The sequence below is a fragment of the Rattus rattus genome, chromosome 1 (genome assembly GCF_011064425.1).
Source record: "Rattus rattus isolate New Zealand chromosome 1, Rrattus_CSIRO_v1, whole genome shotgun sequence".
NCBI lineage: Eukaryota > Metazoa > Chordata > Mammalia > Rodentia > Muridae > Rattus > Rattus rattus.
The window spans coordinates 7,663,200-7,735,288 of NC_046154.1; the positions used below are offsets into that span (position 1 = coordinate 7,663,200).

At 48.4% G+C, this 72,089-nt stretch overlaps 1 pseudogene; it reads left to right on the plus strand.

Annotated features, from left to right (window-relative positions):
- Positions 1 to 7,628: 7,628 nt before the first annotated feature.
- LOC116890090 lies at positions 7,629 to 58,084 on the plus strand (annotated as a pseudogene).
- The last annotated feature ends 14,005 nt before the right edge of the window (positions 58,085 to 72,089 follow it).

Consider the following 72,089-nt stretch of genomic DNA (forward strand, 5'->3'; position numbering starts at 1 on the left):
CCATCGTGTTACAAGGATGCTGGGAAATAGTTTTTTTTTTTGGTTCTTTTTTTTCGGAGCTGGGGACCGAACCCAGGGCCTTGCGCTTCCTAGGTAAGCGCTCTACCACTGAGCTAAATCCCCAGCCCCCATGCTGGAAATTTTTACTCTTCCCCAAGCCCCACCTCACCTAGAGACTGTGCACGTGGTGCTCTGACATCCAGCCCTTCATCTCCGGGTTCATACCAGCCATGTTAAAGAGACATGACCAACCGCTCTCTGATTCGCTAAAAAAAAAAATGCAGACACGATGTCTGCGTGCACCACCCGCGGGTCATGAAGAGAGTGGGGGATGCTGGGATTAAGGAACTCAGCCATCCTTCCTGCACCTGCAGAGCTCCGCTTTAGCTCTGGGGCTTGGAAGGACACCCCTGTGAGCCCGCAGAGCAAGCACTGCCATTGTGGGCTGACTCTGGAGGACCGGCCGGGGTGTGAACCACGCGCCCGAGGACGCACAGCTGCTCAGCAGCCCTGCCAAGGATCCACATCTGTAGCTCCTTCAGCCGAGGGAGGAATGCTTCCTTTATCTTCCGTCTGCAGTCTTTAATTTGTTTTTCTTTTCCAAATTTGCATATATGCGTCTAAGCAAGAAGGGCGAGGAGGGCTGCTGAAAAGCAGCCCGTTATGTTATTCTTTGTCAGGCGAGACACAACATAGTTTTGCTGGCACAGGCTGGGCCGCAGGGGTTCTTCCATGTCCTGGCGGAGGTGCAGGTGGCTGCTGGGCTGTACAGGCAGTGCTGGGAACAGCCCACGCGGTCGATCTCAGCACGGATACCCATTTGCTTGGTCCAAGTCGGATGGGTGCCGCCCGGGAGGAGTAGGGATCACTGTGCAGTTGGAGCGGGTCCTAGACTTCCCCTGCCCTGAGTGTCTAGGGAGACACTGAGGAATCCCTGTCATCCCTGGAGTGGAGAAGGATGGGAGTGGGCAAGCATGGGGGTGTCTGTGAGGTCAGGAGGGAGCATGTGAGGATGGAGGCCAGAGTTGATAGGTTCAGGGCATCAAAGGAGTTCCCCCAAAGAAGAAAGGGCTTCGATTGTGACAGCAACACGTGCCATCTCGGGAAAAGGTCCTGATGCACTGGGAGGACAAAGGCAGGAGTGGGGTACAGATACCAGATCAAGGGCAGCATCCAGGCCAGGGATGGCAACACCTCAGCCTTAATAGCCTGAGCACTTCTAGAGACATGCCTGGAGCCCCAACACAGCCGTCCCTTCCCAGAGAGTCCCAAGGACGTGCCTGGAACCCCAACACAGCCATCCCTTCCCAGAGGGCCCCAGAAGTCTGCCCCAGATGGGCAGTACAGAGTGACTGACAGACCCAGCGCCCTGGCTCCAGCTGTGCAGACACATCTGCAGGGACGCTCATCTGCCCTCTCACTCCGGGTGATGGATGGCTCTGGAGAGACACCAACGCTCCAGATGGGAACAGCCAGTTTAATGCTCTGTTTCTAAATCTGGGGAGATACAGCGTCCCGTCATTAAAAATTCATTTAGACTTATCTTAATAGGAAGCAATATAACTCAGCTGGACCCGTACTTGACAAATGGCCTTCCCTCAAGAGAAATCTTAAGGCAGGAGACAAGGCTCTTCATCACTGTGTTCTGTGGTTAATTTCCACAGGGCCGACAGCGCTTCTTGTTGTTTCAGGGCCGTGAGTGCCCACACGCTATCCTTCTGTCCAAGGCACTGCAAACCGACAGGGGTCTGAGCCTCTCAGACCGAGGGTCACGTGGTAGGAGCTGAGGAGACTTAGACAGAAGCTTGCGGCGCCCCTTGGTTCTAAGAATGGGAACCCCTGAAGCAAACAAAGAAGGGTGGGCAGAGAAGAGAATCTGAGGTGGAAAAGGGACCTTCTGCCGGGAGAAACTCCCAACCTTGGCGGTTGTGAGTATCCTGGGTCCCTGTGTTCTCAGATCCAACAACGGCAACAGGGTGATTTTGTGGGAAATATATAGGATTTGGGGGGGGGCTCAGAGAGGGTAGACTTTCACCTGTGGACCCACTGTTTATGAAAGTGTTAGGACATCGTGCTTCAAGGTCAGTCTTGACCTTGAATGTCCCCGAAAGTGATACTTTAAGGCCCCAGTTTCATTGTCTATAAAAAAGGAGAATGATGTCTTCCCAACCCCACAAGCTTGTTGCCAGTGTCTCAGTAAAATAGCAAATAGAAAGTAGGTGTGTAGTGCCCAGCGTGCAGCACCCAGCACCCAGGACTAACAACAGTGCCACACACCGTCTTGGGGGGTTGTGACACACAGACCTCAGCTCTGCAGTCTTAGTCTAGGTGATGTCAAATTCTGCGGAAATTAGAATAGTGGGCACACACTTCTATCCGATTGTGACCCGTGACCACGTCTCATCTGCAACTGGGTTTCATCCCATACTTGGAAGCTGGTTTCCCACCTGCCTGGACTTGTGACCCAACAGCTAAGCGCCTGGAAAGGTTTTCAACCCCAGAGAGTATGATGGATAGTTTTGTGCTGACTGGACGCAAACTAGAGTCATTGGGGAAGAACAGAGCTCAGTTAAGAAAATTCAACCACGAGACTGTCTCGTGGGCAAGCGGGAAGTGCATTCTTCTGATTGGCTGATGTGGAGGGCCCAGCCCACTGTGGGTGGTGCCAAGCTGAACTTTTCATCCGGATACAATACGACCAAACAAGGCATGGGGAGCAAGTCAGTAAGAATTTTCTCTGTGACTTTTGCTTTAGTTCCTGCCTCCAGGTTCCTGCCTTGGCCTCCTGCTCTGACTTTCCTGGCAAACAGACTCAAGTTGTAAGCAGAATCAAATCATGTCCTCCTCAAGATGCTTCTGGCCATGTTGTTTATTACAGCATAGAAGACTAGACAAGGAGCACACTGTACCCACCACCTGAGCATTGTCTAGGTTCTACCACTCTGACCGATCTTGTCTCTCGGAGCAACACTGGGTTCAGAATTAGGCAGCAGGAGCCCTCAGTGAATGAGAAGAACAAAGACTTCTTTCTGTTTAGATCCACTGATCACCAGCCCCGCTGAGCTCAGGAGAGCACCACCCCTCCAGCCACTGGGAACAACTTGAATACAAACCATCTCAACCTTAAGTGTCTGTGTAGAGCATCAGATGTGCCCCTCCAGCCATACTGGAAAGCTGCTATCCAAGAACAGACTAATAAGACACATAGGAGTCTCACAGTCAGTTCTACAGGGGCATTTTAAAATTCGGCCAGGCCCGGGTATTTTAGTTTTGTTTCCACTGTTGTGATAAATCATGGTGACCATAAGCAGCTTGGGGAGGAAAGGGCTTATTTCTTCTTACAACTCTCAGGTCACACTCTGTCACTAACAGTCAGGGCAGGAACACAAGGCGGGAGCCTAGAGGCAGGATCTGAAGCGGAGGCCATGGAAGAGGATGCTTCCCACACGGTTTGCTTAATCTGCCTTCTCAGACGTCTCACAACCACCTGCCCAGGGGTGGCACCACCCACAGTGGGCTGGGCTTTCTCACATCAATCATTAATCAGGAAAATTCCCCACAGATTGCCTCCAGTCCGATCTGACGGAGGCATTCTCTCAAAGTTCCCTCTTCCCAGATGACCCTAGCTGTGTCACGCTGACAAAAACATAAGTATAAAAGCAACCAGTCCAGCCCCCACACAAGAACTGCTGACATTTTCCATAGGGGAGCTTAGGAACGTGGAGGAGGAGGGCAGTGAACAAGGTAGTGACCTGCAAACAGAGGAAACATCGGGTGCAAAACTCCTTAATGACCTGATGTCATAGCGATGCAGCAAATGCATGGGTGGACTGAGCAGAAAAAGAAACCAGTTGAATAATGAGGAGAGAGGGGGAGAAGCTAAGGACTCTAATGGGCATTTGGTTGGTAATAGAAGGGAGAAGCCATGTGGGTCGGACAATCACAGAAACCAAATCTTAAAGCTCCAGATGGATAAGAGCCTTATTGGCTGTCTCCTTGTTGTGATAAACTGCCCGCAAGAACAGCTTAAGAGAGCACAGGTTTATTTCGGCTCATAGTTCAAAGGGGACACAGTCCGACATAGTGAAGAAGGCAGGGAAGCCATGGTGGCAGAAACAGAAGGCTGACCACTCTGCTGCCTCCCTTAGGAAGCAGACTTTGAACATAAGTGTGGCGGTGGCACTGTAAGGACTCGGGGTCCAACCCCAGCAACTCGCTTTAATTATTGAGGTTCCACTTCCTGAAGGTTCCACAACTTTCTCAAACAGTACCACCCTGCTCAAACATGAGTCTGGGGGACATTTCACAGACAGACCTCGGCAGGCACATGAAGCCAGTCGAACTGACAGACAAGTGCAGTTGGTCTGACGGGGCAGAGGGGTCTTTACAAAAGAGACCCGTGTCTGAAAGAAAACATGATTTTCCACACAGATGCCTTGGGCCTGAGAGCGAGGGGTAGGGAGCACTTGACAGAGGTCTTGAATCTGGTCAGGACTCATGAAAGTGCCTCTGGATGGGTGCCATGGGGTGGAAACAAACAGGCTCACTTGCAGGCCCTGCTAGACCTTGGGAGAGCTGTCTCTGTCAGGGCAGAGACTTAGATGGGCAGATTGAACAGTGTCTTGAGGCTTACACAGCAGAGGGACCTCCCCTGCCCGCCGCTTCTCTCCTAAGCCCCTGCCCCAGTTTCTCCTCCATAAACCTCGATGTTTACCGCTCTTTCAAGAGACAGCGGATCTGCCGTTACACACCGCGATGTGCTCACCCTAATTGAGGCAGTGGTTAAGAACTGAAGACACTTTACGGCACTCACTAATCTATTGTCAGTCTTTAACTTTATAGACAGAAACCAGTTAAGAACCAAGTTATAAAAGTTCTCTGTTTTCAGCCCTGACGCACACCACTGTATCACGGCTGATATGCAGGGGCAAGGGGTGGGGTGTCGAAGGCAGCCGGGCAAAGAGCAGCCCCAGGAAAGAGGTGTTTCGAGTCACCTCGATTTGTAAATTTATCTTTGCATGTGAGCATGCTTATGTATGTGTACAGGTGTGTTGGTACAAACGTGAGGTCATGGGAGAACCAGAGATGGTATCCCCAAGATGCCTCCCACTGTTTGAGAGCAGGTCTCTCATTGGCCTGGATCTCAGCCAGGAAGACAAGACTCACTGGCCAGCGGGCCTGTGGTGGTTTGCATGAGATGTCCCCCATGGTCTCAGGTATTTGAATACTTGGTCACCAGTTGCTGGTGCTGTTTGGAAGATCTAGGAGGCATAGTCTTGTTGGAAGAAGTCACTGGAGTTGGGCACTGAGGTTTCAAAGCTGTGTGCCATTCCGAGTGTGCTCTTTGCTTCCTCCTTGAGGCTGAAGATGACGGTGCTCAGAGTGTCAGCTTGCTGCCCCATTCACCAGTTGTCGCACCCCGCCATGCCACGGGAACCATAATTCCAAGTAAACCCTTCTTCTGTAAGTGCTGTGGTATTTTATCCCAGCCTTAGAAATAAGTAACATGCAACCCCAGGGCTCCGTCTGCTTCTACTTTCTCACCAGCACTGAGGTTAGAGACATGGCCCACCCTGCCTAACATTTTGTGTGGGATCAGGTCAGCCTGGCATCCCAACTTTTCAAGGCAGGTGCTTTACAACTAAGCCAACTCCTTCCTTCTTAAGAAACGCCTCAGTGAAGAAAGCTGTCCAGGGAGCTCTGAGACCGCAGAACATCAGGGATGGGCACCCTTCAGTTCCACTCAGCAGCTCCACCCAGAAAGAAGTTGGGATGTATCTGGAGGTGCAACAAAGCTCGAATCTCCTATTAATGTCAGAAGAGTTCCCTTGCACAAGTGAGTCTGTCCTGCTGCCTGGATCTGCAACAGTCTGAGTACGGTCAAACGCTAGCTGATGAGGTGAGGAGATGATACCATGACAGCAAGAGATGCTGGGTGAATTTTGCTTTCAAAATCCCTCTATCTGGTCTACCTTGGCTCCTCAGGAAAAGCCTGGCAGAGACATGAGATTAGTCCCCAAATTCCCAAGTACCAACACTGTCCCTAACATGTTCTTTCAGGTATTTACCAAGTCCCTAAATGGAGTCAAGAATGGTACGCATTCATGGTGCCCTCCAAGAGTTGATAGGTTTGTGAAACTCTAAAACACAGGGTAATGGGTATGGCCCAGGCAGATGCTATGCATACGGGACTCAGAAGAACAAGGACTCCTGATACCCAAAGGAGACAGGACTCGGGCCTAGTGCAGTCTCCCTGAGGATGGCACCTTGAGGCTAAGAGCGTGACAAACGATACTTTGTGCCTAGTATTCTTCAGGTATTGTCTAGAGGTGGGGTCCCCTCTGGCTGCACTCAGCTAACCGAGGCAGTAGTTTATGCCAAGGCTTGTGTTCCAGGCTTCCCACGTACACGGCCGGAGGGAGCCAGTTCCTTCTGCTTCAGGTCCCTAATCGTAAACCCATTGGAGTCTGTACATTATGGTGTGCCAGGGTCAGAGTCAGACACTGTCATCTGTGTGGTTTGCAAAACCTCGGCTGGAGATGTAGGTTGTGCTGGTGTGTCGGCGCGTACCCAGGGGCTCCTATGCCAAGCTTTTTTAAGAGTAAGAGGTTCTTAGCAGATGCTATAGGATATCTGCCCCTCTCACCATGGGATGCTTCCTGTCCCTCCCACCTGTCCCTCCCACCATGGGCAGATTCCTGCCCCTCCCCATCAAGGGCAGCTTCCTGCCCCTTTCATCATAGGCAGTTTTCTGCCCCTCTCTCATCATAGGTAGATTTTTACCCCTCCCAACATGGGGATGCTTCCTGCCCCTCCCCACCATGAGTCTGCTTCCTGCACCTCTCACCATTGGATGCTTCCGCTCCTCCCACCATGGCTGCCTTTTGCCCCTCCCACCATGAGTCTGCTTCCTACCCCTCTCACCTTGTTTCTTCTTGCCCCTCTCACCATTGGATGCTCCCTGCCCCTCTCACGGTGACTGCTTTTTGCCCCTCTCACCATGGCTGTTCCCTGCCCAATAGGAAATTTAGAACTAGCTTTATTCTCTGTCAGAACAGGTTCGAGCTTAAGAACTTTTCAGACACAATTAACTTTCCTTCTTTCTCTCACCTGCCCCCAAATCAGTCACTCAGATTCCGTCCCTCGGCTATATTCTCCCTTTTCTCCTTTAATTCACCTCTAATCTTTTCCTGAAGCAATGGGGCACTTAGGGAATTAATTCAATGGAGCCTTATCTGTGAACTCGCGGTGACCACTGCCCCACGGTGGAAAATCACTCTCAGTGCAGACACAGTTCAATTGAGACGTGAAAACTCCTGAAAGCCGAGCCCATCAAGGCGTGCCAGCGAGGCCATTGCCGTGGAATATTAATAGCACAGGGGGAGATGTGACAGGAATTTATGACTGAAAGAGAGGTAACAATGCGCAGGCAATCCAATGTAAACCTCATTTTGTAGAGATAAGTATGCAGCGTGTCAATAGAGAGGGAAACAGATAGCACTATGGAAGGCCGATGTCGCTATGCCTGAGACACGGGACGGCAGCACTCCCGGAGAGCTCGACTTACTTTTCTTCTCCCTGAACATGAGATCTTGCCTCTGGTCTGAATATTGTTCCCCTGCTCCTCCATGCAGCACCTCTGTATCGAGACCGTCATCTTTGTCAACCACCACGTGACACAGCCCACTTGTGAGTGTGTCTCGGCCAAGCATCCACGTCCTCGCCGTCAGACATAGGACGGTACATAGGAGCTACATTCTCCTTGCTGTGGTAAAACACCCGACAAGAAAGGGCTGCTTTGACTCACAGCTTGAGGACACAGTCGTGGCGGGGAGGGCTCTGCAGCAGGAGCACGAGGCGGCTGTTTACAATGCGCGCACAGTCCGGAAAGTGGATGCTAGTCCGCCTCGATGTCTTTATAGGTAGGATCCGAGCTCGCGTAGGGGTGCTGCCCGCATTTAGGGTGCGTCTTTCAATTGGTTACTTTTCTGTGGCTGTAATCAAATACTGTGACCAAAGGCAACGTGAAAAGGAAGTAGTTTATTTTAGCTGACAACTTCAGAGCAAGATTCCATAACAGAAGCAGGAACAGCGAAGTGACTGCTCACATTTTGTCTGTACACAGGAAGCAGAGAGACAAAACAGGAAGTGGGATGTGCCGACAAACCCTTAAGCCCCAACCCCAGTGACATACTTCCTCTTATAAGGTTCTACTTCCTAAACTGCTCCACCATCTGGCGACCAAGATGTTCAAATACCTGAGCCCATAGGGAACATTTCACATCAGACTGCTACAAACTTCCCTCTTAAAACATTAAGCACAATCCGGAAGCTCCCTCACAGACATTTCTAGAGGTTTGTCCTCCAGTTGTTCCCATATCCCACAAAGGGACAATAGAGATGAATAGTCAATAATGGTCTCTCTATGTGTGATATGTATGTATGCTCATGCCTGTGTGTGTTTCTGTGTGTCTGTGGGGGAGCCCTGCATGTGTGTGTCTGTGTGTGTGTATCTGTGTGTGTGTTATAAGTGTATCTGTGTGTGTGTTATAAGTGTGTGTGTGTGTGTATGAGTCTATGTCTGTATGTGTGTCTGTGTGTGTGACTGTGTGTGTCTGTATGTGTCTCTGTGTGTGTGTCTGTGTGTGTATCTATGTGTGATATATGTGTGTATGAGTCTGTATATGTATATGTGTCTGTGTGTGACTGTGTCTGTGTGTGACTGTGTCTGTGTGTGTCTGTGTGTGACTGTGTGTGTGTGTCTGTATGTGTGTGTGTCTATGTGTTGTCTCTGTGTGTGTGTTCCTGTCTGTGTTTCTGTGTGTCTGTGGGGGAGCCCTGTGACTGTGTGCGTGTGTCTGTGTGTGTGTATTTGTGAATGTGTATGTGACTCTGTGTGTGTCTCTCCGTGTGTATGTGTCTGTGTGTGTGTGTGTCTCTGTGTGTGTATGTGTGTGTGTGTGTGTGTGTTGTTACACCCCTGTGTGTGGAAGCCAGGAGTTGACATTTGTGTCTTTCTCCATCCCTCTCCACCTTGTATACTGAGGAAGACTTTTTTTTTTTTTGCTTAAGCCTAGAGCTCAACAACCTGGCTTGTCTAACTAACCAGCCTGCTCCAGGGATCCTGTCTCTGCCTCCCATGTAATGAATGGAGTTACAAGTGGGCCAATATGCCCACCCCGAATTACTTGCGTGCAGGGGATCTACATTCTGAGCACTTCCACAGATCCTAAAGGTATTTTTTAACAGCATCTGAAATAAACTAAAATGAACTCTACCTGTGCTCTAGCCCTTTGGCTTGGCGATTATGAATATATATATATATATATATATATATATATATATATATATATATATATTATCTCCTGTCTAGTTATTGAACTAGTTGCATGATTTGTATTGATTTCAAGAAATCATGTATTTAAAATTACAGCTTATTGGCAAGAGATGAATTCTTCTTGCCCTGTCATGTTTTTGACTGGTTAATATATGTTTCCCATAAGGCCACATGGCCAGCTCTATGAATCTCAACCTGGTGGCTAGAATTAATGTTGAATGCCCTCTCTTTTCCTTCAGCACAGCCCTGGAAAGGTTCCCAGGGAAATAGGACTTTGGGGCTTCTACCTTGGTACATAGCTTTCAAAGGCACTGATTCCCCAAAGACAGGCTGGCTGTGAAGCCGTCTCTGCAGGCGCCAGGCGGATGGTCACCAGGGTCATCATGCCTTCCTTCATCGCTGAAGACCTCTGATCTGAATCAAATCACTGAGGGCTTTGTTCCGGGGGAAGAAGGCGTGCTGTCTGTGTAAAGAGCGCTCTTGGCCTCTTCAAGATGGTGACTGTGGAGCTTCCCCTCAGCTGAGGTCTTTTGGGAGCGTGTCCTTTGAAGGCTGGACTCTTTATGAATATTGCATCGTCTTTGTCATAGAACACTTGCCTCTGGACGACCGCATGAGACAAGAGACTCGATATAGCTCACAGCCTGTGGTTCCCGCTCTCAGCCACAGCTTCCTGCGACGGCCGAGGCTCTGTCTCCGATCCTACTGGGCATCCCCTCCTTTCCCTTCCTTGATCTCTTTCGCTTCACTAAGCTGTGGATGAAAACGGGAGTTAAAAGCTGAGGCGAAGGCTCGACCGGCACAGTCTCTTCAGTGTAAGCACAAGGGCGTGGATTCAGACGCCTGGCGCCCGTGGAAAAGGGCGTGTCCACATCCCTCTGTGATCCCAGCACTGGAGTGGGTCTGGGCACAGGCGGGTAGATCCTTGAAGCTCAGTGGTCAGCCGTCCTAACTGAATCCATGAGAGACCTTATCTTGCACATAAATGTGACTATCTCCAGTCCTTGCAGAGGACTAGAGTTTCAGAACACACGGGACAGCTCATGACCACCGGTAAGTGGAGACCCAGAAGATCCGGTGTACTCTTCTGGCGGCCTCTGGCACCTACACCCAGGAGTCCACACATATGTGCACATAAACTAAAAATAAATATACCGAGATAGAGAATGATTGAAAAAAGACACCCAGGGTTGATCTCAGGCTTCCACAGGCATGTGCACCTACACATATACATACACACAGCACACTAACAAAGAGACAGACAGACACACACACACATAGAGATAAACAGACAGACAGACAGATAGACAAAGAAGGGGTATGTAGGTAAGTACAGGAACCATACCACACCAGAGCTCTTTTGTCGGACCACACTAGTACGGCCATTGGCTCTCTGCTTTCACAGGTTCCCACCGGGACCCAGTGTGGCCATACCAAACACTTAGACATAAGACATATTCTCCCTCCATCATCCCATAAACGGTACAGTCTGAAAGCCATTCACATGCAGCTCTAGTTTTTCTATGGTTGCTGTGGCAAACACTCTCCAAAAGCAACTTATAGCGGAAGGCGGTTTCTCTCCCCTTACAACTCTCAGATCACACGCTCCATCACTGAAGGAAGTCACAGCAGAACTGTATGGGAACTGAAGCTGAGGCCGTGAGGGAATGCTGCTTGCTGGCTTGCTCCTCATGGCTTGATCGACTTGCTTTCTTATACCAACCGGGACCAACTTGCCTGGGGCTGGCACTGCCCAAAGTGGGCGGGGCTCTCCCACATCAGCTATCAATCAAGATAATACCTCACCTTTATGCCCACAGACCAAACCGAAGGAGGAATTCCTCAGCAGAGGGTCCCTCTTCACAGCTGACCCTAGCGCGTGTCCAGTTGACAAACCCCAATTGGCACACAGATATTGGATTGGACCACATCCAGCGGGTGACCTGCAGATGGTTTAAAGTGCTCGAGAGAATGTGTCAAGGGTCTGTGTTAATCATGGCACTTGACCATCTGCTGGTCTCAGGTTTTTCTGGGAGTTGTTTGAGGTGTTGACATTTGACACATCTATACCAGGGGAAGTCCCGGTGCTCACAAGACTCCACTTGCATCCTGCATCAAAGCTGCCAACTGAAGATTGCTTCTCAACAGATACTACATACGTGTTGCACTAGGGACAGGTCCCAGGCCACACAGAGATGCAGTGGGAACATTGATGCCCAGAAAATCCACCAAGAAGTCAATCAAGAAACAAGACATCGTATGAAGAAGAGGCGTAAAGTGGGAGCCTGCCAGCTGAGTGGCAGGCTGGGAGAAGGTTGCTCTGCCTGCCGGTAGTAACAGGTCGAGACAAAATGGCTGGGGACACATGGGAAAGATAAGTCCAAAGCTGTGCCTTCTGGGTTCTTTGATCACAGAGATGCGCTTGGCTTTTATTCAGACCGCAGTAAAATTGACAGAAAGCCCACCACAACAACTGCAGGGAAATGAATAGAAGGAAAGCCGAAAGAGAAGCCTGAGCTTCCCTGAGCAAGGGAGACAGGAGAGCAGAGACTGCTGCCAGGGTTCTAGGAGGGCTGACCCAGCCCCAGGTACGGTGGGGGCAGGGAGCCCCCAGCGAGCAGTCTGGATGCAGATGCTGTGGCAGCTGGGGGCCCTCCCCTTGTGTGGAGATAAGGAACAAATTATGAAGCCCATTTTCTGCAGAATGAGCGGCTCCCGTCGTAATGAAGGCGGAAGGCTGGGTGGTGCTATTCTCGAAGAGGACTTTTGTTTCTGTCAGTGGTTTTTTACTAATTACCATAAGTACCGTCCATTTAGGATTTTGCCATAATTCCAGTGCCTATTAGCGTGTGAGCGGTGCCTTATCTTTGCCGCAAGCTACTGTTTATTCATGGGACGAGACGGGACATCACGGGCATTGTCACATCAAATAAATGTTTTTTTTTTTTTTTTTTTTTTTTACATTGTATCGGTAAGAATGGGCCAGAAGTGATTTGCCAAATAGGAAGTGCATTTGAAAGTGAATTCTGAATTTTAAAGAAAACTTGCTTGCTCCTGCTTGGTGTGTATGACAGGGCATCTTGTGTTCCAACTTTTTATCCTTTGAGGTTTTGCCTTAAGGAAATCTGAGCTGACTGGTGGGCTGAGACATCGGAGAGGGAGGGGCCCGTTCACAGCATTTTCCAGGTCACTAAGGGACAAAGAGGGCCACTGTCATCCCGTACTGAGTGGGCACCTCGCTGGCTATCAGAGCCAGGAGGCCTCCATGTCTCTACATTCCACCGACAAAGATGTCAGCCACCCAGCAAGTCAAGCTGGAGCCATACGGAAGTCAAGCTGGCTCGTTTTACAGAGCTTAACAGCTCAGGTGCCATTAGGATTCAGAGCAGGGCTTTAAGGAGCTACCAAATGGAACACACATCTGCAGGGACCCGGGAAAGATCACCTCTCTCCATCTAGGAGAGACACATATGGAAGCAGACAGATGTTTCGGATGGAGATGGCCGGACTAATTTGCAGTTTCTAAATCTGCAGAGACACAATGTTCAGTCATTAAACATTCATTTAGGACCATCTTCATTGGAAACAATGTAACAGATCCACGAACCTAGATGACAAATGCTGCTCTCTGGGCATAAAATATTAAAGTGGCAGCCTCTAACTTTTCTGTATCTGACCCTTTGTGGAATTACTTGGATGGGTTAAAAAAATGACATCTCAAAGCTTACTCCTGCAGAGTTCTAGCAGGTGTTCCCTTTGTGTAGAACAGCATGCCACAGGCAAAATGGAACTGATGACCCACAAGACACAGTGTAGCCACTGGAGAAGTTTCCAGAAGATATTGTGAGCATTCAATATGGTCTGGAAAGAGGCTCAGTGGTTAAGAGCTCTGGCTGTTCTTTCAGAGAATTCAGTTCGATTCCAAGTAGCCATGCCAGGGAGGTCACAGCACTGTGTTGAGCTCCATAGGATCTGACACCTCTGGTCTTCATGAACACCTGTGCTCATGTGCGCATACTCCTACCCCCTACACACACACTTAGAAATAATAAAAAATAAAAAGAACAAATTCAATTAATCAGGATGTGTCTCAATAAATCTTAGCCCTCTTGCTGAGATTTGCTTTAAAAGTGAATTACATTTTTAAACTTCCCCTGAGTGTTGGGCATTTATCTGCATGTTATCATGCCATTTTGAAAGCTTTGTACATGCAGTATATTCCATGAGATTCTTTCTTATTCAAAGACCTTATTCTGGATACTATGTCTAGGGAGAAGTGAATACATGTCTGCTCCTTCCAGATAAAACCTGACAACAGAACAAAGTAATGATTCTCACTAAGTATGACTTGGTGAAACAATTTGAGTTTGCTGGTGTCTGATACAGGAATATAAGGGGGGTGACTTGAGCAGCAATGCTTCAAGGTAGTTGCATGGTGGAAAGCCCACCCCAACATTGATGACTGCTCACAAAAGCTAGAATCATGGACCTTTTTGTATAACTTGCAGGCAGCTCAACAGGTTTGAGAGTCTCCTCTTGTCAACAGTACTGCTTATATAACCTGGTAGGTATCTTGTGAGTCTGTTAAGTTTCAGGGCCTTCCTGCGACTTGTAAGTTGTTGACTTCTAAATTATATCTAGCCTATAGGATGAAATGTTTCAATTCAGGAAATTGCTACACAGCTTATTAAAACCCAGTTCAATCACATCTACATTCATTATTCTTGGCTCACAGGCTCAGAATGAACCTGCTTTTCCATCCTGCACCTTGAGTTCTTTGCCATCAGTTTTGAAGCCTGCCTGTCTTTGAAAAGAGTTCAGAGGTTTTTAGATAAGGTATTTTATTGTCTTTTTATAAACACAATTCTAAATAAATATGAAATTCAGGAATTTGCTATAATTCGGCCACCTTAGTGAGGTCAGATGTCTATATTATGACAGGGTTTGGACTTTGAACAACAAGAGGGTCTGCCTCTTATCAGGCCAAGTCTTTTTTTTTTTTTGGTTCTTTTTTTGGAGCTGGGGACCAACCTTAGGGCCTTGCGCTTCCTAGGCAAGCGCTCTACCACTGAGCTAAATCCCCAACCCATCAGGCCAAGTCTTAAGACATATGTCTGTGTCCACCACATATCTCTTCTGAACTGGCGCAGCAAGAGTTCCAGATTTATTGACCTGAATGAAAATAAAAAATTCTTTTTCGGCATATAATTTGCTCAAATGATTGCTGCAGAAAGACTTTCCTGGATACAGAACAAAGGAGAACCTACGGAGAGCTGATCAAGCCTCCACAGAAGGGTCAGAGTGAGCATCTGCCTAGCATGTCAGCCAGGGATTGCTCCGGCGCCCTGCACCACAGTCTTGGCCACCTTTGAGAATCATCTGGGAGCCTTAGTCAAATGTCACTGGCTACTGTCCCTTGAAAGAGTGCTCAGCTGTAATCAGGAATGCCACAAGCAGGTGGCTTCAAGTACATGAACATCTTTTCTCGGAGCTCTAGAGGGAGGAGCCCCAAGTCAGGCTGTAAGCAGCTTGGCTCCTTGTGAAGCTAATGTCTCCAGTTTGCTGAGCATGTTGCCTAACTGCATCCTACCTGGCCTTTTCTGTATGTGAATACACCTCTGGGCATCTTCCTCTCCCAGTGGGTATTATGGTACCAGGCTCCACTCTAACAAGTATTAGTATTAGTCTCTTAAGTATTAGGCTCCACTCTCATGCTTAACCAACCTATTGACCTCCTTAAACATCCTGTCTCCAGACACAGTAACAGAAGAATATAGTCTTCAATGTCTGAACATCTGGAGGACCCTGACAGACGCCTATCATCTCTTTGACGAGTAAAATTTAAAACTACAGAATTACCAGGTAATGTTTGAATGACTTCATGTGTAACTCTTAACTTGGGCATGGATGACACTGAACAAAATGCATGCAGATTTGAGGTGTGCTTCTTTTGAGGTGTGCTTTTGAGGTGTGCATTCAAGGGGTGCACTTGAGGTGTTCATTCAAGGGGTGCACTTGAGGTGTGTATTCAAGGTGTGATTTGAGGTGTGCATTAGAGGTATGCATTTGAAGTGTGCATTTGAGGTGTGCACTCAAGGTGTGTATTTGAGGTATGCATTTGAGGTGTGCACTCAAGGTGTGCATTTGAGGTGTGCACTCAAGGTGTGCATTAGAGGTGTGCACTCGAGGTACTTTGACCTATAGATGATCACAAGGACACTATATGCAGGAGAAAGGTTACACCAGCTGCCCGCACATGTCTCAGCATGCCTATGACCACTCCTCCCATGTCCCTCATCCTCAGATAGCCAATAGATATCTGTGTTGTTGTAGCTGCTGGTGTTTAATAGACTCTTACCCAATGCACTTGCTCCTGGCCTAGCTCCTCCTCGTACTGGGAGTCACCATACACACCACAGGCCCATTTCCTTCAGGCCTGAGTATACTTTCATTTACAGCGGCTGATCAGTGTTGGCATGGTATACACTTCCCTACACTTTCACATTTAGATTCCCTTGTGCTGTTATATTTAAAGCAGGTTCTCTAGGCCACCTGTTCTTAGGTCTCGAGCTTGATTTTCTGATCTGTCGCAGTTGCATGTTGTCATAAAAAATATTCTAGACTGTGAGGCACATGAAGCAGAGGATGTTGCTTCTTACATGGGGTCATATTTCTTAGCCCGTGGGTTGGGGTAGGCGCAGTGTGGGCAGGGCTCTTGTGAGAGCTTTTCTGGATGTGCTGCTAGACACTGATGCCTCCTTTGATCTCCACGCAGTAGAGACTAAGACATAGGACTCCCCAGAAATTCTCCAGTCCTGTCTGGGAAGTCTCTACCCTTGATATCTGCATTATCTCCTAAAAGCCATAACTATTAATGCTGTAATATTTGGATAAGTATTAGGATTGTTGATATGATTTTTAAAAATATTTACTTTATTTTTAAGTATGTGTATGTGTGTCTAAATGGTATGGATTCATGAGTTCAGGTGCCTTTAGAAGCCAAATGAGACCATCTGATATCCTGGTGTAGGACTTATAGGCAGTTGTGAGCCCTCCAACTGGGTGCTGGGAATTGAACTTGGGTCCTCTGTAAGAGCGACATGTGATATTAGCTGTTGAGCTATCTCTCCATGCCCTCAACATACGGATTTTGTGGAAATACCAGCAGCCCATTCCTTTTGTTCCTGTTATTTATTCTTTAACTTTTTAACGATTCTTTGTGGATTCTATGTCCCAATCCCACTCATCTCCCCAACCTTGCAAACATCCCCCGCCCCCACCAACAAAAGAAAAAAAATCTCATTGGGGAAGCTGTAGTGCATCACAGTGTGCCCCACAAGTGTGTCCCACAGTTCACCCTTTTGTCCACACTTCTTTGCTTGCAAATGTTCATTGAATTGAGGAGTCAGTCTGGTTCCAGGCCTCTGGCTTCTGCTACACTGGTCAGTACTGAATCCTCTCGGGGACTCCTCTCAGATATTCAGTTGTTGCCTTGTGTCAGGGAGGCTCTGCCTCTTTGGATCTGTAGGACCCACCCCCTCACCACTCCAGCAGTTCATCAATGGGATAGATGTTGGAGTGGACCAACCAAACCCTGGTAGCTGAGCTGGTCAGTCTGCCAGCTTTCTTGCACCCTCACCACTAAGGCAAGCTGTACAGCACAGCCCTGGGTAAGTCACCCAGTGCCACAGCCAGCAAGGGGCAGAACCAGCCTTCCTGCTCTCATACCTATGGGGCCAGATCACCTACACCCATGCCAGCAGGGCAACATCTACTGTGCTGCCCAATCAAGGCGCCAGGCAACTCTTCCAAATGTTGCCATGGAGGGAGGGAGGCAGATCTCCTGCCTGCCACAGTTGGTAAGGAGCAAGGGGGTGGCAGAGGAGGCCATCTTTCCATTGCCCTCACCACTACACACAGACAAATTACAGGGCCAGCTCTCCCATGCTCATGCCCTCAGGGCCTGCTCAACCAAGCCCCCGCCAACAGGTTCAACTCAACTACACTGCTCAGGTGAGAGGCAGGGCCCACTCTCCCAGTTGCTGCAGCTGGTGAGTGGAAGGGCAGGCTCTCTCATGCTCCCACTCTGGATGTGAGCTCACCCACAACTCTTGCAAACAGGGCCAGCCCTACTGTGCTTTCTAGATGAGGTGAAGGGAAAGAGATAGTACTATTCCAAGTACTGCAGCTGGAAAGGATCAGGGGTCGTGTTTCTGCTCTCATGCCTTCGGGGCTGGCTCTCCTATGATGCCAAGGTGAGGCAGGGCCAGTTCTGCATAGCTGTCACACATCAACATGGCCCTAGGTAGCATCCTGGAAGAGGGACAGCTGCTTCGCCTTTATGGTAACAGACCACTGCTGCTGCAGGGCCATAGACCCAGACATGGCCTTCTGGCAACACGGGTCGGGACCTCACCCCAGCCTTAGGTGGCATTACTGGCTTCTCACATCAGGCTGTCCCTCACTACCCCCAAGTCTCTTCACTATGCCCACATCCTTCTGCTTCCCTTTCTCATCCATCTCTCTACCATTTAGTTGCCCATCTTGCGGATGTCTTGGGTGTCTGAGGTCATCTCAGTAGTGTTCTCAGATATGCTATGCCCCATCTATGCTGTGTGGCACCAGGTAAAGGTCATCTCAGGCAAAGTCTACCTCTTTGAGCCTGAGTGGCACTGGGCAAGGGTTGTCTCAGAATTACTCCCTACCTGGACTCTGTACACAGGAATGGGGGTCATCACAGGCATGGTCTACCTATCCAGACACACAGTGCCAGACTGGTGGACCTCTCAGACTAAGCAGTCCATGCTCAACAGTGAGACCTCTGTCTTTTAATTTGTGTGCTTAGGCCATTTACATTTAGTGTGATTATTGGTATGCTTGAACCTATCAACTTGCTACTGGTGTTTTATTTGTGACAACTTTATTGTAAAAGATGTAAGTAATAAAAGATGCTCTGAGTGCTCTCCGCCATTTGAATTCCTTTCATTCTTTCCTTTTCACACAATTTTTTTGTGACATATCTTTTATCCTCCCCTATCTTGCTTGATGGCATCTGAGTGTAAAACTGCTTTACCTTTAACTTGTTATTTCTGCACCTAAGTTTTTCCATCTTCTCCTTCTGGGTTTAGTTTTAGATTGGAGTGGGGAAGTGCTGAACATCTTGGTTATAATGTGTCATTATTGGTTACAATGTATCGTTACTGAATTACTTTGGTCAACATGAATTTCCTGTGTGTCTTGTTTCACTTATTTGGCTGAACCTTATCCATCTGAGGGTTTAGAATTCTGACCAAATGAGAACGTGTCCATTATTTCTTACTGACTCTCCCCCTTCTCTTCTTCTTGGCCTCCCATTATACCTCTATAAGACCACTCACAGATTACCTTTTTCGTGGTTTATTTTTCCTCTGGGTACTTCATTTTGAATGTTTGATTGTTAGTTTTAGCTGTCAACTGGGAAGAGTGTCTCGATGAGGTTTATAACTAGCCACCTCAAGTTCCTGCCTTGACTTTCCTGCTTTAGAGTACTCTAACCTGGAATTGTAAATTAGCAGAAACCCTTTCTACCCTAAGTTTCTTTTGTCCAAATATGTTAGCACAACAGAAATAAAACTAAAGCAGAAATCCTTTATTAAGTTTTCAAATTTCCAGATTGTTTAATCTGCAGATTTTAATGGACTCTTCAAGTAATAAGGTATATTTATGACTCTACCTTAGAAATTATGCCTTTAAAAACTCATCTTCTATGTCCTGATCCTAGAATAGTATGTGATTATTTTAAGCTCCTTGTCTGGTAACATTATTATTTCCATAAGCTCTGGGTCAGTTTTAGTTATGGTCTTTCCTCCTAGCATGTCATATTCTTGCTGATACTAATTTTTGTAGATACTGAGTTTTATGTGTTGGGAGATGGATGTTTAGTTAGAAATGGTTCAGACCTTCCCAGTTCTCCTTGGAAGCTTGTTAGACCAGGCACAGCAGCATGCAGGCTGGAGCTAATGACCTCCTGCAACTGTGAGAGAAACCCTTAAGAGTGATGAGACTGGATACTGTGGATAACTTTTCCAGTCAATCTCCTGATGAGAAGCTCTGTCCAGCCCTGTGTAAGTGCTGGCTGTTCTCGTTCTCTCACAGCCCCCTAAGTGTTTAATACAGGCTGAACAGCCTGCTTGGTAGGAAATGAAGTCTCCTACTGGAGAATCACCTCACATGCAGTCGTACAGAGTTGTCCTTCTCTCCAAGCCCCAGACTCCTGGAGTTCCCCGAGACCTAAGTGAATTCTTCTGTATTTTGATTTCTAAAACTTTAAGCGACCACTTGAGTCAAATAAGAATGGGGTTAGCTTGCTGGGCATCCCCACCTGTCCTTTGCTATCTTCCTTGTTGCTGCTGCAAAATGCCCAAGGAAGGAAACTTAGGTAGGGAGGGTTTGTTGGGCAAATTGTTTAGGGGCACAGTTTATCGTGACTGAGAAGGCATACTGCCAGGAGCAGGAGGCAGCTGGCCGCATGTTACACACAGTCTTGAAGCCTAGAGAGATGGATGCTGGTCTTCAGTTTGCTTTCTACCTTCGGACAACCCAGGACTCGGACCCTTGGAATGGTACTCTCCACACTCAGGGTGGAACTTCAATTAACTTCATCCAGGAGATCTCTCATAAACATGCCCAGAGGCGTGTCTCTTTGGTGTTTGGGGTATTCCCACCCTGACAACTGCTGTGAACCACCACACAGCCCAGAGCCCAAGGCAAGAATCTGTCTTGCTGAATGATGTGAGAATGTTTAGGGAAGACACACGTGCATACCCCATCCCATAGGAAGCCAGGGCTGTACTGATGACATCTATGAACACTAGAGGTCAGGGATTTGAGATTTTTCATGGGTGATTAGGCTGCAATCCATTCAACAGAGTTAAAGCCTGACATACAAAGACAAGACATATGTAAGCCTAAGTTACCTGGTACCCTGGACCCTCAATAAAGCCAAGCTTCCTGATACCTCCTCACAGATCAGAGATGTCTTTGGAGCAAACATCTTTAATCTACAGATCATCCTGTTCTCGGATGCTGGCATTCAAGAAGCAGCCGCCTCTGGTTAATGGAAAGCAGGAACCCTTGTCATCTTAACAGAGTAGCACTGGCTGCTCTAAGCCTCATTATGGGAATCCTTTATCAGTGGCCTTTCTAAAGGATGTGGTATTGATCCCATTACCCATCAAAGTGACCAAGTGCCTGGAGAGTGTGTTGCGTGTGTTTTGCAAGACCAGAGTTGGAGCAACAACAGTCTTTATCCACAATAAACTCCCAGTCTCTCATGGCAGGAGGCAGGGTTGTGCCTTCATTGGGAAGGGAAGAAGGGTGTCAATGGCTATGGTTGGGAGCATCATAGACTGACTGCACAAATCCTGAGCCAGCCTCTGCTTCATGTCAGACCCTGCTGTACAGTGTCCATGAGTGACCTCCAGGCCCCACCCTGTTCTTGGCCTGACCTTCATTCTAATAAGCCAGTGCGTTCAGTAGTATCTGAAATTCCTTTTCCACTCCTGGGAGTTTATGCTTGCAACACAGGGGATGGGGGTGAACGTGACAGAGGCTCCTCACTGAAACGGGTGCCTTGACACAACACTGATAACAAGCATCCTCCGAAGACATCCGCTGTCGGGCAGAAGTCCGATTCAGCCTTGTGTGAAATATTCAAATGCTCTGCGTTTATAACCTCGCGGAGAAGAGGCCAGACCAGAATGCTAAACATTCATCTGTGTCAGAGTATTCGCTCCTAATCATGTCAGATAATGAATGGAGAGATGGGGGAATATCAGAATGGTTGACCTTTCGTGGCAGTAACTTGAGGATCAGCGAGAGCTGTGTACTAACCACTGATCGCTCATCCCACCCCTCTGATTAATTTAATTGTAGGAAATAATGATGGCTAATTTAGCTGACGGATTTTTACAGGCTTAATTGACTTCAGAGTTCTTCTGCCCAGTTTGTTACATTGTATCAACTGTCTGGTACACAGAGGGCAGCGTAGATGTAACATATATGCACTTCCCTTAAAATGTTTCTAGTAGGCATTTGTGGCTAGCTCCTAGAATCCCTCCACCCCGGAGGCTGATGGGGGTGGGGGGAATTACGAGTTCCAGTCTTGATCTATATAAAGAGATCCTGTCTCAAAAACAACAAATGCTTATAAACAACCAGAACATAAAACCAAAGCACACACAGGTTCAATCCCTCAGCAAATGTTTCCAATTCTCGTTAAGCACATCAGATTGCTAAGAATTGTGTGGGGGACTCTGGGGATTCCTAATAGCTCCTGTAAGCAAGGGCGGGACATATGGAGGATATGCAATACTTACTTGTATGAATGAACAAATGTCTGAGTGAGTGAGCATCCGAAGATAGTTGGAACCAGAAGAATCACTAGGGGGTTTTCCTAACAATAGGACAATGTTTTTAAAACTTAGGAGGTGTCACTTGATGTGAGGTAAATGAAAGAGGGGGGTTCTCTGGAGTCTGAGTATGTGCCTGAATGTGTAAACCTAAGCATGGTTGAGGTGAGGATGTCTCACAGAACAGGGGGAATGCCATGAAAGAGTGGGTGCTTGCTGATAGAGGAGTAAGTGGGCACTTCCTGACAGGGGAGAGTGGGCACTTCCTGAGAGAGGAGAGAGTGGGCACTTCCTGACAGGGGAGAGAGTGGGCACTTCCTGACAGGGGAGAGAGTGGGCACTTCCTGAGAGAGGAGAGTGGGCATTTCCTGACAGGGGAGAGTGGGCACTTCCTGAAACAACAAAATGTAGATATTTTTCCTAAATATAAGAGTTTGGTTACTTTCTGGCACAGGAGTATGGGTATTTTGTGACACATGCTTGCTGTTTCCCGAGAACTCTGTCCATTTAGAGCAAATCATCTCACTTTGAAGCTCACTTTCTCCCTGCAGTTGAGGCTTTCACTCAGTGTTCCAAGAGATGGACTCCAGTTCCCTGAACTGGTGACCTCATCTCCCGCTCCAAGAGGAAGCTGCTGTTGGCTCTGGTGGACTTTGCAGGGTTTGGCCTAAGTAGCTGTGAGAGCCTCCACTACTATTCTGGTTCAGGAGTCCTTTGGTTCTTGTCCAAGCACAATTCAATTCTGGGAAGAGAATTCCTCTCTAACTAGACAGTGCAGCCACAGTATAATCATCCTTTGCAGGCAAGAGAAACCACTTTTGCTAAAGGAACATGGTCCAGGCTGCTGATAGGGAATGGAGACGAACGGCCAACGTGTGGACTCCTGATGAAGCCTCCCATGGCAGGTGCAGCGTTGATAGTGTCTTGTGTTCTCACGGTGTTCTGTTATCTTTCTCCGGCAACTCCCACCATCCTGTCCCCTGGGCCTATAATTTCTTTATAGATTGTGACTCTACCGTTGTAGATCGATCTTTACAAGGCTTCCCCACAGCAGCTCAGGAGGGCCTGTCTTCTAGAATTCTTTCCCTTGATAGCCCTCCTGGGATAAGTTTGGACAAAGCAAGATGAATCTTTCACCCGCTAATCGTGTGGAGGTCAGAGCCCACTCCGGACAGCTGGTGAGCCTGTGGCCCCAGCGAAGTTGGTGTGTGATTTGCATTGTTGGGCTGTTAGCTGGAGAGATCTGGTCAGAGCCCAGCCAAGCAGGGATCTTGCACTGAGGATTTCCTGGGCTGAAGGAAAAACAGCATCTATACCCTCATTAACCCGCGATACATGGAATGATGTTGCTGGAGATGAACACAGAATGTTTCCTTGGCTCCCAGGTCACCCGCTCAGAGACAGTCCCTGAGGCTTGCAAGTAACATCTCTCTGGAGCTAGGGTGGATTCAAGACTCAGACCAGAGCTCCCCTGTCCAGCAAGCAGGCTGGTTCCCTAGTCACAGTTCTGGGTAAGGAGATACCTCAGAGACGATTAAGATGGAGACCACATCGGGTTGGGGAGTTAGCTCAGTGGTAGAGCGCTTGCCTGGCGAGTGCAAGGCCCTGGGTTCGGTCCCCAGCTCCGAAAAAAAGAAAAAAAAAAAAAAAAAAAAAGAGAAAAGAAAATGAAGATGGAGACCACATCGAAGCTCCCCACACTTTGCCCCATCCAAGCCACTCTCCATCATGACTTCTCACTCTCTGGGTCAAGGCCTTTTCCTTTATTTTGGAGGGGTCACACCAGCAGCTCACCCAAGTGTCTGTCTCCTGCTATTTCATGCCAGGCTTCCCCTGCCCCACTCCCCTGGTAGTGTCCACTACCTGTGTCTTCCCTTCTTATTGCTCCTACTGTGAGGGAATGACACAGGGTTCATCGTTCTCCTCCTGAACCTTGACAAAACACAGAGATCTGCTGGGGGAGGGGGGATGAAGTGAGAGACAGAGACTGGGAGATAGAAAAGGGGGTGAGAGAGGCTGGGACCCTTAGACTCTCACAGGAGCCCAGCTGGAAGGGGTGGTGACTACTTGACTCAGCCTCTGACACAAGCCCTTTCTCCCTCCCTCCTCCCTCCCTCTCTTCCCACTCCCTTCCTTATTTGCTTCCTTCCTTCCTCTCTCCTTCCCTCCCTTCCTCCCTTCTTTTCTATCCCGTTTCCTCCTTCCCTCCCTTTTCCTCCCCTACCTTGTTCTCTGCCAGCTACTTCGCCCATACTCTGGCTCTGCTCATGGCTCAAAAGCAGTGGTCACACGGTAGTGCTTCCTGCATCCAGATTAGCCAACACAGAGCTCCCATGCTTCCCCTCTTCACATGGAGCTGAATGGCCCACTGTGAGAGGACGTCCTACTGTGAGAGGATGTCCCACTGTGAGAGGATGTCTGCTTAGGTACCGACCTCTCTGGGCTGTCTCTGCAGTCTCTGCTGTCTCATTTTCCTGAGGTGGAGAGAGAGCTCTTCTAAGCCAACCCCTTAACAGCGGAACCTTGGTCTCACAGGGCTGCCTGGCTCCCTTCCTGCCTCAGCTCAGCGGGGGCAACACCTTCAGGCCTTCCCCAGACTCTCCCATGATCCCTCCTCTTGGGCTTTTCCAACAGGCTTCTGCCCAGGCTCTGTTCCCAGTGGTTCCCAGTAAAGCCATTGAAAGCACTGGAAATGTCTCCCCATCTCTTCTACCCCATGGTGGGGCTCATTCCGGGTACCTGCTCCTACTGCTCTACCCAGACCCTGTCTTGTGTGCAAAATCACCTGCTTCTCAGACCCACAGTCACTGTCACAGACACAGAAACCCTGCTCTAACGTCCATGTCCACTGTCTTAGTCAGGGTTTCTATTCCTGCACAAACATCATGACCAAGAAGCAAGTTGGGGAGGAAAGGGTGTATTCAGCTTACACTTCCACATTGCTTTTCATCATCAGAGGAAGTCAGGACTGGAACTCAAGCAGGTCAGGAAGCAGGAGCTGATGCAGAGGCCGTGGAGAGATGTTTCTTACTGGCTTGCTTCCCCTGGCTTGCTCAGCTTGCTCTCTTATAGAACCCAGGACCACCAGCCCAGGGATGGCACCACCCACCATGAGCTGCCCCGCCCCCTGACCCACAGAAAATGCCTTACAGCTGGGTCTCATGGAGGCATTTCCTCAAGAGAGGCTTCTTTCTCTGTTATAACGCCAGCTTGTGTCAAGTTGACACACGAAACCAGCCAGACCATGGACAGACAGCAGGATGGTAGGGCTCTGAGGAGAGCCTAGGCACATGATGCAGAATGGAGGTCTCTTCTTGCAGATCTCAGAGAAACTGGGATGTTTTGTGTCCTGTGGTTGGGGGTTCGTTTACAGCACAGGCAGGCTGATTTTGAGTCCTAAGCATCATGGGAAGAGGAGGGAAAGGTGTGCTCTGAGCATGTAAGGGGAGAGACAAAGAGATTAAGGTACACCCATTACACTGGTCGCCACCTGATGTCCCAGTCTAGCAATGCGATAATGGATTCAAAATCCTTCTCTGGGGGACATCTCTTTGCCCTTCTTTCCTAAATGCCCACATTAAATAATTTTTTTGCGTTTCATTATTAATTTTTCTCTTTTAATCAGATAGCAAGGACAGAGGCCCAGTTTGGCTCATTAGGACTGCCAGAGCCCAGGCTCCAAGCCAATGACTTCAGTAAAGTCTGCTTTCATAACTCCGCCCATCCCTAGGGGGTATTTCAGCATCATCCTGAGACCTCGACATTCTCCCTCAGCCCAGCTGACACTTCACACAGCTGTCCCCCAGTACCAGCAAGGCTGTCCTCCGCAGACCCATCTTGCCACACACTCCTCTGCTGTGAGTCCATAGCCCTGGACACTTGTGAAGTTTGCAGAGGCCCCTTTCCATCTCGCTGTTGACGTTCTCCTTCGTCTACCCTGCCTGTCATGACCCTTCTGTGGCTCTCTCTGTGTCTGAGGATTTCAACCATCACAGGTTGTTCTACATTTTCTCCAGAGGTTCCTTCACTGTCGCTGTGCCTTCAGTGTGGTGATGTGGATGCTGACTGGGCTCTGTCTTAAGCCTAAGGGCAAAGAGTAGGTGGCCACTCACGGAGATCACGTGCACCGCTGAGAGAGTTCGCAACTGCTCTTGGGAAGATCACACACATTTGGAGAGATCATCGTCTATCCCGTAGGGAGATCACATCCACGCATGGGTAGGTCATGTCTACTCAAGGAGAGATTGTATCTACTCACTGGGGAAGAACATGTCTAAGTGGGGAAGACCACACCATCTCATTGAGTTCATTTCTTGGGAGAGAGGCCACATCCATTCCTTAGCAAGAGATTATTTCTACCATTGGAGAGACCGTGTCTACATATTGAGAGAACATAATATCCACTTATTTGCTAGTGAGAGACCATGTCCACTCATCGTCTGGAGAAAGACCATGCCTACTTACTGAAGACACATGTCTATTCACTGGCAAAGGATTGGATCTGTTTTAACTAGGGTTTTACTGCTGTGAACGACACCATGACCAAGGCACCTCTTATAAGGACAGCATTTAATTGGGGCTGGCTTACAGGTTCAGAGGTTCAGTCCATTATCATCAAGGTGGGAACATGGCAGCATCCAGGCAGGCATGGTGCAGGAGGAGCTGAGAGTCCTACATCTTGTTCAGAAGGCAAATAGAAGACTGGCTTCCAGACAGCTAGGAGGAAGGTCTCTCAAAACCCAAACCCATAGTGACACACTTCCTCCAACAAGGCCACACCTCCCAGTAGCGCCACGCCCTGGGCCAAGCATATTCAAACCACCACAAGCTCCCTCATTGTTTGCATCTGACACTTAGTGCTGGTGCCATCACAATGCGCCCAGTCCATGACGAGTGAGTTGCATCTGCTGCTTCCCTTCTGTCATCTCAGTGTCCACTGCATCCCTTTAAGACAGCCTGTCGGCACTGGAGAGATGGCTCAGTGGTTAGGACCACTGGCTGCTCTTCCAGAGGCCTTGGGTTCAATTGCCAGCACATGCACAGCATTTGTAACTCCAGTTCCAGGGGATCGGACACCCTCACACCGATGCATTATAAAACCAAGTTAAATAAATATGTAAAAAAGGAGCAGGACAGCCCTTTTTCCATTGTCTTGGCTCTCTGGACTCTATCAGCAACTCCCTCAACTCCCTCAATGCCAAAGGACACTCTTCCCTGAAGGCTCAGCCACAAGCTGCCTCTTCCAGGCCGAGCGAGTGAGTGTTTACCTACATATATGTGTGTGCATCACATGTATGCAGTGCCTGGGCAAGTCAGAAGCAGCATCAGGCCCTCTGAAACCAGACTGATGGGTGGTCGTGAGCTACCATGCAATCCTGGGAACCAAAACCAGGTCCTCCACAAGCACAGTACTTACTCTCAACTGTTGAGCCCTCTCCACCCCCAGGTCATGTTCTGGATCTCAGCAAGGCACTAAGTCCCTCTGAGTAACACTGTCTTTTCTCTTTTGGAGCCTCTCTTGTATCCTCCTGTTTGAACTGAGCCCTGTCATGTTCTGGGAGGAGATCATTCACCCCCAGCACCCCAGAACCCCTTTCTCCTATCTCTGGCCAATTAATTACTCTAAGGTCTGTGGAGAGAGATTATCCTCTATCTTTTTCTTTCCTGGTAGAACACAACAGAACAGAATATTTTGAACAAGATAACCCCTGTGGTCTCTCAGATAAAGGTTCCGTCTTATCTCCTCTGACTTAAATTAATATGAGGCTTTAGCAGGGCTGGGGCTTATCTGGCATCTTCCCCACTGTCCCGTATTTGCAGAGGTCCTTGGAGTGTGCAGAGTAGGCACAGAATGAACTCCAGCCCAGGAGTTCATTATCCAATGCTAGACCAGAACCTTCCTTCGGCAGAAGCAAGACACTGAGCTGGATGCTGGAAATAAAAGGTGAGTCAGACATGGTCCCTATCCATAAGAACATCTAAGAGGCCAGCATGTGCAAGCAGTGATGCACATGCGCCCACAGGCCTGGGCTCACACCTTAGGAGCTACCAGTGATGGTACAAGCGTGTCACCCAGGATGCTTTTCTCTCCCCATCCCCCTCCTTCCTTTTCTCTATCTCTGTCTCTTTTCATCTCTGTCTCTCTGTCTCTCCCCTTGTGCATTTGAGGGTGTGCATGTACATGTGTTTGTATGGTGTGTGCAGTGATGTGTGAATGTGTGTGCATGTGTGTGTAAGCATGTGTGTGTGCATGTGTGTGTGCATGTGTGTATGCATGTGTGTGCATGTGTGTATGCATGTGTGTGATGTGTGTCAGCGATGTGTGTATGTGTGTAGTGTGTGTGCATACATGTGTGCATGCATGTGTATGTGTGATGTGTGGTGTGTGTGTATGTGTGTATGTGTGTGGTATGTGTGCATGTGTATGTGGCATGAGGTATGGTGTGCAGGTTCCGGTACAGCTGTGCATGTGCGTGTGAATGTGTGGATGAGCGTGTGTGCGTGCGCACGTGCATCTGTGTGTGTGTGTGTGTGTGGTGTGCGTGTATGTATGTATGTGGGTGGTATGTGTGCATGTATGTATGTGTGTTGTGTGTGCATGTGTGCAGTATGCAGGGGTGAGTGTGGCATGAGGTATGGCATGCAGTTGTGCATATGCGTGCACATCTGTGTGTGTGTTGTGCGTGTATGTGTATATGTGTATGGTATATGTGTATGTGTGTATGTGTGTGGCATGTGTGCATGTGTGTGTCGTGTGTGCATGTGTGTGGCATGCAGGGGTATGTGTGGCATGAGGTATGTCGTGCAGGTTCAGGTGCAGCTGTGCATGTGTGTGCACATCTTTGTGCGTGTGTGTCTGTGTGTCTGTGTGTCTGTGTGTCTGTGTGTCTGTGTGTCTGTGTGTCTGTGTGGAATTGATGCCTTGGCCACAGGTCAAGGTGAGAGAGATGGATACTTCATGCCAGATAATGATTCATAACTTCCACTTGCATTTGTTAAAATAACGTGTTTTCCACTTTCTTAATGACATTTCTGCCACGCCTGAGGGAATCATGTATACATGTGTGTGCGTATATATGTATCTATGACTCTAAACCCATGAAGTCTATTTCAGCATCAAGCCTGAGCCCCTGCAAGAGCTAATTTTCTGGAACAATGGAATCCAAAATTGGGGAAGCCTTTTAACGCTGCCCTCACCACTCATGAGGAGCTGCGTCTGGGAGTGAGCCCTGATGGCTCACAGCTTCCTGTCACTCGTTGTCAATCTGCGCAACGCATGGTGTAGTGTGTTGTCAACTTGACCTTGAACACAGTCTCTCTGGGGATGTGAGCGACTGTGAGCCGACGTTGCCATAGTGTCAGAGGCACATCTGCTTCCAGCTGAGTTGCTTTGGTTTAAGCTCCAAGCTTTCCCTTTCTTCTGACTTAAAAACAGTTTACCAGGAGGCACAATGATTCAAAGTGACATCTGGGTGCCCCATTGGCATGTGTGTGGTAATTCCCTTCCTTCCATCCTGTAATTAAATCAATTAGATTTCTAAGGCTTTCGTGAGGGGATTTCCAGGAATCCGTTCTCAGTGGCCCACGAGCCACTCACCGAGTATCATCTGTCCCTACCTTTTACTCTCCTGGCATCTCTAAGCAGAGCAGAGTGCAAACTACATCTGACAGCTATTGAACGGCTGAGCGAAAAGCAGCAGACACAGCCTCAAGTCTCAGCTCTGGATGGAGAGTCTGCGCCCCAACGAAGGCCAACTCATCTTCCAGTTCCGCCCAGTCGAGGAAAACAGTTTCCTAGTGCTGTTTACTAACGGGCATCTTGACTGATTTTACTTAGTGCTTCCACAAAGGCTGAGTTCAGGGGTTAGCATCCCCCCGAAATATCAGAGCTGGGTACATCCAGTGGCACTGGTCCTTGGACACAGCTGTGCTCCAAAGCAAAGAACACCTGGCTTAGTGATGCCTGTAGGGACACCAGGAAGCAGAGGCAAAGGGATGACTACAAGTTCCCGGCCAGCCTGGTCTACACTGTAAGACTATCTTAAATACTAACATGGAACTAGCAGGGGGCGGCTCATGAAGACAGGCCCCTCACTGAGGAGCTATTGGTTATTGAAAGCTGCTGTGGTGGGAGTCAATTTTCTTCAGGGATGCTGCCCCTGAGAGGCTTGCCCATGCGTGCTCCAGCAGTCCCATACCCGTGCCTAGACAGGCAATGTTAAGAGGAGTCAGTTTAAATTTAACGAGAGACAGACATACAGAAAGACAGTGAGAGACAAGGAAACAGAGACACAGAGACAGAGATAGACAGAGACAGAGATAGAAACAGACAGAGATAGAAAGAGACAGAGAAAGAATGACAGACACAGAGACAGAGATAAACAGTGACAGACAGAGACAGAAATAGACAGAGACAGACAGACACAGAGACAGACAGAGGCACAGAGAGGATGATCATGTACCCATATGAAATTGAAGTAAGAAAGAAGTAGTAAGGAGATAGGAAAGGAGTTGGAGGGAGAATGGGATTGATCACAATGCATTTTATGCAAGTATAAAACTCTTAATAAAATCTAAAAGTTAAATAGTTGGAAGCAGACAAGTAATGTTTGTTTCGTTCATACTATGCAGATAATAATCAAAACTGAGTCCTCAGGACTGGAAGCGCCTACATGTTCAATAAGCGTCCCACATGATGCTTCTCACATGACTCTCCTCACATGATACATAGGAGAAATCTTCAGTTACAGACAAGTGATTTTGAGGGACTGAGAAGACGGCTCAGTGGGTAGAGAGCTTGCTGTGCAAACGTGAGGACCTGAGTTCAAACCCCAGAGCACACAGAAGCAGACATGGCAGCTCCCTTTGGAGCCCTAGAGCTGCTCCAGGGAGAGGGAGGTATAGACAGGGCAATACCCAGAGGCTGTGGAGCAGCCGGCCTGGCTTACACCTCTCTCAACATGCTGGAGGATGGGGACTTCCACAAGAGGTTGTCCTCTGACCTCTGCATGATAGCCACAGCACATCCATACTCATACACCACACACACATGCCGAAGGCTTTCTCCACAGGCCCCATTTGCCTCAGGAGCCTGAGGATATAAATTCCTGTCTCCAGCATGCAGGTAGCCAGTTAGGCATGGTGGCACACCCGTCATCCCAGATGTGGAGGTGGGATGAGGGCAGAGAAAAGCATCCCTGGGGCTCTGACCAGCCAGTGTAGCCAGTCGATAAACATTAGTTTCAGTGAGAGACCTTGTCTCAAACATACAATGGCATGAAACTGAGGAAGACCCCCAAGGTCAGCTGTGGCCTACACACACACACACACACACACACACACACACACACACACACACACACACTGCACACACACACTGCACACACACACTGCATACACATATTACACACATACTGCACATTCATACACACATATATACATACTGTACATGTACTTCAAATACTCACATACACACACTGCATACACATACACATACTAAACACTGCATACAAACATACACACATTGCACACATGGTACATACAAACATACATATATATTTATATTGTACATGTACTTTATACACACACTGTACACAATGCACACTGCAAACACACACAGACACATACACACTACACACATAGCAAACAGACATGTACACACTATACACACACTTATAGACATATACACACATACATACACACATATATACACTGCACATGCACTGCATACACATACACACATAGACACATAGATACTGCACATACACATACGCATACTGTAATACACATGTGTACACACATGTATACACTGTACACACACTGCACACACATACACACACATACACACACAAACAGGAGAACAGTCACATACACCACACACACATGCTGAAGGCTTTCTCCACAGGCCCCATTTGCCTCAGGAGCCTGAGGATATAAATTCCTGTCTCCAGCATGCACATAACCAGTTAGGCATGGTGGCACACCCGTCATCCCAGATGTGGAGGTGGGGTGGGGGCAGAGAAAAGCATCCCTGGGGCTCTGACCAGCCAGTGTAGCCAGTCGATAAACATTAGTTTAAGTGAGAGACCTTGTCTTAAACATACAATGGCGTGAAACTGAGGAAGACGCATACTGTAATACACATGTGTACACACATGTATACACTGTACACACACTGCACACACATACACATACATACACACACAAACAGGAGAACAGTCACATACACCACACACACACAAATTGGGCATTCAATTCCTGAGACTTTTAGAACAAACACCACAGTCTTGATGGCCTGAAGGATGCAGACTAATCACCTCACATTCCCAGAAGTCAGAGATCCCAGCTAAGATGTTCACAGTGGTAAGACTAAAAAATTAAGGTCTCTTCTGGATGCTCCATTCTGGACCTTTTCTGGCTGCTGGAAGCTGTCTGTGCTCCTGGGTTTCTGGCCTCTTCTTCTCTCAGCTCCTCCAGCCATTTCCTTAGCATCTCTCCTTACATTCTCAACCATGTCTCCCCCACTTCCTGCTTACACGGGTCCAGAGAGCACGAGGGCCCATCAGATCACCTGTGGTTACTGTGCTATCTCAACCCCAAGTTCTGAAGCCCCCTGATCTCTCAGGTCCTGTATTCATCAGTTCCAGGCATCTCTGAGTGTCATCATTCAAGCGCACTGTGAGAGGCGCCAATCCCTAGACAGGGGGCCTTGAACTACATAAAAATGGAGAAAGCTAAATACAAGCAAACTAGCAAACAAACAGGGGTATGCACCGTCTCTCTTTGCTTTTGACAGTATGTACCGTGTGACTGACTCCTGCTTGAGGTCTCGCCTTGACTTCCTCTCTGTGATGGATTGTGACCTAGTAGCCAAATCGAGCTTTTCCTCTCCTAAGTTGTTTGTGGCCAGGGTATTTTTTTTTACTACAACAGAAATGATACTGAGGCATAGGACAAGATAAAAACAGGTCTTGGAAGGAAGTTGAGCAGTCTCTGCTCTGTCCCAGCCCTAAAATCCCTGATGGTGCTTGAGAGACCTTCAGGCACCCTAGGCTTCATGCAATCACAGTGGTTAGAAAGGCATGGGAATCTGCCTTTCCCTCTGATCCACGCTCAGAAATGAGGCTGCTGTAACAACTGTGAAAGCCACCTCCCAAGAAAGCCGCCCTCAGACTGTCCAGGGACCACCAACAAAGCCACCCTCAGACTGTCCAGGGACCACCAACAAAGCCACCCTCAAACTCTGTTCAGGGACCACCAACAAAGCTGCCCTCAGACTCTGTCCAAGGACCACCAACAAAGCCACCCTCAGACTGTCCAGGGACCACCAACAAAGCCACCCTCAGACTGTCAAGGGACTACCAACAAAGCCACCCTCAGACTGTGCAGGGACCACCAACAAAGCCACCCTCAGACTGTCAAGGGACCACCAACAAAGCCACCCTCAGACTCTGTTCAGGGACCACCGATCAACAGAGGCCATTCCCAGTAGACAGGACTGAGGGAAACCAATCCATCACCAGAGGAAACTCACCACTGTGCCATCTGGGGACAGTGGCTTCTGCAGGGATACCCTCCCCCGCTTCCTTTCTTTTGGGTCCATAACTAGGAAGGTGTTAGAGCCCAGCTAGGGGTGAGAGGACAGAGGTGGCCCCGGCAGCCCATCTCACAGCCACATACACATGTACACCCGAGTTCCTCTGTTGAGAGTCTGGCCCACCGATAGTCAAAATTTCAAAAGGTTTTCATAATTATAAAAAGTCTTAAATGAAATTGGAACAATTTTAATAACCAGCAGTGACCAGAAAGCAATTAAGGCTGCCGGGACATCGTTAAGTAACGGAAAAGGAGGGTTAATTGCATGGTTAATGAAAGAGATGGGGAGGGGCAATTCCCCAGGACTTGAGACAGCTCAGTAAACCAGGTTCAGTTTCGTGGCAGACACCTCTTATTTTTGCTTGACTAGTGTTCTCCTCCTCTTAATTTTCCTCAGGAGAAATATGTCTCTGCTTCCCTGTGGTGGGAAAGAGGTCATCCACCATTCATGTCTGTTTCAATGGAAAACCTCTACCCCAATGCAGAAGTAGATGGACCTATGGCTCAGGCCTTGTCAATCAAAGCAAGCTAGATCCACCTTCAGAGACAGAATGAATGGGGTGTAGGGGGTCACCCAGAGATCTGAATCCTGCAGGAAAGCTCACCTGCCCAGCACTCTACAACCTGTTCTGGTTGCATCAAAGTTGCCCGACTTGTGAACCTGCCCTGCTTGCTGCTAATGGGTTAATCAATCCTGCAGTGTTGGACATGGGAATTCTGCTGAGTTTCCTACTGGCCAAGATACTCTGGTTCCCACAGGAGGCCACTTCCAAACCCAGAAGCCAGAACAGAGAAAACTGCCCCGTTGCCCAGATGTAAGAGACCAGGGGGCACCTGGAGCTACCCTGGAGAAGTTTCCCTTGCACCAACCACACTTGGCTCCAGAGAGATGCTGGTCCTGTTCCTGTGGCCAGGGGCTGGGTTAAATTCACCAGGAGCTCTGGTTTCTCTACAGTGAGCTCAAAGCTGCTGTCTCATGAAGCACAAACCCTGGCTCCCTGTGGCTTTCCAAGGATGTGTTAACAGGACAGTTAGAGGGAAGCCAGGTGAAGGGGGTACCCCAGACTGGACCCAGAGCTGGGGACTGGCTTCTTTGTCTACACGTGCGTGCGTGTGTGTGTGTGTGTGTGTGTGCGTGTGTGTGTGTGTGAGAGTGTGTGTGAGTGTGTGTGAGTGTGTGTGTGTGTGAGTGTGTGTGTGAGTGTGTGAGAGTGTGTGTGAGAGTGTGTGTGAGTGTGTGTGTGTATGTGTGTGTGAGTGTGTGTGTGAGTGTGTGTGAATGTGTGTGAGTGTGTGTGTGTGTGTGTGTGTGAGTGTGTGTGAGTGTGTGAGTGTGTGTGAGTGTGTGTGTGTGAGTGTGTGTGTGAGTGTGTGAGTGTGTGTGAGTGTATGAGTGAGTGTGAGTGTGTGTGTGAGTGTATGTGAGTGTGTGCGTGAGTGTGCGTGAGTGTGTGTGAGTGTGTGTGAGTGTGCACACGCTTGCATGTGCGTATATAGACACATACTTGATCTTCAAATACCACCTATTTCCTGAAGCCTTAACTCAGAATAAGGCCACTTCCTTGTTTCCATGAATTTCACGAACAACATCAATTCCCAAATAAGGAAGCTGATTGACAAGTCTGTCCTGATTTTTTTTAGACTTTTAAAATGAATAATTGACAGAATTAGAAAGGAAATGTTAAGGAAAAAAATTAATTTCAACTCAGAATAATAGCCATGTGTGTGGGATGAGGAACCTTGAAGGAAACTTACAGTCTAAACGCAGGGACGACATGTCCTTGTGGCCACACATCACCAAGGTGGGTGGGTGAGCCACCTAGAAAGGATTCCGGTGATGTATTGTCACCTCACAGACTCAGCTTCTGTGTGTGTATGTGTGTGTGTGTGTGTGTGTGTGTGTGCTTATGTAGCTGTGTGTGCGTGCTTGTGTATGCCTGTGCATGTGTATGTGCTTGTACATGCATATGCATGCATGTCCACATGTGTGTGTGTGCATGTGTGTGTGAGTGCTTGTGCATGTGTGTTTGCTTATGCTTGTATGTGTGCATGCTTATACATGTGTATGCATGCTTGTGCATGCTTGTGCACACGTGAGTGCTTGTGTACATGTGTGTGCATGCTTGTGCATGTGTGAGTGCTTGTGCACGTGTATGTGTGGGTTGTTTCCTTAGAAGTCCCCAGTGCCCATATTGTCCAGTGCGATGCAAGTCATCTGCTGAGTTCCCACACCAAGTGCATCTCCACTGACTGGCCTTTGTGCCTGCCAGTCTGCACCTCAGCAAGGAGAGATTCCTGGCTCCCAGGTGTCTTGGTTTGCTTTCCGTTGCTGTGATAAAAGCAATTTGAGAGTAAAGGGTTTGTTTGGCTTACACATTCATGTCATACTTCATTGTTGAGGGAAGTCAGGACAGGGGCTTAAGCAGGAGCTAGAAGCAGAAACCTTGGAGGAACGCTGCTGGCTGACTCACTCCCTAGCGGGTGCTCCACCAGTTTATAATACAACCCAAGACACCTGCCCAGAGTCGGCGCCTCCCTCAGTGGGCAGGGCCTTCCTATGTCAAACAGCTACCAAAACTATGCCCCCACAGACAAGGCTAGACTAAGGAAAGGCTCTTTAACTGTGGCTCTATCTTCCCAGATGACTCCAAGTTTTATCAAACTAGCAATAAGGGCAAATCAGGACAGCAGTCCAAGCAGAAACGCAGAGAACGGGATGAACTCTTTTCCAGTCAGCACAAGGCAAGGGGCTGTGGGCCTCATGGCTCTGAGATCTGGTGCACACTGCTGGGAAGAGGCTCTTTTGTACTGGGTTCATTTCCTGCTCTCCACGGGTTCAGCCCATCTGTCTCCTGTTTCCTTGGTCTGATTTCATTTTGCTTCTCTCTGCAAAGAGATCACGCCTCCAAATCAGATACTGTCAGGGCTCGATAATAGGTGGCTGGTGGGACTGCCCTTTTGTTTAAAGAAATAATCAAGCCAGGCACATGAGGCACATGTGCCCTGTGACCATTCCAAATCCACCTGACTGTGAGTATGCCACCAAGCAAGCAAAGGAATTAAACACCACCCAATGATCTGGGCCTGCAGACCCAAGCACCCTCCAGTTTGCTAGTCTCGGTGGCTCTGAGCTGCAGCAGTGTGGGATGAGCTGTCAGCCCATTAGAAGATCCTCCGGGCTCAAGCCGATAAGATCGCAAGACATGAAAATTTCCTCCTCTCTATCCCAGATGGGGGAGCTGAGAACTCAAGCACCCTCGCTGGGCAGGACCCCATCTAACCCCAATTATATGTTGCAAGTGGAGCTCAGCAGAACCTGGGCTGATGGAAAACCTCAGCACGTGGCAACTTCTATTTCAACCAGTGTTTCCAGCCCATCAGCCCTGTGCAATTCAGCTCAGGATGACTGAGGAAGGACCCCTGTGTGCGTGCCTCATGTTGACATTTAGTCCTCAAGGAGCAGGAGGCAAGAAGCCAGCTGCCCCTAACCAGCCACACTGCTGCTCAAGGTAAATGAAGGCTATATTCTGTTTCTCGAACTAGCTGAACTAGCCTCGGAGGGAGTGGAGTGCCATTCGGAAAAGAAAGAGCAGTTCTTTCTTATATGGTCTGTTTGCCGATACTGTAACAAAACACCTAAGATGGGGTCATTATAAGAAAACAGGGGTTTGTGAGCTCATAAGGCTGGAGACTAGGGCATACTCCATGGCTCTGGAATCCTGTCAGCATTTCTGAAGCATTTCTGGCTATTTCATAGAAGTGTGGAAGGTTCGCCTGATGAGAAAGGGATGCCATGACACATGACACCTAGACTGGCCTGTTTATAAGATCCACCTGTGAGGGTGCTGTGTAACACTATTCCTGAGGAGACACAGCACAAAGAATGAACTCAGGCTAGACAGAACTGGCAACAGATTCCACCATAGTCCAATCCTTTGAACCAATGGATTTATTGCAATTAATTACAGGCATATGGTTGAGGTATTATTTACTGAAGCATGGATGTCTAAAAGATAGCCCCATCCCTGAAAAATCTACCTGGTGTAAATGACAGCTCACACAAGCTGAAGCCCTGGACCTCACTAGGTGTCTTGTGGATGGCTCAAAAGATTGGAGAATTTCTTCCTATTAACATGGCTGGACAAATCTCATCTGTCCTTACTGCTTATATAAGCGTGGGAAGAGAAAGACATTGTGTAGCTCATCAGTTTCAGGGACTTCCTGAGACTTCTGTGTGGTTGACTTGCTGACTCTTAAGAATCCTTGGGAGAAGTTGCTACATAAGAGATGGCTAAGCCTTTTCAACCACATGACCTCCAGAGATGCCCATTTCCAAATCATTAACATATGGCTCGGAGGAGGGGGGTTAGGATTCTGATACAAAGACAAAAACTTCCAGACCATCCAATCAGAACATTATATAAGTGGTATCATGTGACTTGAGTCTGTTTCACATCAGCCCCAAGAGGCAATGACCCCAAGCACATAAAGATGTGCTGAGCTTTGAGTATGTATGACTCATGCAGAATTTAGTAATCGCCCACTTAAGTGAGATTCCTGATGCCTGATAACTAAATTATTCCTCCCCAAATCTTTAGAAACAAAACCTCCTGCTTCTTATGGGTCAATAGTTTGCAGAGTGGCTTGTCTCTCTGCCCAGAGTCTGCAAGGCTGAGATCACTGTGTCTCCTGGCCGCCACATTCTTTCTCACCCACGCTCAGCTGGAGAAGGACCCTTGCTGTAGTTTGAATAGGTAATCTCCCCTAGTATCATGATTTGTGTGTTGGCCTCTAGGTGATGGCATTGATTTGAGATGTAATAGAACTTTGAGGCAGTCGGGCCTACCAGGAGGAAGAAGGTCACCAAGGGTGAGACCTCAGGGACATAGTAGTCCTGGCCCCTTCCTATCTTGTTTCCTGCTTGTGGGTCTGCTGTGATGGGGGCAGCTTCCACTCCACACTCTCTCCTCCTCACTGTGCTTCCACACTGTGATAGGCTGATGCTGTCTGGCACAGTAAGCCAAAACAAATCCAAATCTTTCCTCTGTCACGTTGTCTCTGTCAGAGTTGCACAGAGATGACAAATGGAGTCTACTTTCAAGCCCCCTGGGTTGGACTGCAAGATTCCTTTCCTCAAAGGCACAGAAGCCATGGACACCTGAAGTGGAAACTTCAGGGTTCTTTGGAAAGTCGGTTGGATGGTGTTTTTCTGGGGCAAACACGCGAAGGAACGTCTTGTTAAAGTGGACACAGGGTGTGAAAGGCTAAGGCCGACTCATAAAGGAACGTTTCGCTGAAGCAGACTCAGGAGAGAAGATGTTGTGCTAAAGCAAGCACGCAAAAGCACACGCGATGAAAGATTTTTTGTAATGACGCGCCTGTATTGGTCCCCCTTACATTGCATAGTTGAGTAGCATTTGTCAGGACTCCTTACAGAGAAATGCACCCAAAACATTTCTGGTGGTGTGCTGCAGTTTCTTGCCTATTTAAAGGACTTGGGCTTATTGGATGCATGTGCTGAGGCAAGACCTGTGCTGAGGCAAGACCTGTGGAGAACACGTGATGTTTGGAGAGCATAAATGGGACTCCATGGAGTGATTGAGACAGAGCTAAGCTTGCTGGTACACCTAGCTGTGAAATGCTTGTGCATCTTGTGCCTCCACTGATCTGCGTTTCCCTGAGAGAGGCACAGCTGAGAACTTTTCCTGGCCTTCCTGTTGGTCCCTCAGCCTTGAGGCTGAGGCCTGGCTGTCTCTGCTAGGCTGTGTCACTGCTGTTGCTATCCTGACTGTACAGAGCTGGACTGCTGGTGCATCCGTGAGGTGTTTGCGAGTGGATCGAGCTGCTGCTGTTAACCTGTAACTGAACTGCTGATTCCCAGACAGCACAGACAGGAGTTACTCCAAAGAACCTTTCTAGAAAGGTCCACTTCCCCCATATGCTTTCTCTTCCACTACCTCTGGTGGGTGGTGGGTTACAAGAAGGGTTCTAATGTTTAAGAATCATCATTAATTTAATTTAAACAAATTAAAGTTACAGACACCTTATTGAGCAAAGCTTAAAACATAAAGGCAGAGTTGTCCCTGCTTGGAGCCTCTGGATTCCAGAAAGCTGAGACCTTCTTTATCCACTCAAATTCACCCTTCCTAATGAGAAAGTCAACTGCTTAGGGACATCGACTCAGCCTTGTCACATGCCATCCCATGAACGTGAGGTCCAGCATATGCACCCACACCCTATTGGTCAGTGGAGGACCCAGCAGAAGGCAGCCATGCTTACCAGCATCACTAACCTGGTCCCTCTCTCTACTGAACACTGCACAAAACCAAGGCAGGAGAACTTAAGGAATACACTGAGGTCACTCAACTCTGAGGTGGAGTGACAGCTCAGTTAACAGTTTACCTTTACTTCTCCGGAATCTGCCTTTTAAGAACCCAAACATGGCAGTTCATACCTCCAATGGCAGCCCTAAGAGAGCAAAGACAGAAAGATCCCTGAGCACACAGGAAAGCCAACCTAGATGAGTTCTAGATCAGCAATGGACCCTGTCTCAAAGAACAAAGTGCATGTCACCGAGGAAAGACAGCCAAGATTGTCCTCTGGCTGACCATGTACCTGCAACATACACACACACACACACACACACACACACACACACACACACACACACACACATACATACATACATGCACACACACATGTATGTACACACACATACACACACGCATACAGACACATATACATACACATACATCCATGCACACAAACACATACAAACTAACACATATGCATGCACACACCCATCCATGCACATGCACATGCACACAAACACACACACACACACACACACACACATGCACACACACACACACACACACACACACACACAAAGTACACACTCAATGAATCTTGAAACTGACCAGGCATGGTAGTTCATTCCTGCAACCCTAAACCTCAGGAGGACAAGGCAGAAGGATATTGAGTTCAAGTCTCACCTGGGGCACATTGGAAAACTGCCTTGAAAAATAACTCTTAGAGCTGGAGAGATGGCTCAGCGGTTAAGAACACGACTTTTCTTCCAGAAGGCCTGAGAGTTCAATTCCCAGCAACCACTTACTGGCTCACGATCATCTATAATGGGATCTGACGCCCTCTTCTGGTGTGTCTGAAGACAGCGACAGTGTACTCATATAAATAAAGTAAATAAACAAATAAGAAAAGATAAGTCTTACAGCAAACTACCAACTAAGTTTTCTCATCCCAAAATGTACACCATCTCCACAAAGCAACCTGCTCCAGGAAGCCCCCACAAGCCATGTGAGGGGATGTGATCTGTGAGACAGGCCTGAGTCTCAGCCTTCCTTGGAGTAAGAAGAGATACAGCCCTAGTGCTGCTCAACAGCCATTCTCCAGCTCTCTTTGCTGACAGAATCCTGATCCACTCCTCTCTTTCTTTATGAAAAGCAAGACCTTCTCTGTGGACGCTGGGCTGCTCCGTGTGCCCACTCCAGCCCCATCAGGACACAGCTGCAGTTCCTCTCTGTTTTTACCTGTGTCCAAGGAAGTCAGGGGAGGTCTTTGCGGGACACTTGGAAGAGCCCTCCCTTTTTACCTCTCTCCTGTCCCTGTTTGCTCTCTTGTCACATGTGTGCATGTGAGGTTCTTGAGACAGGAAATGGGACAAAATCTTGAAATCATAAGGAAAATCCTAAACGTTACAGAAAATATTGGTCCAGAGCTCTGACCCTCCTAAGTGCTGGCCCAGCCCTGAGCCTGGTGAGGTACTTAGTGGGGGCTGGCTCCTGTCTCCAGCAAGGTTCTTGCCTCATCTCCTCTAAGACCAATGGAAAGAGTAGATAATGCAGGCTACAGGTAGGCCATACTTCCTTATCAATTGGGACTAACAACCTTAAACGGAATAAAATGAAGTAAAATACAACAAAAACCAACAACATTTTAAAACAGACTGCCACCCAAGATCTGAATGAAGCAGGCTTAACTCTTGGCAGTGGCAGGGATCAGGCAGACAGCATTTATTGTTTTGGGAGTATTTCAGTTCCAAAGTTCTCAGAGGCCTTCAGAACCAACCAGGAGCGTTCCCTCGATGAACAGGCCTCCAGCTCACTCATGGGAGGTTTGGAGGCTGCAAGAAACTGCAGGGTGAATTCCCATCTACAGCTGAGATGTAGACTCTTGAAGGCTGAGGGAGGGATGACCCCCACCCCACCCGACTACACTGATTGCCACCATCAGAGAGGTTCTCGAGGCTGGCTTGAGCAGGATACAGGCCAGAGCCTAAAGCTTCAAGCATGGCGAACTGCGGAGAGGGCTCCAGGGAGCTCCCTGTTGGATGCAGAAACCTCAACTACAGGAAGCTTCTGAAAAGCCAGTGAGTCTGAAGGGCACTTCTTTCTCTGCAGAGAGAGCCAGCTGGGAGTCAGACCTGGAAATCCTGGGCTTCTTTTACTGAAGAGGAGACTCTGTGGTGGGACACAGAAGTCATCTCTCTCTTCTTCCTCTTTCGGCTCCTGCAGCATTTGTCCAAGATCAGTGTTCTAAAGTCTGAGTTTATAGGGTGCTAACTGGGCTCCAACTGGATGGCTGTGTTATGCAAATTGGGTGAGAAAGTAGGACCAATCAGGGATTCATAGTCAAATTTAGTTGGGGAGAAGAAGCTAGAGCCCACCCAGAATTGTGAACGTTTGCAACCATGGCCTGAAGCAAATCAGAGATGGGGGCCACCTACTCCTAACACCAGCACTGACTCCTGCCCCACTCTGTTATTTGGGATACAGGTCACAGGACTTTAGGTACCCAGGAACTAAAAGCTGAAAACATCCCAACCATGCTGTGCCTTTATCTCCTCACACATTTCTCCCTGAGCTTTCCAGACCTTTCCCCCCATATTCTCTCTCAGCTGGACTGAAAAACCTAGATCCTGTCAGAAATGATAAGACCATGAATGCCCTTACCTGCAACCACAAGGTCCAGTGCTCCATCCATTCACGGTGTGGGCTTCAGAGCTGGAGAGGGCAGAGGGCTAGGGCAGCCTGGGGCTAGCTGTGAATAGCACAGGGCTAGCTGGGGGCAGCACAGGGGCTAGCTGGGGGTAGCACAGGGGATAGATGGGGGCAGCACAGAGGATAGCTGGGGACAGCACAAGGCAAGCTAGGGTAGCACAGGGACAGTTGGGGAGCAACACAGGGCTATCTGAAGTCAGCCTAGGGCTAGCTGGGGGCAGCACAGGGCTAGCTGAGGGCAGCACAGAGGCTAGTTGGGGTCAGCACAGGGCTAGCTGGGGGCAGCACAGGGCAAGCTGGGGCAGCACAGGGCTTGCTGGGAGCAGCATAGGGCTAACTGAGGGGGGCTGCACAGGGCTAGCTGGGGTTAGCCCCAGGGTAGCTGGGAGCAGCACAGGTCTAACTTGGGCAGCACAGGGCTGGCTGGGAGCAGCACAAGGGCAGCACAGAGCTAACTGAGGCAGCTCTTACCTTCTAGTAACCACCTCTCCAAGTGTATATCAAGTTTATATTTTAAAGAAACTATTTCTAAGGTGGTTGAGCAAAGCCTTCAGGAATTTGGGGCAGCTGAGGGTCTAACACCCAGTTAGTCCTAATGGTCCTAGGACAGCCATACCAGGAGCTTCACTTAAAACCGAGGAGAGTGACTCGAGGCAGAATTCTTCCCATCAGCTGCTGGCACTGCCAGCTCCCCTGAGCCCAGACCTTTGAGGAGATGGACTCCCTTGTCTCTTCTCTTCATCTTTCAATATGTTCTCCCTTAAACCAGGTGTCTGTGACGCCTGCTTCTGCAGCCTCTGGAAAGAGGAAGCAAATGATCTACTTGAGCTTTAAGCATGAGCTCCACATTCAATAATTCAAAGGAAAAGTGGAGAGAAGGGAGCAGCAGTGGTTCAGATGGTGCGCAGTTCTCTCCAGTACCTCATGATTAAAATAGTTCCTGCCTCAGGAACAGGGCAGTGGAAAGCCTGTTCATGGGGGTGGAAGGGCAAGTCATTGAGACAAAGCACGGATGAGGCTTTGTAAATCACATCCATCTGGGGCTGCAGAGACGGCTCAGCCAGAAAAACACTTGTCTCACAAACAAGAGGACTTGAGTTCAAACCCCAGAACCAAGTGGTAGCAGGTCTTCTCAGTGATGCTGAGATGGGGTGGGGAGACCAGCTGGTGCCTGGAGTTCACTGGTCAGCTAGCATAACCTACTTTAGAGAAGTTCCAAGTCACTGAGAAATGATGTCTGGAACCAACAATGGAAGGCATCTGAGGAATACCTCCAAAAATTGCCCTCTGAATTCTACAAGCATACACATGCATGCACACACACACACACACACACACACACACACACACACACACATACATAAGCACATACATATACAAACCTGCATACACACATAACACACATATACATATGCACACACAATGCATACACACATAATATACACACATATATACATATATACACATATATACACACATGCACACACATATACACTTAAATACACATGCACATATACATACACACATGCACACATACATACACACACACACACACACACTATCAAAAAGAGGTGCATTTGTGTCTGATTTGATTCTTCCATAATTGCTGATGTTTCCAGACCGAGCTGATAGTCTCATAGCACAGCTGTTCCCTGTCCTGTGTCACACCATATTGGGTGGGACAAAAGCCCTGCTGTGAGGAAGCTCAGCATGCCTGAGGGGAAGCAGGACATGACCATGAAGAACTATATAATAAGTGACTCAGATGTCATTTGTAGACAGTGAGGAAAGAGATAACCTAAGGGCAGGCATGATTAATTGCTAACTGAATTATTTAGACAGTAATGACAGGAGGTCACAGTGAAGAGCAATGGCGTCCATCCAGGGTCATCAAGGAAGGCCGTGTCACCACACAGTTAGAACTGTGCAGACAAGGCAGGGACAGGGAGCAAAGACGTTGATTAGCTGTTTCTACAAGGTGGACATTAAAGAAGGCTGTGGAGGAAGGTGACACCGGAGTATGGGTGATATATTATATATGCTTCTCTTGATCAACATGACTGCTCTGAAGGATTTCGACCTCAACCATCAGGCCTGTCATAGGGAAGTAGGGACTGGATGAGAATCAATGTGTTTCTGATAGATACGATCTAGCCTTTCTGATGGATACAATCTAGCTTTTCTGAAAGATACAATTTAGCCTTTCTGATAGTTACAATCAAGTATTGTATGATGGGGGTCTCCCATCCATAATGTGACTCACCTTGATGGTCAATATGATAGGATCTTCAACCACAGTAGAGACAAATCTCTGAGCATGTCTGTGAGGAATCATCTAGATTAGGTTAACTGAAGCAGCAAGACTTACCCAGATAGAAGATGCACCTATGCTGTGGGTTGGGGTTATACAGCAAATAAAAGAGAGAAAAAAAGCTGAGCACCAGCGTTCATCTCTCTCTGATTCCTGACTGTGAAAGCAGTGTGACCGGCAGAGAAGGAGAAGAGAGGGGATGGGGAGAAAAGAAGAAGATGGAGGAAGAGAAGGATGACCCAGATCCAGTGGCTTTAAATGGCCGCAGGTAGCTATGAATGTCTTATATGTGATGGATAATTATAGAACAATTTGTCCTATCTAGGTGGGCGGTTTATAACAATATCAATTGGCTCTGAGTTCATTGTGTGGACTTTTTGTGGGGTGAGAATTTACTGATATAAATCTGATTGATAAATTACAAGCCTCTAGAGTTTTGATTTTGCCTGATTACTGGGAATTGTGACGATAACCACAGGAGGGCAGATGACTGCATGGGGCTGGTGTGGCAGCGACTGGCCAAGGGACTTAGCAAGTTGGGTGGAAATGTTTCGGGAGCTCTGGGCCAGAGAGTCTGCCAAGATGAGAACACCCCGATGATGTCATGTGGCCCGCCAGTGCCAGCGCTAGCATGAGGTGGTGGGGTTTTTTGTTTTAATATTTCCCACTACAGCCTCCAAAGCCCACAGTTCCCTGGGTATCCTCCAAAGCGATGAGCCTAGGAGAGCCTGAGATTTCTTTGATGTTCTACAAGCAACCAGCATGGATGCAGCTGACTCCATTTGTCAGACAAATTCTGACTCCATACCCCACTCCCCATATCTGGGATTTACAACCTGTTCCAAGCCACTTCCTCTCTCCCTCATAACCCCGATGGGAATTATATTCCTGTGTGGGTCCCTCTTTCCCTGCACAGTTTCTTCTCAGCCAGCAGGGAGGCTGAGTGATGGCTGTACTCTTGCCTCACATCTTTCAGTGGTTTCTGCTTTCTTCCAGAGGGCTCTGGGCTCCTCGCCATGGTCTAAAAGCCTTTACAAATATGGCCCCTACTGCCTCTTGTTCCTGGTCACTGGCCTTCCCCTTACAGGCTCTGCTCCTGTGGCATCAGGCTCTTCCCTTTGCTAAGCCCCCACCATCTCTGGCTTCAGAAACTCAAATGGCCAGCTACTGGGAATTGCAGAGCCATGACCCCCTTTTTCTCTCCCCTGCTTTGCTTTTCTGCAAACCAGGCATCTTGATTTGCCTGGGTTCAACAAGTAGACATGAAGCAGGACTGAGTAGGCAGGGTTTTAGGTCATAACAGGCATGCCAGTCAAACTTGGAGGAGATCCCAAAAGTCAGGAAAGGGTCAGACTTGATGAAGGTCCAACCCCAGTGAGGGGTTCCGGGGGTCCTGGATAAAGGCCAAGGCTTATTAGAAGTCTTGGGTTACTTCAGCACAGGATCCATCCCTCCAGAAAGTAGGCCTGGGGACTCCCAGGCCAGGCATACATTGAGATTAAAGCTTCTCGCCAGATTCTGGCCATCTATGTTCCCTGGGGCAGGAGGAAGGTTCTCTGGGGGTTGGGGATTTAGCTCAGTGGTAGAGTGCTTGCCCAGTGCGAAAGGCCCTGCCTGGTCCCCAGCTCCGAAAAAAAAAAAAAAAAAAAAAAAAAAAAAAAAAAAAAAAAAAAGGAAGATTCTCAGGGGCCACAGGACCTGACAGTCCTCAGTCTACTCTGTTCCTGTTACTGTCTTCCATCCAAATGAGCCAGCCACACAAGGTACAGTTTCTTTCATGTTAATCCTAGCACCAAGAATACTACCTAGCACACCACAGATGTTCAGCTATATTTCCTGCATGAGATGGGTGGGTAGATTAACAGATGGATTGATGAGTTGATAGGAAGATGAATGAAGTCCCCACTCACACTGATTTGTGGGGGGTCTTCAGATTTTTTAAAATATTTTTTTTTTGGTTCTTTTTTTTCGGAGCTGGGGACCGAACCCAGGGCCTTGCGCTTCCTAGGTAAGCGCTCTACCACTGAGCTAAATCCCCAGCCCCAAAATATTTTTTTAATAATGTAGATTTTTACCATATTTTTCCTACATATTTTTCAGAATTGGGGGAGGGGTCCTGGCCATTGCTTGGCTCCATCGTGGAACCAATCATCTCTTGGACAGCCAAGCCATTAAGGATAAATCTCTGTTGGTTCCTATCTGATCTTTAGGACACCTGTGTAAGCAAGGAAGGAGGAGACTGCCCCTCCTGCAAATAGGAACCGAGAATTTATGGTGTCACCTTCTAAGTACTGCCAGGTGTATGCCTCTTATCATAAGGGACTCTCTCAGTCTTAATCTCCCATCATCCCTCACTCCCGCTCAAACTGTAGAGCCAGCAGAAGCTTGGGCTGTGAAAGCACAGAGCTCCCAGACAGATCCTCTGACTCTGTCCCCACTATGGCTTCCTGCAGTGTTCCCCTTGGACCAGAGAGTCCAGCACCCACTTGGGCTTGAGACAGGGAGCTTAGGCAGGGTACGCCATCTACCCTAGTACATCCTGGTCCCTGGCAGGCTCATGGCTCACCCCCTGTGCTCACTTCACTTGAACTTTGGAATTACAAAGGTTCACTCGTAAAGAGGTTAATATTGTGACAGGACCTTGAGATGCAGAGCTCAGAGCTGAGTGGGAAGCCTGGCTGGGATTAGTCATTCTTATTAATAATGAAGTAGAAGGAAGTGGAGTCTAGGTGCCCGGCAGCCCCCAGGATTGATGGATCACTGCATCCCTTTGCCATTTGTGAGTGACATTTCTTTTACAGCTCAATCTTCCTGTAACCATTCTTCAATAATCATGAAAGCAAAATTAAATTAAATGCACCTCCTCACAACTGAGCAGCACATCTCTTGCTGCATGCTCTCCTCAAAGGACACAAACACAGACTTGGAGAGGGGTGTTGTCCGCAGCCCTCAGCACCCAGGTTTCAGTTTCCTCTGTCTCCACCCAGCTTCCCTACTCCCAGTACACAAATTTGGACCAAATTGGATAAAGCTCATAGGTCCTGAAATTTACAGTTGGTGTCACAAATCCTGTGTGTCTCAACGGAATCCTTACTTTAAGTTAATGCTGACAAAGTACGAAATGGCAGAGGCCTCATAAATCATGGCCCGTGTCATATCAGAAATTTCCAAACACGGGGAATTTCGTCAGACCAGAACAAACGCCTGTTCCCTTACCAGCAACCAGCAGCTTACAGAAGTCTGGAGTGACCAAGCACAGAGGCAGCCCTTTGAGTTTTACTGTGAGGGCTTTGGGGTTGTTTTTGATACAAACATTAACCTAGAGTGGGATTTGTCTGGGATTAGCTTTCTTCTGTATGGTCCTTCATCAGCGTGAGGAAAAAGAAAGAAATGACAGCCAGAGCCTCTCCCACATCTGTGCTTACCATAAGGGGTTTCTGTAAAGACAGCATCACACAAAGAGTGTAAAAATAAATTACGGAGGCTCACGAGCTGAGCAGAGACCAGAGCACCATCTGCTTTACGTAACATTTATTTTTCTGAAGGAAAAAAAATGTTCTAAAACTGAATAATGTTCGTGTCGTCTAAATATTTGCTTTCTATAGCACCCTGAAGATGGTAAGCGAATGTCCCAAAGATTCAGCCAGCGTCACCGAGTCCCGGGGAGGAAAGACGCACAGTCATTCCACCGTGCAGCGTTCAATTGCTATGCAAATGTGAGATCCTTATTATTTATTGCGTTTTCAGCTCCGACAGCGGGAAATATTGCAGACTCCAAAGGCATCTGTTGAGTGTGGAGCGAGTGCCTGCAAAGCTTCGATCGGGTTGGAATCCTGTTATTTCTGGACTCCTGGGTGCGGGCGTGAAGTCGCCACGAGAAACAAATTGCTCCAAGCTCTTTGCAGCCTTTTGCTCAGTGCCAGTTAAACACTGGGGTTAGGGGAGGGCTGTACCTTGTACACTTGGCTCCGGGATTCATCCCTGAAGCCTGACTCGTAGATTAGGTCCCTCCTGCTTCTGAGATGGTAGCCTGTGGCACAGGATTTGGAGTGGACTGCCCAAATCCACAACTTTCCTTCTCTGGGTCTCAATTTCTTTTTTTCTTTTCTTTTTTTTTCTTTTTTTTTTTTCCGGGGCTGGGGACTGAACCCAGGGCCTTGCGCTTTCTAGGCAAGCGCTCTACCGCTGAGCTAAATCCCCAACCCCTCAATTTCTTTATCTGTAAAGTGGAAGCAATAGTCTTGCCCAGCTTAGGACTGCTGAATTTGTACTGTACCCTGCTGGTGCTTTCCGTGTCCTTACAGAGGCATCTGCTGGTTGGCATCCATGCTCAAGTGTAATGTGGTTCACAAAAAAGTTTTTGCCACAAGTATGAGGAGTTTGGTTTGATCCTCAGCATCTACGCAAGAAATCTGGGCATGGCAGCCAGAGCTCATAATCCCTGGGCCTGGAAGAAGATGGCAATGGACAAATCCCCGGCCTCACTGCCCACCAGCCTAGCTGACTCAACAAGTTCCAGGCTAATGAGAGAGTCTGCCTCACAAACAAAAATGGGGTGACACCTGGGGAGTGGAATTTGAGGATGACCTCAGTCCTTTATATTCACAGGCACACACTCACACACACGTGTGCACAAGTACACACATGTGCACACATGCACACATATACACACAGACTTGCACTTGTATACACACTCACATGTGAACAAGTACACAGACACATGTGCACACTCACACACATGCACAAGTACACACAAACTCACATGTATGCCTATACTCACCCACATACACATAGACTCACACTTGTGCACACACATATACACACGTGTGCACATACTTATACACATATGCACAAGTACACACAGACTCATATGTGCACCCATGCACACACATGCACAAGTACACAGACTCACACATGTGCACACATACATACAGAGACTCATATGCACACACTCACACACAAGCACATAGACTCACACGTGTACACATACTCACACACAAGTGCAATATATATAGACTCATACATGTGCACATATTCACACACATGTGCACACACATATACATATTTGTACATATGCACACACACATATACAAGTTCAACCAGGCTCACATATGTGCACATACTCACACATATACACGCAGACTCACACATGTACACACACACACTCCTAGTAGGGTTCAAGAGAAGGTTAAACAAAACACCTGTGACTGGAACACAAAACTCTCACTGACTTGAGAAGAGGAGCAGTGAATGAGGAAAAACTCATGGACATAGCTCCACAATTGGAATGTGCCCTGCAAGGTCCTCTGATCCATTGTCACCTCTTCCTCCTCCTCTTCCTCCTCCTCCTCTTCCTCCTCCTCCTCTTCCTCCTCCTCCTCCTCTTCCTCCTCCTCCTCCTCTTCCTCCTTCATATTTTGAATCTTCGTAGGAGAATTTGCACAGAGCCCTGAACATCTGGATGTCATTTCCCTAAAGTTTTCAGCCCTCTCTCCCTCACCAGTATCAGTCCAAAGGCCTGACCCTGCACCTTGGAAGCTCCAGTGAACACCAAAACAAGTCTCTGACACCCTTTTAGGAATTCAGGAATGTTCTTTCCAGTGGTACCCCAAGAATGGCCTTTCATCCCCAACCTGCAAGAAATCCACTCAGTGTCCCATTTTGACAAATCAGGTTTCTCTCTGATGTATCTCTGTCTGTCTCAACACCCAGATCACACCTAGAAAGTGTGATCTCAACTCAGCAGGGAAGTGTGATCACCACTGGCTGATAGGACTCTGCAGCCCACACCATTAGTGATCCCCACAACATATCCATGATGTTCACAGGTTTCTCGAGGCCCTGGCTTCTGCAAGGAGCTTGTTTATTCTGATTTCATGGGTGACACAGAGAGAAGGTTCTCCCAGATGGGATGCCAGAGGCCCACGGTGCCTCTCCAACAGGTACCCCTTTATCTCTGAAAACTGATATACCTTCCCTTCTACAGAGAGTGTTCCTGAAGACGGCCTTTGTTGTGTCTGTGGTCATTCTCTTTGTGCCTTCCCCATCTGTGTCCCTAGTGATTGACCAGTCTCTTCCTCCTCCTCCTGCAATGACAACTTTCTCCAGACACATCCGGAACTCCTTAGTGTAGTGGTTGACATCTCCTCTGCTCCATAGGTGGACCCACTGTGTGCAGCCTCGACTGTGTGCACCCTGTAGCTGCTGGCTGGAAAGAGAGTTGCTTAGTCAACCTGGGTTGCTCTTCAGGCAACTCACACCATGTCCCTTTGCCTTTCTTTCTGGACACAAACTTTCTGGCCACTGATTGCATCTGAGGTCATTCATTATGTCCCCCGGAGCCTCTGTCCCAGCAAGCCTCCTTCAGCCTGGGGATGAGGAAAATCAAGAAGACTGAGGGTTGTGCTTTCTTCGGATGTACCTCCCACCTCCTAGGGCACTTGTTGGGGAAACACAATCTCAAAAGAGAGATGAATGAGAGGAGCGAGGCTGAGAATAGAAGGCAGAAGCAGGAAGAGAGACGGGAAGGCAGGACTCAGGCTGTGGGGACTCAAGGGTGGGCAGGTAGCAGCAGGGGCAGAGGCAGGGGAGGGCAGAGATGTCTGTAGTGCAAAGGAAGGGAGACTAGAGCTAGAGCTCAGCCCTGACAGGTGACAAGGGAGGCCTGTGGATCGTTCCCAAAGCTGGACCTTCTACTCAAAGGCTGATAGAATGAGATAGAATGAGAGTTGGAGAGGGACTGTAGGAACAGATCAATGGTGGTGACAGGATGGCACTAACCTATGTCATCTAGCAAGCCTGGAGCATTGCTCCATCTTGGCCCTATGACGCTCTCTACAAACACACTAGTCACTGAACATGCATGCAGAAGGACCAGGCATCAGGTACAGACTTCTCTAGTCATGATTGCTTAAAGATGGACGGGTTCTGAGGAATGCACCGTCAGGCTACACCATTCCCAAACAGCACACACACACACGCACGCACGCACGCACGCACGCACGCACACACGGAGCCTACAACAAGCCTGTGCTCTCACCTGTTGCTGCCGGTAGCAAACACAATTTGAAAGTCAAACAAGGGAGGAAATGGCGTGAACAGGAGACACTGAGTAAGGGCAGAGGGAGGCTCCTGCCGACTGAGCGGGAGGCGGTCTGCTTCCTGGTGATCACTTTTCATAAATGATTCTGAGTTCAGGCATGCAGTGCAGCAAAGACATGAGCCAGCACCAGAGCAGTTGATCCTCATAGTCAAGAGGTCTCGTGGTATCTGTGCCTGTGCTCATCTGAGGCAGCGCAATAGGGTCCAGACCATCCCCACAAGTGGGGAAGGAATGACTGCATATGACCTTGCCAAGTCAATCATGTCATTGAGGGGTAGGACTTTGAAAGTGTGTGTGTGTGTGTGTGCGTGTGTGTGCATGTGTGCAGTGTATGCGTGTATACATGTGTATGAGTCTCTGTGTGTCTCTGTGTTTGCATGTGTGTATGTGTGTATCTATGTATATGTATTTGTATATGCATATCTGTGTTAATGTGTACGTGTGTATGCATGTGTGTGTTTGTTTATGCGTTTGTATGTGTGTGTCTATGTGTATGCATTTGTGTATGCATGTCTGTGTATGTCTGTGTGTTCATGTGTGTGTGCGTGCACTTGATTGTGTGCATTTGTGTCTGTGTATATGTGTATGTGTGTGTATATATGTGTGCATATGCATGTATGTGTACATAGCCAGTGGATATAAAGGTTCCATGTTAGTATAGGCCTGGTTTCCCCAGGTTCTGATACTGAAGTACATATATTTCAGCAATAGGGTCTTACTGTCAAGTTCTGGAGAGTAACCAAGAGCACTAGCAATAGTTTATTTAAAAAAAAATCAGACAACATAAAGTTGCATGAGTAGGGAAGAATGCAGACCTGGGAGGAGTTGGAGGGATGAAAGAATATGATCACAGCATGCACAGAAGTTTCAAAGAACGGGGGGAAATAGAGATGTAAATGTTGTAAATTTCAAAATGAGGAGAAAGTTTATAAAATACACTTAAGATGAAAGTTGGCCATCTATCTATCTATCTATCTATCTATCTATCTATCTATCTATCTATCATTTCTACTCCTTTCTCTAACTACCTACCAATTTATCAATGATCTGTCTATCTATCCCATCCATATCTATATATCTGTCTGTCTGTCTGTCTGACTGTCTATTTAACCATTATCTATCTATTATCTATCTACCTACCTACCCATCATGGAGGAATCAGTTCAATGACACATCACCTGTCCCTCTTGTGCAACCATCACTACTGCCTCATTTGAGACAACCTCTTACATAAAAGCTCCCAGGACACTTTTCTGGATGCCCCTGGCAGAAGTCCTGGTGTCCCTGCAGACAGACTCCATCCAGCTTTATGAATCTGTCTCCGACCGCATTAGAACCTTTCCTGAGGATGACTGAGAGAGACTGTGGCCTGTGGTGCATTTCCCTCATCCCTACTCTGCTCCCAGCTCCCTTTTCGTCCTTGGGATTTCTGTGGGAACAGCATTTTTTGTTAAGTTTTTGTTTTTTTTCCAGAAGTTTGGTATATTTGCATCCTAATATAACCAACTTGTACCTCGATTTAAGTTGGGGGCCAACAGATAAGTTTACTGTCCTGTAATTTCCCACCACCAATCAGCCTCTGTAGACACTGTGTGTGTGTGTGTGTGTGTGTGTGTGTGTGTGTGTGTGTGTGTGTGTGTGTGTGTTGTATACTTAAATATAACTTGCTTGGCCTGTGTTGTGTTACTTGCATGTATATTTCTGGGACAGACTATTTGGTATTGGATTAAGATTTTATGTTGAAAATTATAGATCTTCTGTTGGTCTAGCTTTTGATATCTTTGAATATATCTGCTGGTTTGCCTCAATACAGCATTGGGATAGACATTTTCAAATTTGAATTTCTGAATTTGTGCTACATTTGGGGATATAGTTTAAAATGCATGGATATTCCCGCCCCTGTCTCTGTGCCCCTGCAAATAGCATTGCCCACAGATGCAGGAGCATTTCATACTAAATATCATATCTGCATGTGACCTAGACAATTCCCCATGTGCCGTCTGTCATCTGTGGATTTCCTACAAGACCTCACACAGAATGCAGCACCACAGAATGTGTTATAGTACACTGCTTGGGGAGTATCTGAGCTTCAGGAGTATCCAAGCATCAGGAGTATCTGAGCTTCAGGAGTATCTGATCTTTGGGAGTATCTGAGCTTCAGGAGTATCTGAGCTTCAGGAGTATCTGAGCTTCGGGAGTATCTGAGCTTCAGGAGTATCCTAGATTTGGAAGTATCCGAGCTGCAGACGCGGCATCTCACTGCTTCTGTCTACAGAGTTCATTTGGGAACAGTGCTATGGAGTTGCCAAAAAGAAATTGCAAAAATAAAATCTCCTGTTTTAAGTAAGTTAATGGTTTGGACTGTGTTCAACCACTTGCATCCCACAAGCTGTATTCATAGTGTTTGTAGCCACGTGTAGACTGTGGGTTGCGTGTTGGGCACACCTGGTAAAGGCTAAACAACTATATAAAAAGAGTGTCTGTGCTTGGCACAAAAAGAAGAGTATTTCAAATAGTTGTTTTTTAAGATTTTAAACCCAAAAATGTGGGATTTGTGGGTATGGACTCTTGCATGTTTAAAACCCATATTAAAATGTAACGAGAAGTTGAAGAGAGTTCAGTTGTTAAGGGTGCTGGCTGTTCTTTTAGATGATCCAGGTTCAAGGTCCAGGACCCACATGGTAGCTTACAACTGTCTGGAACTACAGTTCCAGGGGATCTGATTCTCTCTTCTACCTCAGTGGGCATCTGCATGCATTTGGTACATGTGAACACAAGCACACACGCATGTACACACGCATTTACACACACCCACACACACATAAAGTAAAATCTTTTTACCGTGTGATGCATTGTGAGTTTAAGATGCATGTGAAAACTCAGAATTGCAAGATGATGCTTTTGTTGCTCCTAGAGTGGAGTCTTTCCTAAGGTCGGCCCTTTTCTCTCAGCATGTTCCAGTCAGTATTTCCCACTCCCCTGGGTGACTCATCCTGAGGAAGTTGTCTTACTGTGTGGTCTGTCATCCATCTCTCTCTTTTTCTCTTGTCAATCACTGTTACTTCTGTGAGAGGAAAGTGATGGTTTGTACTCATCTTGCTTCACTTTAACTGCCAACTTGACTTGGCTTACAGTCATTGGAGAAAACTTAATTGATGAATTGCCTAGAGTGGCCTTTGGTCTTGTCTGTGGGAGATTGCCTTGATGGTTGATTATGCAAGAAGAGCAAGTCCACCATAGGCAGCACCTCCAATCCCTAGGCAGGCTGTCCTGATCTACATAAGGAAGCTAGCTGAGCATGGGTCAGAGAATGAGGGAGTCAACAAGCACATTCTTCCTTTGTCCCTCCCGGGAGTTCTTGCCCTAACTTAGCTCAATGATCAACTACAACATGTAAGTATAAGACGAATAACTCTTTTTCCTCCTAAATGTATTAGTGTGTTTATCACGGCAGCAGAATTCCAACAAAAACAGTAATGAGAGTCAACCTGACTGAATTTGGAGCCACCTAGGAGACACACCTCTGACCATTTCTATGAAGACATTTCGAGAGAGGTTTAGCTGGGGGAGAGGTGACCCAACCTTTGATGTGGGAGGCACCAACACATGGGATCGAATCCCTGTTGAAATAAAAGGAAAACTGAAGAAAGCCGGCTGACAACCAGCATGACTCTTTCTCTGGCTTCCTGAGTGTGGAAGGTGGGCCAACTATCTCACTTCTACCCTGCTCTCCTTATCTGGATAGACTGGACTCTCTCTCAAACCATGCTGCTAAACAAACCCCTCCATCCTCGGACTACCTTCTGATCAGATATTTGACACAGCAGTGAGACAAGTAATTCGAGGAGGTTTCCTCATCTCCCTGGCAGAGCAGGAGTGGCTGCCGAGCCTCTTTCCTTTCGCCGGCCTGTCTGCCTGAAGAATATTCCTATTAAAAGTCTTTCTCAGAAGCGTTGTTATTTTTTCACCCTTACTTTGTAATAGATTCTTATTTTTGGATGCCACATGTCCATGATTTTTAGCAGAAAATCCCAGCTCGTAAAAGCTGTCAGTCTTCCTAAAATTGGTCTACAGATGCAACGATCCCTAATCCAAATTCTAATAAGAATTCCGCGGATCCTGACAAATTGATTCTAAGATTTCTGCGGAAGTGTGAAGGAACAAGAATAACAGAGGAGATGAAGAATGGGAGAGGAGACGTGTCCTGACAACTTCGAAGGCGGTCGGGGGTGGGGGTGGGGGGAGCCTTGAGGAAGGCAGCCCGACGTTGCCACAGACGTTGGTGAGTTTGCCCAATGTAAAGGGGTACAGAAAGCCCAGTGAGAGCCGCACCTCCAGAGATTGCGGGCAGACCAGAGGGCAGGTCACGTGTTAGCCAATCTTGGTTGTCCTTTGACTTACAAATGACGGGAAGTGGGCACCTCAGGTGAAGAACTGGCTCAATCAGGTTTGCCTGTGGGCACACTCACCAAGCTCATTTTGATTTCTATTGTCATTGGACTCGGGTTGCATAAGAAAGGTAGCTCTCTGATTCAGGGCCCGGTAGCAAGCTGGCAAACGGTGTTCCTCCATGGCCTCTGCTTCAGTCCCTGGGTCCAGGTTGAGTTCTCACCTTGGCTTCCCTCTGTGATGAACTATAACCTATAAGCCAGACAAACCCACTCTTCGCCAAGCTTTGGGGCGGTGCTTTATCACGACAACAGAAACAGAGCAAGAACAGAAGGAGGGGCTTCTCGTGGATGGGTCCCACACAACTGGCTGGCTTGATAAACCTGTGAAACGCAGACCTCGGGTCAAGGGTTCAGCACCTGGACCCTACCTGGTACAGCCATTATGAGATGTGCTAGAAAGTTTGGGAGGTGGGACCTTGATGGGGAAAGCTGGTCACTGAAGATGTGATTTGGAAGGTTGAATCTGGCTCTGTCTCTCCCTGTCCATAGGATGTCCATAAGCCTCTTCTACCCCATGCACCAGCCTCTGTGATGCTCTGCCCAAACTCCTGGGGTCAAGCAACCAGGACCAAATCCCCACAGATCATGGGCAAAGCAGTCCTTCCACCTTTAAAGTTGTGTTCATGGTTCTTTTGGTCACAGCTCCTTCTTACACGGTTACTTTCATTTTAAGAGGTAAAAATGGGATGCCTACCTGCATTAAAACCCAGGCTGGTTCCGATTGCGTTACAAGCTTTAAAAAAAAAAAAAAAAAAGCTTAAGATTATTTAAAACTGAACAGCGAGGATATATGTGCTCCAAGATAAGGGAAAGGCTCTTGAAATAGAATTCTTCCGTTCAGTGTTTTCAGAAAGGTTGATCACTTTAGTGGCTTTGCAACCGAAACTTCCGCTCTTGAAAACACACGATAAAGCTAAAGACAGAAAATGTTTTCAGCTTACATAACTGAAAGAGTGAGGTTTGGGTGTGTAGAATTTGTAAAGTCCTTTACGTCTATGCAACGGATAAAATACGATAGGATAGATAGGAATTGATCGTGAAAGAGGAGTGGACACAGACCACCCTGTCCCCAAAGTAGGTAGAGACACCCGTGCAGTCTGCAAAGACCGTAACTAGGCACTCCAGAAGCCACTATATGCCAATCATCACAGAGGGCGGCGTCTCATCCCACGGCATCAGCAGCGGCTACTTAATGAGCTGACGGTGCTGTGGGCCTGGGGATCTGCACAGCCACTTTGGTCTTCATTTTTACAAGAAATCTTGTTTATGCATCTTTGTGTGTGTGTGTGTGTGTGTGTGTGTGTGTGTGTGTGTGCAGATGTGTGTGTGTGTGTGCTGAAAGCCAAGAGAAAGCATCCAGTTCCATGGGTTGGTGCCACAGATGGTTGCGAACCGCCTCGTGGTGCTGGGAATGGAACCTCTGAAAGGGCAATAGGTGGTCTTAGTCACGGAACTCTCTCTCTCTCTGCTTCTGGGCAGAGCCATTTTGAAAGTCATTGTCAGAGCTCGCGATAACTGCACAGATGCTAACATCACTTCCTTTTCCGAGTAGCTGCCAAGATAGCCGAAGTGGAGCAGAAGAAGCGAACCTTCCGCAAGTTCACCTACCATGGCGTGGACCTAGCCAATGCAGTTGTACAGCGCCCTCCAGAGGCGGCGCCTGAACCGTGGCCTGCAGCGGAAACAGCATTCACTGCTCAAGCGCTTGAGAAAGGCCAAGAAGGAGGCGCCACCCATGGAGAAGTCCAAGGTGGTGAAGACCCACCTGAGCGACATGATCATTCTGTCTGAGATGGTCAGCAGCATGGCGGGTGTGTACAACAGCAAGATCTTCAACCAGGTGGAGATCAAACCAGAGATGATTGGCCACTACCTGGAGGGGAGGGGAGAGAGAGAGAGAGAGAGAGAGAGAGAGAGAGAGAGGGGGGGGAGGAGGGGGGGGAGGGGGGGGGAGGGGAGGGGGGGAGAGAGAGGAGAGAGGGGAGAGGGAGGAGAGAGGGAGAGGGGAGAGGGGGAGAGGGGGAGAGAGAGAGAGAGAGAGAGAGAGAGAGAGAGAGAGAGAGAGAGAGAGAGAGAGCCATTGTCCTTTAAAGCTGAAAATGTTCACATACCTTAAAGATGCACGACGCTCACCCCAGCCAGGCTCACCAGAAGTGAGGTAGCTCAGACTTTTTGTTTTGTTTTTTGTTTGGCTTTGTTCTTAAGTTTCATCAAAGCTGGTGGACGAAAACTATGCCATGTATTCACACAGTGGAATATTATACACCATGGAGCACAAAGGAGTAACAGCCACAGAAAACAGACATGAGTCGAGAACAGAGTGCTAGGAGAAAAGGAGTCCCAAGATGTGCTGGAGAGATTCTCACAGTGAGAGGACCTCGGAAGAGGGGTCCCGGCAGCTCTCCCAGGAAGCTGGTGGTGGTTGTCGTTTTGATTTTATCTTTTGTGGTTAAAGCCATGTGAAACTAAGCTCTTAGGTACCATGTGTGGAGTGCGCTTGTTCTCCTTCTAGTCATAAAATAGTCTGTGGGACACGAGCATTGCCAAACAGCCCTCCCTCAATCCTCTCTGTGTTTGTTTCTAAGACACCGTGAGTGGATTTTTCTGCAGCACCTTGTTACCTAGTGTGACCGTCTGCTTTCTGTCACTGTGATAAAAACGGACCAAAAGCAACATGAGGAAGAACAGTTGTCCACTAAAGGAAGTCAACGGTGGAAACCTGGGGCAGGAACCCGGTGATAGGAACCCGGTGATGGGAACTTGAAGCCGAGACCATGGAGGAATGGAGATGGGCACCTGAAACTGAGACCACAGGCAAGACCTTCTTACTGACTTCCTTGTCTATGCCTCTGTTCAGCTAGCTTCCTGATACACCCAGGACCGCCTGCCAGAGGTGGCACCGCCCCCCCTCAGTGGGCCAGGCCTCCCCACATCTATTAGAAATCAAGAAAATGCCCCACAGACTTGCCCATACGCCACTCTGAGGGGGGCAATACCTCAACTGAGGTCCTGTCATCCCATTCACACACGTCAAGTTTGCAGGCAAGATTCTCCATCATACCTAGTAAGAATAAATATTTGGGAGAGAACACAAAAGCCAAAATAAAAATAAAATAAAAGCTTTTATTACTTTAATAGAAACTTGTGTGCATGCCCGGGCATGCAAGGGTATGTGCGTGTGTGCGTGTGTGTGGCTTGTATGCATGCCTGTGGAGACCAGAGCTGACGGGGAGTGACTTCCTCAATCATCTTATTATTAGTTACATTTATTTTTATTTTTAATTCTGTGTATGGAGAGGTAGGCAGTGTATGTACATAAATGTGCACATGGGTACAGTGCCCCCAGGATGCCAGAGGAGTGTTGTAGATTCCCTGGAACTGGAGTTACAGGCACTGATGATCTTACCTGATGTGGGTGCTGGGAACTGAACTTGGGGCCTCTGCAAGAGCAGCCTGTGTCTTTCTCACTAAACCAGCTATCCAGCCCCTCCTTTAATCTCCACCACCCCAGTGCTGGGATGTCAAGCATATACCACCACTTGGGGCTACTCCTGAGGACTCAAACTCTGTCCTTCTATGTGCATGGTGACGACTTCACTCCCTGAGCCTCTCTTCCTGGTCCCACTAAGCTGAACTCCCACGTGGCTGGCCTTCTCAGATTCCACACACTGTGCTTGCCTCCCTGCCTGGAATTCGCTGGGAAGGGGGCTGCTTCCTGTTTCGATGGACCTCTGTAGTGAGAATTCTGGAATTTTGGTTTCATTAAAAAAACACTAAAAATATTTTAGGGACGTGTTTTCATTTTATCCCCAGGTGTAGGGATATGGGGCTGCTTCAGACTGTCTACAGAAGCTGGCCGTGATTTGCCTCGTGCTCCAGCAGGGGTGTTATTCTGCCAGCTACAGATGGTTTCTGTGAATGTGTGACATTTGGAACTCTGGGAACTCTTCAGAGGGTGCGTAAATGCTAGAGTCCTGAGAGATGGGGCGGGTAACTGGTGGTTGGTCGGTGATGTTGGTTGTGGGTTTTTTTTTTTATTAGTCATGCTCAAAGAAGAAAGAGAAGGAAAGGAATGAGATTCAGGGATCTCCCTCTCTCTTTCCCTCTCTATCCTTTCTCTCTTATCTACGATAAGGGGTAAAAACGAGAGGAGGGCAGTAAGGGGTGAGAAAGAGAAGAACCCACAAAGTAGAAAAGAGCAGCTGCAAAACTCACCCCTCCCAACCTCTCCCCAAAGCCACACTAAGGCAGAGAACATTGCTGTAGAGCGTTGGAGGCCCTGGCCTTGTGGAGAGAGGGCTCTGTGCCTGGCCACACACATGCTCAGCTGGCCTCAGAACACACTCTTGTGCCCAGGTGACTGTCCATGCAGAATGTTCCAGTTCTGTTTGCATCAAACTAACACTGTCCAGAGTGTGGGTCTCCAGAACCCTGGAATTCTTAAGGACAGATTTCCAATTGAAATAAATTTAACAAGCTCTCTAGAGAAATCATCTGGGATCAGATAGCTAATCTTACCAAATAAACATGTTGTCACAGTCTAAAACGGACACCCCCCCCTTCTGTTTAAACATTAAGGAATTAAATAATCTTATTTTTCTTCCAACTTCAGACAGCACAAGTATTCATAAATATTCATTTTTTCCAACTGGAAGCATTAGGCCTTGTTACTTCAAGTGGAACTAACTGAAAATTAATGATGGTTTTCAGGGGGAAAAAAAAGCAAAATTATATACACAGAAGCAATTAAACACAAACCTATTAATTATTTAACAACGTATTAATGAGCAGAACTCCAGCATTCGGGCTTCAGCCACTCCAGTTTGCCCTGCCAAGTCACTTACATATCATCTTGCCAAAGTTTGGCCTCGAGGAGTGGAAGAATCGGGGGCATTTTCACAGATTTGTAACTTGGAAGAAATGGAGTTTCAGGGAGAATTACAGAAAGATGGCAGGGAAGTGAGCAGGGAACGGGGTAAGGAGGCAGCATCTCGGATTCTCTCCCAAATCCCAGGACAGGCTAAAGTTCAAGTCTTTGCCGTGAGAAAACCAACTGTCACACACTTCAGCCTTGTGCATATTTATGTGCACATGTCAAGAAGCTTTTGTGCATCTGATCCATTTTAACTGAATTGGGAATCATTCTAGTAATCTCTATACACAGAATGCAAAGTCCATGGAGTGACTACAGCTGAATACTCATTTATATTCTAAGACCTCAGAGATTTGTATTTAAAGGTGTGAGTGTGTGTGTGTGTGTGTGTGTGTGTGTGTGTGTGTGTGTGTACATGAGTACAGTGCCCACAGAGGCCAGAACAGGGCATTGTGTCTCCTGTAGCTAGAGTTATAAATGGTTGCAGTTACAAGTGGTTGCAATTGCCTAAGGTTTGTGCTGGGAACTGAACTCAGGTCCTCTGAAGGAGCAGTAAGCTCTCTCTACTGCTGAAGTGTTCTTCTAGTCCCTCAAAGCTTTCCACTTAGCTGTGCCAGGGTGCCCAGACTTCTCAGTCTGTGTGGTTATTAAGTAGTTGCTATTGGTTAAATTGTACCGTGTTACAGTTCAGATAATGAAGTTCCCAAAGGTCCCCATGTGTTCTGGTTTAATTCTGTTGCTGTGGTAAAACTGAAAGCCAACTTAGGGAAGTAAAGAGCTCATTCAGTTTATATTTCCAGGGCACCTTTCATTGATAAGGGAAGTCAAAGCAGGAACTGGAAGCAGAGACCCTGGGGACTCAGTTTTATGAAGACCAGGACCACCTGCCTAGGAATGGAGCCGCCCACAGTGGACTGGGGCTTACTGAATTAACAATTAAGACAAACCCCCACAAACATGCCTGTAGGCCAATCTGATCTGGGCAGTTCCTCATCAGAGGCTTGTCTGTCAGATCACTCTGGCCATCTTTTGTGCCAAGATGACAGTTAAAACTGCCTAGGACACTGTGTTAATATTTTACCTCCAATGTGGTGCTACTGAGGGGTTACCTTTAAAAGATACAATATAGATCTTTATGTCACTAGGGAACATGTCCTTGGGTGGATTGTGGGACTTCACTGTCTTCCTCTTCTCTCCATTTACTTCCTGGAAGTCACGACATTTTCCCCTCTGCCATATGTTCTCCTCATGATGTGCTGTCTCAGCTATAGGCCCAGAGGCAGGAGAGAAAATCATCATGGACTGGTACCTTCATACCAGTGAGCCAAATCTCAACTCTGCTCATCACAAATTGACAATCTTGGATACTTTGTTACTTTGATGCACAGCACCTGTAGGCAGATCCCGGGACTGTCCCCAGCACTAGGTTACATGATCAGCCTTCACTGAGTCAGCCCCAAGGCTCACAGAAGGAAATGTGTCAAGTTGTGCAAAGTCTTCCATCAATGTCCATCCTTTCTTCTCTACCTGTCTGGGTTGACCATGGACACCACAATGCCCCAACTTCTTTTCTCAGAGCTTGCTGGGGTTCAGAATATGAACTCTTCCCAAAAGGGAAGCCTTGACCCATTGAGTCCTTTAAACTGAAGCTTAGAGGGCCTTCAAAGCAGGTGTTTCTGACTATCTTCTCTCCTCTCTCTCCTCTCCTCTCCTCTCCTCTCCTCTCCTCTCCTCTCTTCTCCACCTTTCTCCCCCAAAGTGAGCCTTTGATGTCATAACCCTAACGCATGCAGGAGAACGGTGTTACCTGGGGTCCTTGCCTATATCAACACAACATGGACTAAGTCTTCATCACCTGCCTGCCCACCTCTACTCCTGCTCCATCACCCTGTCTGTTACCTGGCTCCAACCACTCATGCCCAGAGTCTCAACCCGGTGCTCCCCTGCCTTCTCCTGGGTCTGAGCCTCTGTTTCAATGAAAGCTGTACCAAGAAGCCTTCCTTGGCCACCCTTTCTCCACAATCCCAGAGACCCCACTTAGCACAGCACTTGATTTTAATCTGCTTGCTTCTTGTGTGTTTTTATACAGACGTGCCCATGGACATACATGCGCTCATGTGCGGTACATAGGGATCCCTGTGTTAGCAGACCAAAGGCTGGTCTACATTATCTTTTGTTCCTCAGCATCAGAGCAGAGCGGGTCAGGGAGCAGGCACTTCATAAACGCTCCTCAGGCAGGATGAATGAAGATGGAGGGCACTACTAAGTTATTAATGAATGCAGTATCATTTATTAATGAATGGGTTATCAATAAATGAATAAAGATTGATTGCATCATGATGTGGATGGAAGCGAGTCTGGCATCAGAGAGAAGAGTTGCAGGTTCAAAAAAACTGATTTCCAAACAGGGGTGTGGAGAAATATCTGCTGGGCAAGCCAGAGATGAACCACATTAGTCGCTGCCCCACCCCCACCCGACCCCCACCCCGCCAAACATCATCACCACGTGGGCCTGGTGCTTCTGGGCTGCACCTTTCCTGCATCTCATCCACCTACACAAACTCTAGAATCTCTGCTCACCCACAGTGATCAGACCACCAAGGGCTGCTGGGAACTGCAGCCTGAACTCCAGGAGGCCCTACGTGAAGTGCGGTAGATAAGGTTGGAACAGTAGCTACAGCTCCTCAGAGCTTATAACCTCAGACACACCTGACACCCTCCACTAGGCACACGTGGCTTCTCTTGCAACTTTAATGGTACCAGCCTCCCTTGCCCCAGTTCTTGTACCACCCATGTGTCGGGGATCTCAAGCACAGGGTTAGAGAAGAGGCAACATAGTATCTTGTCACCTGGCCTCTGCACTTGTTTCCTTCTATGATCCACAGGGCTTCCTTCAACACAAAACCTACCTCCCAGGGAGGCAGACGGTTGTTCCCAGAGCCCAGTCGCAAGGAGATCAGCAGCCTCGCTTGGTCTTCCCGGGGCTTCCTTGTCCATCCTTATCTCTTACCACCATCAAAGCTGGCCACTGGCTAATCCAGAGTTGCCCCTGAGGTAGCTGGAGCTCCTGGGTAGAAGCAAAAGGACTGGAAGCTGGAAGCTTGTGGGAGAAAACAGTGTTGAGCCTGGGTCACACTGGGAAATCTTCTCTTAGAACTCCCAAGGCTTAGATCCCCAGGGCAGAAGAGATGGCTTGGAGGTTGAGAGCACTGGCTGTTCTTCCGGAGGACCTGGCTTCTGTTCCCAGTACCCACATGGCTGCTCACGGCTTTCTGTGACTCCAGTTTCAGGGGATCTGTCATTCTCACACAGGCATACACATAGGCAGAACACAAATGCACATGAGAGGGGTTGGGGATTTAGCTCAACGGTAGAGCGCTTGCCTAGCAAGCGCAAGGCCCTGGGTTCGGTCCCCAGCTCCGAAAAAAAAAAAAAGAAAAAAGAAAAAAATGCACATGAGAAATAATCTTGGGGGAAAGAAAAAAGAACTCCCATCCCCAGAAGACACTGTTGGAGAAATAACCCTATGTTCCTCAAGCAGAACCTAAGATTGGGACCTGAGATGGGGCTGCGGCTTTTGCCCCATCTGGCAGATGTGCTTAGCAGCCTACACAGTAGACTTCTGGTGGCAAGGCGGAGGCATCTGAGATGCACACATGCTATTTCATAACAGCCAGCCCGTGCCAGACAAAACAGAATTCACGGATCAGACAGCAAGAATTTAAAGTGAAAATTAAAAAGAAAGATCTACGTCTTCAGATTGATGGCTGCGGATATTAAAGCCATGTGGCAGGCTCAAGCAAGCACGTAAAGGAATCGAGGCGTGATCCCCAGAGATGGGTGGCGTGTGAGGATACAGGGAGACACGGGGGAGCTGACAGGCCATGTGGGCAGCCCACCCACGGGGCAAGAATGTCTGAACAGAGAAGGATGGACTCAAGGCCTGATGGGAAATGCGCAAACTGACCCCTGTGGGATCCATGCCGGCAGTGATGTGGCAGAGTGGACGCCACACCAGAGGATCCCCACACAGGACGCAGAGAGTCAGGGAACCCCCAGAATGTTGCGGCATTCTCCCCTGGAAAAGGTTCACAGGAGAACTGGAGGATGGGTTAAAAATATAAATCTAAAAGCATATCCTACTTAGACACATCAAAGGGCAATTTAAGTTGATCAAAGGAAAGAGAGCAGCCTAAAATATTTAAAAGAAAAGCAGGGGGCTGAGCGTGAAGCTCGGTTGGTAGAGGAGGCCTGAGTGTGCAGGAGGCCCTGGGCTCAATCCCAGCACTGCATGGATTGGCCATGGTCTTGGGTGGCTGTCATTCCAGAGATAGAGGCAGGGAGTCAGAAGTTAAAGGTCGTCCTCAGCTACTGGGAGAGCCTAGCTTGGGCTCCATGAAATCTTGCTTAAACAACAACAACACGTGGGGGAATGGGGCCAGCAAGATGTCTCAGTGGGTAAAGGGGCCCACGGCTGAGCCCAATGGCATGAGTTTGATCCCAAAGAAACACAGGGTAGAGGGAAAGATCCACCCGAGTGAGCTGTCCTTGGGCCTCCACATGTTTGCCTTGGCACACACGTCGTGTGTACACCCTTGCACATATACAAAAGCACACAATAAACATACATTTTAATGAACCTATAAAATACAGGAGTGAGAACTGGTGACCTATAAAGGCTCAGCATAAAGAAGGAAGAGAATCACTCAAGGGCCTGGACTTACAGCTAAGAATGGGTTGTCCACAGCAGAGAGGGAAAGGGGTCTCACCTCCAGAATGGGGTACATCCACAGGATGCAGACAATATAGGCAGAACTTCAAACCCAAGCATGAGGCACTTACCAGACTACAGAGATGCCAGGCTGTAATGTGTGAAAGACTCACATTAAGAAATAAAAGAGCAGATTAAAAGTTCTGTTTAGAGTAGAGCAGTCTGGGGAGTCTAGCAGATTTCCTCTCTGAACACGCTGGATCCATCACAGCTGGCATCGCTGAATGGAAAGCAGAGTTCACAACAGAAAACAGAGGTTACGTTGGAGAGTGAGTGACCACGGGTGAGCTCCAGTGCAGGGCATGGGCCAGCATGGGCTAACATGGGCTAGCATTGGGCTAGCATTGGGCTAGCATAGGCTAGCATTGGGCTAGCATAGGCTAATGTGGGCTAGCATGGGCTATCATAGGCTAAAGTGGGCTAGCATGGGCTAGCATGGGCTAAAGTGGGCTAGCATGGGCTAGCATGGGCTATGAGGCTGAAGGCGAGAGACCTGAACCTCCAAGAGTGGAGTTCAAGGCTGAAGTGTCTGATAAACCAGGACTGCAACCACAGAAAAGCAGGTAGTAAAAACATCTACTTCTCAGCCAGGAGGCAGTAATGGCCAGACTTAGGTCAAGCTGACACAAGCTAGGCTCATCTGAAAGGAGGGGACCTCAACTGGGAAAAAAAAATGCCTCCTCTGTAAGATCAGGCTGTAAGACATTCTTTTGATTAGTGACTGGTGAGGTGGGGCCCAGTCCATTAACAAGCCACAGGGAAACAAGCGGTCGAGCAGCACAGCACCCTCCATGGCCTCTGCATGGACCCCTACCTCCAGGTTCCTGCCCTGCTTGAGCTCATCCTGACTTCCTCCCGTGAGAGACAACCTGTTGGACTGCAGTATGGAAGTATAAGCCGATAAGCAAGCCCTTTCCTCTCCAAGCTGCTCTGGTGGCAATGGTAATCCTAACCAAGATGGAGGCACGACGGAAGTGGGTTTCCTTGACCGGGCCTGAGAATCTTTGAACCTGTATGTGCTACCTAGGCCAGCTGTACCGTGGCAGGGTGATCCCCACCATGAACGTTGGTGCAGAGACTGCAGGAGCCAAGTCCCCATTCTTCCACAAATGGCCTCTGGGTAAGGCACAGGACTGCCATGGCTTGGATGTGCAGTGTCCCTAAAATGGAGTCCCTGAGGATGAGGGGGACTGGAGAGTTGGCCCAACAGTTAAGGGTACACGCTGCTTTTGCAGAAGACCTGAGTTTGGTTCTCAGCACCCATGATGGGAATCTCACAACAGCCTCTAACTCCATCTCCAGGGGATCTGGCGCTCTCTCTGGCCTTTGAGGGCATTCGACTTCACAGACACATAGACACTCACATGCAGACACATACCAAGAAGTAGAAATTAATTAAGTCATCTTTTAAAAATAAAAGTAAAAAAAAAAATAAGGCTCCTGTATAAAGACCTTTCTAGACATGAAATGTGAGAAACTGATAATAGTTTCCCCTCTCACAGAAGACTCTGGTGGGGAGGGCACCAACTGGGGACCAAGTGTTGAAATACACAAGCTCATGGCCGACATTTCTCATCCAACCCCCTGCGGGCGGGAAGTTAAGCCCAGCACCGGTTTTGTGTAGCCCTCCACTGCGCTGCTCCTGTAGGTGGGGACGGCAGATAAGACCCCACAGAGAGTGACAAAGCAAAATCTAAAACAGATCACATTAAAAGAGAAGCAATCGGGGTTGGGGATTTAGCTCAGTGGTAGAGCGCTTGCCTAGGAAGCGCAAGGCCCTGGGTTCGGTCCCCAGCTCCGGGGGGGGGGGGGGGAAAGAGGAGGAGGCAAGATAGCTCAGTGGATGCAATGGCTTGCTGCCGCTGGGGCCTGAGGACCTGAGTTCAACCCCCAGGCACCTCTCGATGAGAGGGGAGAAGCAGCCTCTACAGGTTGTCCTTCTGACCTCCACAAAGAGCTGTGTCGCACCCTTCCCTGAACTAAATAAACAAACATGCCTCTCAGCACACCTTAATCCCTACAAGCCACTGGGAGCTGCAGCATACGGATGCCGGATGCGCTGTGTGCACCTGAGGCCCAGATCAACCGCAGAAAGGGAAACGCATTCCCGTCTTTGTCTTCTGAATACCACGGAAAGGATCTGAGCTGGGCACCGCATTCCGCCACGCTTCTTTGTTCGTAGGGATGTGGGGAGAACAGCCTGCCTGCCTCTATGGAGACGGAGAAGGTCCAAGGTCGGTCCACGGGTCCTCACCCGGTCCGGACGACGGCATTGTGGGGTCCGCTCCGGGTGCAGCTGACTGGATCCGCCTGTGGTCACTGCCGGGCTGCAAAGCCCCGGGTGCTGTGTTCTTTTCCCTGCCTGGTTAAGTAAGCAGCTGATTGCGCCCCAATCAGTGGGATCAACTGCGGAGCTATCTATGCAAACTAGCAGTTAAAATGCCACAAATAACTCAGTTGGACACTTCAAAGGAAGGTTATTTCCATTCTACACAAAAGGGCTTACACAACTGCCAAGCGGACCCGGAGGAAGCTCATGCCCTCCTCTCTGGGTAGACTCCCTAAGTATGCCAACGTGGGATCTGGATGAAGTTCAGAGGAAACTGAACCTCACGTCACATCCCTGTCCACCACGGGGACTCCACCAGCCCCAGCCGCTGCTGCCTCCGGGAGGAGCAGGACACCACAAAACTCTCATCATCTTCCACGTTCCCCTTGGGCAGTTGGGATCAATTCTTTGACCCTCAGTTCTCAGAGGCATCGGAAAGGGGGATCTTTAGCACGGCTGTGTTCAGCACTAAGTCTCACACATCCTGTAGATGGGGGCTGACTGCCTGGAGGCAGGTGTCTCCTTTACATGCTCCTGGCTTCCAAGAGGGCTGACGTCCAGGCTATGAGTCCTGTGAAGGCTCATCCCTGAAAGTCACACCTCGCTACTTCAATTTGTTGGTCTTAGCAGGTGTCAGGCCCAGAGATGAGGGGCATTGTTAGCATTTTGCCTAAGCTCCGCCCCACAGTTACCTGGCAACAGCCGGGTGTGCCTAACTCATCAAAAAAGGGGCTGCTTGCCCTCTCCGCTCTCTTTTGCCTTCTTGCTCCGTCCTTTCCCTTTCGTCCTGCTCCCCCTCTCTCTCCACATGCTCATGGTCGGCCTCTACTCTTCTCTCTCTCTCTCTCTCTCTCTCTCTCTCTCTCTCTCTCTCTCTCTCTGTCTCTTTTTCTCTACTACCTTCTCAGCTCCCCTCCCCATGCCCTCAATAAACTCTAGTCTATACTGTGTCATGTGCCTGGGCCCTCAGGGGGAAGGGTTGCCTCAGCATGGGCCCAAGAAGGCTACTCCTTCACCGAAGGTGTTCCACCTCTCTCTCTTTATAAAACACAACAGATGCTGCACCCTGCTCAGCAGGAGTTGCAGCTGGAGCTCCTAAGTCTTGGTGGAGCAGGATGTCCCCCTGGCCCACCTCCAAGAGTCCCTGAGACTGAAGAAGTCCAACTCAAGGATGAGGCGCAGGCTAAGCTGGCCCTTCCCACCACCATCAGCTTCCTTCTCCACGCCCCGGCCTGCCTCAGCTCTCTCTATGCAGTTTAGAACTGAAGAGACCATCTCCCTCTGGTCCTCTCGTCAACACACAGGCAGAAGCTGGATTCTGGCTACCCTTGGGTTTTCCTAGGACATCCATGAACGCACAGCAGCCCTACCCTGAGGAACCAGGAACAGGTCCAGGTGCTACGTATGGGAAGTCTGCCATCATCCTCAGAGTGCTTTGTGTGAGTCTCAGACGCTCAGGGTGGGGGTCTTAGGTGACAGTGACTGACTCCCATATGTGACAGCTTTTGAGAAACCACCCAAAGCTAGCAGAACACAAAGGTTTAGATAAAATGTCTATTCGAGCCTGAAGACATATGGCAGACCCAGGACTAGGAACCCTAGGAGAGAAACCTAGGAGGGGCTGGGGAATAATGTAGACCCGATTCTGGGTGAGGTCGACACTGCCAGAAGCTCAGAGAAGATGGCAGTCTGTCCTTCTCGGTGGGTCTAGAAAAACCCTAGCAGGGTTGTGGAAAGAATTAAATTAGTTAGGAAAGCTACACTCTTAGTCTTGCAAGGGGAACACAGTCATGATCCTGAACACCCACTGTGCCAATCAGCCAGAGTCCCCTTTTCCTGGCTGAGGTCTTGGTTTCTGCATCCTGCAGGAACCCAAAGGAGCCTGCCATGGCTAACATGGGAGACGTCCCCAAGGGTTCAATGCTGGACGCCTGATTAAAGGCACCAGAAGGAAAAGGTGATGGTGGTGACGGAGGTGACAGAGGTGGGGCCAAGGTGGGTGTTTCTCGGGGTCATTATGATGATTCTCTTGTAGACCCTCAAAAGAAGTTGGTTCGAAAGGACAAGACCAGCCCCCCCCCCTTCTGTAGCTTCCTGCTTCTCCTCTCAATCCCACTGGGATGTGACAAGAGCCATCGTGAGGTCCCCACCAGAAGCAGAAATGATAGGGTCACCCAGCCTTGGACTTCTGGACTCCCAAACTGTGAAGACCCAACTACCCAAGCCCCATGGGTACTAGGCTTGGTCCAGAGGCCCCTGGACCACTGCCACCCCTGGGCATTGCTTCTGGTAGATGTGCCAATGTTCAGCCTTCCCTGGCCTTCCCTGCCTTCCTGTTTTACCCTCTCCTGGGATGTCACTTCCAGGCTTCTGCTTTTCCATGGCAATTCATCAGTCTGGATTTAGGAACTGTTGGCTTAAGGATTCCCTTTGACACTCTCCCTGCCTTATTTGCCTGAAGTTATCAGTTGGGTTCCAGAGACCGCCTCACGCTCCTTCAGAGCCTCCCCAGGCCTGGGCTGTCAGTTTGCATCAGCTTTAACCCAGCCTGGTAAGTGTCTGGGTGAAGAAAAAAGTTCCAGGTTGACTCTCAACCAGGCATGGGCAAAACCCGAGAGCCCCTCTTTCTGCAGAGGCCAGAGTTTGGGAGGCTGCAGAGGCTGACTTCTGAGGTCAGAAAGACTGCCTCGCTGAGTGGCTGGGGATCAAGGCAATGGCTGCTCCCTCAGCCCTTGGAGGGAAGGCTTCCTCAAGGAGGCTCTGCTCACGTGGGTTCTTGTCTTCACGCACGTGTGGCCCTTCTCTCGGAGTGCTGCCTTGAAGTCTAGGCAGGAGGGCAATGCTGGGCTCAGGAGAATGAGAGCCAGGCTAGGTCCTAGGCATTTATGAGTGACAATATAAATTATGCATTCGGGCCCGCATAGGCAAACCCTTGCTCCTCTCTTCTCCATCCTTAAACAGCTCTTCATTCTCTCCCACATGTGTTGAACCCCACCTTCTCTCACATACAAGTTCCCCATTTAGTGTGAAGTCTAGCCCCAGAGTGTCACCGTTGGCTTCCCTACCACGGATGGGGATCTAATACCATTACTGAGAGGAGTCTGGCTCACAAAGCCCTTCACCCAGGAGCTCTTGTGTGAGTGCCAATGTCTTCACCGCAGCATACAGCCAAGCCCCTGGCTCACTTCCCTGACCTTGCAGAGTTCTTCAGCTCCTGAAATGGCTCCTTGAGGTTCTGCATGGAACCCTGAGGTGGCTGAAACTCTGTAACAGGACTTGGGATCCAAGACCTTGCCTCCAGGAAGCTCCCTCAGGACCATCTGAGACCCCAGGCCCTAAGACTCCCTTCCTGGGCTCTTCTCTTCACGGTCCAGCCAAAGGTTCCAGCCACCATCGAGGTGGCCGACAACACTTGTCAGTTTGATGGGATCTGGTATTGACTAGGAGACTCACCTCTGTGAGGGACTTTCTGTATCACATTAAATGGGGTTCAAAGACACCCCCACTGAATAAAAGAAGAGAGTGAGTGGACCTCCATCACTCGTCTCTCTTTGCTTCCTGACTGCAGATGCAGGGTGACCAGCCGCCTCACGCTCTTGCTTCCATGCCTTCCCCGCCATCATGGATGGGAACACCAAACTGTGAGCCAACGTAAATTCTTCAATATGTTTGCTTCTTTCAGGTGTTGGGGGGAGGTCAACATTGTGGAGGAAAAAGTGGGGTAGAGAGCCAGATGCCACAGGCCCCCAAGACTCCACGACTCCTGGAAGAGTCCCGATTCACAGTCCGCCACACACAGCATTAGATGTGAAATGGCTCCTGGCATGACAGTGGCAGCAAAAACAGAGACCAGGGCAGTGGCTGCTTTCCCTGTCTTCACAGAGGTCCTCAAAGGTGAGAATGCTCGCCCA